The sequence below is a fragment of the Prunus dulcis genome, chromosome 7 (genome assembly GCF_902201215.1).
Source record: "Prunus dulcis chromosome 7, ALMONDv2, whole genome shotgun sequence".
Classification (NCBI taxonomy): domain Eukaryota; kingdom Viridiplantae; phylum Streptophyta; class Magnoliopsida; order Rosales; family Rosaceae; genus Prunus; species Prunus dulcis.
Genome location: NC_047656.1, coordinates 14,093,668 through 14,162,056, shown reverse-complemented (window position 1 = coordinate 14,162,056; position 68,389 = coordinate 14,093,668). Strand labels below are relative to the sequence as shown.

At 36.3% G+C, this 68,389-nt stretch overlaps 9 protein-coding genes across 13 annotated transcripts; 3 read left to right on the top strand and 6 right to left on the bottom strand.

The window, feature by feature from the left end:
• Positions 1 to 11,368: 11,368 nt before the first annotated feature.
• LOC117634482 lies at positions 11,369 to 14,605 on the bottom strand. The gene is made up of 6 exons (XM_034368615.1): positions 14,297 to 14,605; positions 13,464 to 13,693; positions 13,085 to 13,343; positions 12,259 to 12,438; positions 12,005 to 12,154; positions 11,369 to 11,831 (listed from the first exon to the last, which is right to left on the bottom strand). The coding sequence occupies exons 1-6, from the start codon at positions 14,324 to 14,326 to the stop codon at positions 11,664 to 11,666; spliced, it is 1,017 nt and encodes a 338-aa protein (XP_034224506.1). The 5' UTR covers positions 14,327 to 14,605; the 3' UTR covers positions 11,369 to 11,663.
• A 6,357-nt stretch (positions 14,606 to 20,962) lies between these two features.
• Positions 20,963 to 22,845, top strand: LOC117634527 (patatin-like protein 1). Its single transcript, XM_034368674.1, has 6 exons — positions 20,963 to 21,070; positions 21,194 to 21,375; positions 21,545 to 21,731; positions 21,848 to 22,009; positions 22,270 to 22,575; positions 22,666 to 22,845. The coding sequence occupies exons 1-6, from the start codon at positions 20,963 to 20,965 to the stop codon at positions 22,843 to 22,845; spliced, it is 1,125 nt and encodes a 374-aa protein (XP_034224565.1).
• A 672-nt stretch (positions 22,846 to 23,517) lies between these two features.
• Positions 23,518 to 28,076, bottom strand: LOC117634526. 2 transcript variants are annotated; one of them, XM_034368672.1, is made up of 12 exons: positions 27,618 to 28,076; positions 27,391 to 27,492; positions 27,077 to 27,157; positions 26,855 to 26,964; positions 26,566 to 26,701; positions 26,328 to 26,426; positions 25,957 to 26,062; positions 25,361 to 25,815; positions 25,099 to 25,272; positions 24,800 to 24,997; positions 24,211 to 24,537; positions 23,518 to 23,871 (listed from the first exon to the last, which is right to left on the bottom strand). In XM_034368672.1, exons 1-12 carry the CDS (start codon positions 27,912 to 27,914, stop codon positions 23,779 to 23,781), a joined length of 2,178 nt encoding a protein of 725 aa, XP_034224563.1. In that variant the 5' UTR covers positions 27,915 to 28,076; the 3' UTR covers positions 23,518 to 23,778. The 2 variants fall into 2 exon arrangements, with proteins under 2 accessions (XP_034224563.1, XP_034224564.1); XM_034368673.1 differs by having other exon boundaries at positions 25,361 to 25,812; positions 27,618 to 28,074.
• Positions 28,077 to 29,264: 1,188 nt separating this feature from the next.
• LOC117634932 (patatin-like protein 1) lies at positions 29,265 to 31,554 on the bottom strand. Its single transcript, XM_034369214.1, has 7 exons — positions 31,300 to 31,554; positions 31,018 to 31,199; positions 30,750 to 30,924; positions 30,463 to 30,624; positions 29,931 to 30,233; positions 29,568 to 29,743; positions 29,265 to 29,480 (listed from the first exon to the last, which is right to left on the bottom strand). Exons 1-7 carry the CDS (start codon positions 31,426 to 31,428, stop codon positions 29,426 to 29,428), a joined length of 1,182 nt encoding a protein of 393 aa, XP_034225105.1. The 5' UTR covers positions 31,429 to 31,554; the 3' UTR covers positions 29,265 to 29,425.
• Positions 31,555 to 32,714: 1,160 nt separating this feature from the next.
• On the bottom strand, positions 32,715 to 42,318 carry LOC117634598 (methionine aminopeptidase 1D, chloroplastic/mitochondrial). 2 transcript variants are annotated; one of them, XM_034368762.1, is made up of 11 exons: positions 42,078 to 42,318; positions 41,013 to 41,254; positions 37,577 to 37,646; positions 36,947 to 37,175; positions 35,122 to 35,283; positions 34,984 to 35,025; positions 34,622 to 34,693; positions 33,962 to 34,041; positions 33,665 to 33,762; positions 33,193 to 33,240; positions 32,715 to 33,104 (listed from the first exon to the last, which is right to left on the bottom strand). In XM_034368762.1, exons 2-11 carry the CDS (start codon positions 41,125 to 41,127, stop codon positions 32,959 to 32,961), a joined length of 1,062 nt encoding a protein of 353 aa, XP_034224653.1. In that variant the 5' UTR covers positions 41,128 to 41,254; positions 42,078 to 42,318; the 3' UTR covers positions 32,715 to 32,958. The 2 variants fall into 2 exon arrangements, with proteins under 2 accessions (XP_034224653.1, XP_034224654.1); XM_034368763.1 differs by lacking the exons at positions 41,013 to 41,254; positions 42,078 to 42,318 and adding an exon at positions 38,198 to 38,553.
• A 9,247-nt stretch (positions 42,319 to 51,565) lies between these two features.
• Positions 51,566 to 53,227, top strand: LOC117634852 (cyclin-dependent kinase inhibitor 7-like). Its single transcript, XM_034369116.1, has 4 exons — positions 51,566 to 51,995; positions 52,161 to 52,210; positions 52,424 to 52,609; positions 52,719 to 53,227. The coding sequence occupies exons 1-4, from the start codon at positions 51,720 to 51,722 to the stop codon at positions 52,786 to 52,788; spliced, it is 582 nt and encodes a 193-aa protein (XP_034225007.1). The 5' UTR covers positions 51,566 to 51,719; the 3' UTR covers positions 52,789 to 53,227.
• Positions 53,228 to 55,772: 2,545 nt separating this feature from the next.
• On the bottom strand, positions 55,773 to 59,826 carry LOC117634832 (uncharacterized membrane protein At3g27390). 2 transcript variants are annotated; one of them, XM_034369081.1, is made up of 10 exons: positions 59,353 to 59,826; positions 59,071 to 59,179; positions 58,779 to 58,974; positions 58,553 to 58,686; positions 58,135 to 58,423; positions 57,931 to 58,037; positions 57,638 to 57,812; positions 56,454 to 56,899; positions 56,184 to 56,339; positions 55,978 to 56,077 (listed from the first exon to the last, which is right to left on the bottom strand). In XM_034369081.1, the coding sequence occupies exons 1-9, from the start codon at positions 59,477 to 59,479 to the stop codon at positions 56,228 to 56,230; spliced, it is 1,695 nt and encodes a 564-aa protein (XP_034224972.1). In that variant the 5' UTR covers positions 59,480 to 59,826; the 3' UTR covers positions 55,978 to 56,077; positions 56,184 to 56,227. The 2 variants fall into 2 exon arrangements, with proteins under 2 accessions (XP_034224971.1, XP_034224972.1); XM_034369080.1 differs by lacking the exon at positions 56,184 to 56,339 and having other exon boundaries at positions 55,773 to 56,077.
• A 1,288-nt stretch (positions 59,827 to 61,114) lies between these two features.
• LOC117636019 (B3 domain-containing protein Os01g0234100-like) lies at positions 61,115 to 64,570 on the top strand. 2 transcript variants are annotated; one of them, XM_034370444.1, is made up of 7 exons: positions 61,115 to 61,626; positions 61,741 to 61,830; positions 62,281 to 62,315; positions 62,418 to 62,580; positions 62,699 to 62,905; positions 63,451 to 63,541; positions 63,649 to 64,570. In XM_034370444.1, exons 1-7 carry the CDS (start codon positions 61,456 to 61,458, stop codon positions 64,383 to 64,385), a joined length of 1,494 nt encoding a protein of 497 aa, XP_034226335.1. In that variant the 5' UTR covers positions 61,115 to 61,455; the 3' UTR covers positions 64,386 to 64,570. The 2 variants fall into 2 exon arrangements, with proteins under 2 accessions (XP_034226335.1, XP_034226336.1); XM_034370445.1 differs by lacking the exon at positions 62,281 to 62,315 and having other exon boundaries at positions 62,428 to 62,580.
• A 2,493-nt stretch (positions 64,571 to 67,063) lies between these two features.
• On the bottom strand, positions 67,064 to 68,046 carry LOC117635668. The gene is made up of 2 exons (XM_034370004.1): positions 67,445 to 68,046; positions 67,064 to 67,331 (listed from the first exon to the last, which is right to left on the bottom strand). The coding sequence occupies exons 1-2, from the start codon at positions 67,964 to 67,966 to the stop codon at positions 67,278 to 67,280; spliced, it is 576 nt and encodes a 191-aa protein (XP_034225895.1). The 5' UTR covers positions 67,967 to 68,046; the 3' UTR covers positions 67,064 to 67,277.
• Between the last annotated feature and the right edge of the window lie 343 nt (positions 68,047 to 68,389).

The following is a 68,389-nucleotide window of genomic DNA, read 5'->3' as shown; positions in this document are numbered from 1 at the left end:
TGTTTTTGTCTCCCAATATAATGTAAATATGGAAAAAGGGGTTGATTGGCTCTTGCTGTTGGATACTTTATTCTCCAGTGTGTAAAGTGTTATACTAGGAATTGCTTTATGTTGTTAAGCTTCCACAAAAAGAAAAGTGATTACATCTCTGTCCATAGGACCTAAGGCTAGTTGTCCCCTCCCTTATATGGAAATAGATAGTTTTACCCTCTTCATATGTTGTGGTCCTCCTAACTTTCTATTTTATTTTTTCCTTTTGCTCTCACTTGTGGTTCTAACTTTTTGCATATTAATTGTTCTCCTTGTATCTGGCTTCGATTCATATCATGCTTAACTAAAATTTGGTCTTATGGTCCGGCCTATCATGATTCTTTGGTTGATCAATAGCTCGACCTGCTTTTCATGATGCAAAATTCTAACCCATTTTTTATTTATTAAAAAACTGATACATTTGTTAACCTAGTTTTATGTTGATTTGTAAACAATTAGTGACAACCCTCATCTTATTCATAAAATCGAGCCTGCATCGCATCTCCTCCATAGCTCCTCTCCTCTCAAGGTTTCATCCTTGATCCCCCATGAAACTGAGATCCCAGCTGCATCTCAAATTTTCTTCTAAATTTAAGATTTCCTTCATGTGGAGTGGAGTATACGTATTTGTGAATTTTAGGTATAGATGGTTAAGATGCAGCACTCTATATTATTATTAATTTCTTTTACTTTGTTTATTATACGGGAAGATTGAAATTTATTTTTTACTTTCATATTTCAATTGCAAAAGTAACTTTTTTAAATGTCGGCCGTGCACTTTTTTATTTTTATTTTTCATAGTGTAACTATCTTTTTTTTTTAAATAGAAATTCTGGAATTGCATTCATAATTCAGCTAAAAAAGTCACTAACCACAAAGGGCCAATACAACTAAAATTGCTATCTCTTAAGTTATTATTTTTTAATTAAAAAAGTACACAACTTATATGTATGCGGGAAGATAATAGTTTATTAAATAATGATTATGTATGCTCAATATGTGGACTTATAATATGAAAATATTATATATTTTTTCCTTTTATGTGTTATACTAGATTGATAATCTATTAACATGTGTACAGAAATCTGGCATGTGAAATCCACTATATCTATCCATTTTATTGAAGTCGGATTAATTCAGTGTACATGTAGTAAAACAGAGAGAAATATACAATGACACTTTTATTTTGCATAAGAAGCTTTACGTGATACAATTTTTTTAGTACAAGTGATAGTCTAAATTACAGGGGAAGATAAGTTTTTCACGCACACATTACCACAATGTCATGGCAGTTCGAACCCAACACTACCACGTGACACATAAATTCAAAGAATTACATGCCAATTATTTTTTGGACAAGCATCTTACATAGCTTTACATTACTTCTATTGAAACATGAAACTAAGGAAGAGCATGATAATTATTTTTGACATGCCTAACTGAGAGCCTAAATTAATGGTCATTTACATAACATAAACCCCATAATTGACAAACCCCTACATGTGTCCATGGATTTTTTATTTTATTTTTATACAAATAATATTGGGGTAGAGGAGAATCGAACCTAGTACTTTGGGTGCAAGAGTAAATGCTCTTAACCAACTGAGCTACAAACCCCTTTGCCATGTGTCTATGGACTTGGTTTGGCATTTTGTAGTTGAACAACATGGCCAACACCAGGGCTGTGACCAGGTGCTGTGGGCCTTGTTCCTGCAGTAACAGATTTCCTAGCTTTTGCTGGTTGCTCTCTTGTGTGTGTGAATTTATGACCAACACCAGGGCTGTTTCCTGGTGTTGTAGGTCTAAAATCATGTGTATATGCTGCATGAGTACCTGAAATTGAATCATGATCAGGTGCCATGGGACTAGCAATGTGATGGGGTGTGGGTTGGCTGCCTTGCTCTCCCAATTCCCTTTTAGAGTTAGCTTCAATTGTGCTGATCAACTCTTTGTTCTTCGGCCAAAATGGCCTGCCCTCAATGCACACAATTTCAAAGCATGCAATTAGTGCAAGAAGAAAAGCACATTTAGCTTCCATAACTAATGGAAAAGAGATTAATGTACTAGATGGTTTTATAAGAAAAGTTGGTGTATATTTGAAGAAGTGCTCAAATTGCAAGAGAAATGAAAAGGGAATGAGAGATGTAGAAGCAAACACATGATAATAAATTCACATCTAGGTGGGTATTTATATAAAACCCAGTGAGGATCTTAACCGCTACTTATAATTGTATAAACAAAATAGTGGTTGCATGAACTTTCAATTTGGACGGTTTCTAATTCTATGCCATAAACCTTTATGGGGCCCTCTCCTAATTAGGAGAGTATAGCTTAGTACATCACTTGGCATTTTTCAAAGATCTTTCTCCAATCTCCATAATTAGATACTCCATTGCTACTTCTTTCTTTTCTTACATTATCTCTCTTTTCTTGATACACAAAATACTATTATCATAAAGAAAAGTCCAATTTGACTTGCATTGCATAAGGAGGAGAAAGATTTTGATCCACTTCCTTGTCATGGGTAGAAAAAATGGCATATAAATATAATTGTAAAATATGTTATATTATTTTAACTAAATAGTAGTGTATGTCATTCAGTTTGCCACGTGATAAGGAAGTCCCTATTCAAATGTTTCTCGATCTAAAAGTTATTTTCACAATAACCATTTTCCTTTTTTGTTTTTTCAAGCATGAACTAGAGTCGCCCTTGATTTGTATGGTGACTCTTCATCATGCTGAAGTGTTGCTTTAGCAAGATTACAGGGCCGGTTATCTAATGATCAATCAAAGTTTGTTTAGAAAAAATTAATGGGAGTACTTAAACAGCTAAACGATTAGTTTAGGTGGAATAAAACAAGAACCCCACCACCGAAATGCACCAAGAGATAGAGATTCTTGTGTACTATCCCACTTGTTCTGTATAGTATTATATATATGTGGATGGCTAGCTATAGTACAACCTTCATTAGAAACTCTGTCGGGCATTCAACTGAATTAAGCACATCTGTCGTTACACTAATCAGGTTTGAAATTTTTTTGTTTTGTTTATGGTTTGTGAAAACTTTCAAATGGATTCTTTGATAGATATATTATCATCATGTATATATAACCATAAATAAATTTACTTTATTTAAGCAATATCAGAATTCATTTGGTTTTTTTTTCTTTTTCTTCAAGATTACACAGCCTTAGCAGCAGAACAAGTCTCGACAGCAGCAGGCACAGGTCTTCAGATTATCATTTCGCAGTTGAAATTTTGTTTTCCTTCCATGCATGAATTTTGAGCAATCATTTCAAGCTGCGAATCTAAATATATAACACACAAAAATAATAGTACCCCATGCGCGTAATTGTGACTGAAAGCACTACAATCTGTTGCACTCGTGCATTTAAACAAATAATTTCTGAGCACTAACTCAGAAAAGCTGTTTTTGGTTAGCAATGGATGGTTTATAAAAGAGCCGAAATTTGACCAAACTGAACTGGTCTTAACTAATCATACATTGATACGAACTTTTCTCTTTGAGTTTTCATTTTTTTATATGCACCATTTGACTGCGGCCTATGATTCTGTGTGGAACTTTAACTGGTATTATTATATAAGTTTGACTTCCCGGAGTTTGCTTAAATCGATTATCAGATTCTTTTCAAGGGGTTCTTTCGTCCCAAATCACATTTCCTTCAAAACCTTGCAACGTATTTAACCTGTATTGGGTGTTATCTTCCTTAATCGAATATGATTTCTTAGGAATTTCATTATGGTACTTATGATAATTTCTTATTAGGTTTTGACTTGAGTCGTTGAAAATTATACCATGTACATTTTGCTCGACTTTTTATTATTTACAATGTTGAAGAATGAGATATTCGAACTTGTATAACTTTCTATTTGAGAAAGTCTTTATAGTGGAGCAGCAGTAGGGATGGGCAATGGGTAACCATTGGTGCAAATGAGTACCTATTAAGTAGTGGTGGAACCCATTGCCGATCACAATAGGTAGATGCGAGAGAGAGATTGCATATACGACCGTTCTACTTCAGAATATGTGTAGTTACAGTACTTTGTGTGATAATGTGAATGTGTTAAGTACATAAAATGTTTTACATAATTTAAACAAACAATCAACCAATTGCATTACACGAGCAAAATTCAACCTTTGTTATGTGCAAGCATAAACCAAATTGGTTATATATGGTTGAAATTTGAAAGTTCAAATGGGGCATCATATATACATCCCATCTTTTGAAATTGCATAACTAGTGGCAAAGTTGCCTTCCGATTCTATATATGAATGAATGTTGTTTTATGATCTTTCATGGGTTGGTTTTGAATTTTGTCCTTCGATTGCATCCGGCCAAAACAAAATGTATTAACGTCAACCAATGGTTGTCTGAGGACAGAAATTCCAAGATCGATTCGACACCTATATGATGGCAGTCGATTTTGTTTTTATTTAAATCCCATTTACAACTAATTAGTCGGCGTCAAAATAAAGTTAAGAAGACAGATGGTCAAAGAAAGAATCCAAAAAAGTCAAGCCGAAAGCACTAGGTAAATGCTAAACCCCAAAGCCGTGGAGGGTCCAGACCACTTTAGTTTGTCCAAAAACAAGTCATTTAATTGCCTTTTAGTGTAATAGGGTCAAAAATCAAGCAAATGATGAGAGGAGAGCTCCAAAAAGCCATGCCTCATTGCCTCCACCCCCGCCTCCATTTAGGAATTAGGAATGGAAATAATGAAAATGGAGAATCTTGTTGTAAAGGGGCTTTAGCTGGGATTCGTTCCTCGCTCTGTGGAAAGCCTCTCTCTCTCTCTCTCTCTCTCTCTCTCTCTCTCTCTCTGTGCCTTCCTCTACCACTGAGTAGCAAGACTATTAAATTGTACTAAATATAGCACAGATCAAACCGCACTTGATTGATATAGAGTATGTCTATTGTCCTAGCCTAGCTGTGTTGCACGAATATTTTTTTATTAATTGTATTGTTTAAGAGAAGGATATCTTTTGTTAGTAAGTAGTAGGTCAGTGAACCCTCACATCACATGCATATAATTAATCAAATAATTAAATGAAACTTTATTAATTGCTTGCTAAGACAAAATGTTTCGGCGCCCATTTGAAACCATCAAGCATGCAACCTCTCTGGATTACTTTACAAGGAATATGCGGTCACATTAGAAGGAATAATTCTAGAAACGAAAGAGATCAATTATATTGTTTGTTAACTTATATGAAAAGTGAAGAACAAGTATATATTTTTGTAGGTGTTCTTACTATCGTATATATGCTTGGAGGTTATCCGCCATGGAACTTGAAAGTTTGTGTATCGAATTGAAGAACAAATCAATGCACCATGACGATGAGAAAACCAGAGGGTGTGTGTTGAGTTGTTTTTCTTTGCCTTCCACCACATTCACGGCCATCACCACTTGATGAGAAAATAAATCTTAACTAAATGGGGAATGTTGAGTTTTTCATATCACAATATATAGTATCGACTTTCTTCACTTATATTGTCTATTGATTTTGAGTTGAATATTCTAATTTTAAACATGGTATTAGATAAGACAATTCATGTTTGAAGCCTATAATAATGGTCACATTTGACACCTCATGGCGTGTTGAGAAAATGTAAATTCCACATCCAACCTCTATCAATTATAAGCAAATCAATTAAATTGTTTTCCCTATTCACCGTATTGAGGTTGATTGTTTTTATTTTACTTATCAATTACCACATATGATTACTATGACCCATTTTAATTATTTAAACTGAACCTTAACAACTTTCTAATGTTCGTGTGAAACAATGGTTCTTTGATCGATCAGTTCCTTTAGAGAACCCTCTCTTGAACATAATTTATAGTGCCATTTTTTAATTCGTTCTTACAAAATCTTACTAAAAATCAATTAAAAAATGACAAGCAGTTAATTTTGAGTTTTTCCCTTCAAATAGATTATGTATAAATTTTTGTATAATATATCATACTAAAATGAGTTTAATTATAAACAGAAAAACAATTCCAATCGGCTAATAGATCCGTCTATCATTTAACAAAAGTTCCCGGCTCCACAATATATACCTTTCCTAATTAGAGCTCCTATCTCATTCTGTCACAATTGGAATGTTAGGCTTTGTATAAGTGATGCGACAATTTGCATTCTCAACACGTATATGAATATTAGGTGACATTAAAAGCATGTAGCCAAATTAAACCTAACATGTACTGATCTAATGCTAAACTAATTGCTAGAGTATTAGAGGACCGAGATTTTTTGAATTAATTATGACGTCACTCATGAGATTTAGAATACCTATGTGAAATTTCATAATCTCAACAATAACCTCTTCATAACGGAATTGGGGAACACCAACAAAGTGTACATGTGTATAATTACTTTCGTTTGCTTTCTTCTTTTTTATTTTTTGTTGTCAAAATTAAAAAGAAAGAGAGGGAAAAACTCATACACATGTACTATATGAGTTTGAATCCAAGACCACTTGGAATCACTCCCGTTCAGTATTTGAGATACATAAAAAACGTTCGGGACTGCAAAAGGGTCAAAACACAAAAAATACAAAGAAAAATAGCTAATTATTGAAACATGTAGTTCATCAAGAACCTCTTGAAACATGTACAATTTCATGGGTCAGCGTTGCCACCACAATTGATCGTGGACCAAATATCTGAGTGGCTGAGTCTTTATAAAGGGTGCTTCTGGAACACAAAGCTCTGAGCCACTGATTCATTAGCTATATATATATATATTTATACAAAGAATGAGAGGCATGTGCATGGTAGTACTAGAAACTATATATATCATGCGCAAGATGCTTTTTACTTAGAAGTAATATAAACTCTGACACTCAATTGTTCCTTACTATCTCCAAACCTTTGGGTATGGAATATGGTATCTTTGTAAAATAATCTACTACTTTCTTTGTATTAGTCTATTGATTAGATTACTATATATATATAAGAGAATAAGTTTGAAATTAAACCAGAAATTTCATTGAGAACTAAACAAGCAATTAAATACAAATTACATTAAATCATCACTTAATATTACATTTGAATACAAATCTTTTGTACAAACTTCAGGAGGGCCTTTGGTTTTGAAAGTACAAGCGATAATCTGAACTAGAGGAATGAGGGGTTTCTCACACACACAACCAAGATACTATGCGGACTCGAATATGAGACTCTAGTCTGCAAGTCAAGACCATTTTCCACTAGAGAGGCCTTTTCTTTTTGCTATATAGATGAATGGCCAAGTACCTGATCATAAATGGTAGACACGCAAGAACACATACATATAAATATATATATATATATAGGGCATCTTTAACACACATAGATATATAATGGGGGATAGATATCATAGATGCCCTAGTTCTCAATGGAATGTCCAACGCCGGGGCTGTGACCTGGAGCTGTGGGCCTGAAGTCTTCTACGCCGTGTGCGGGAGGTGGCTGTTGTGCTGCCCCACCAACCTGACCACCTTGTGGTGGAGTCGGAGATGCCACAACAATTGTTGAAGCTTCAGTTGGGTTCTTACCATGAAAGTCATTAATATGATCTACATTGTTCTCCAACTTGTTTTGGTGGGTTTTGGTGTGTGTTTGGAAATTTCGGAGTTCGTTTTTACTCCTTGAATTCAAAGGCCTTGCATCAATAGGCTGAATTTCCCATGTTAAGATGATCAGTAGGGAAAGGAGAGAGTAAGAAATGAAGGTTAACTTGTTTAAAGCCATCGTGGGGAGGGAGAGCTAAAGGTGAAAGAAAGATGATGGAATTGATGTAACTAGGACAGAAGTTTCCCGTAGAGTTTTGAATCAACTAATCTTACAAGCAAGTGCTAGACTAGCTAGTTCAATTAGAGCAAGCTTAAATTGAATCAAGTCAACTGTAAGCATACGAGTTTGCTTAGAAACTTCCCTCTGCGCGGGTATTTATAGAGGGGAGGGCACTGCTGAGGCTCAACTCCCGACCAATGAGATACTGAGAACCTTTTGAGTTCAAATTAGTAGAAAAATTAAGATGGTCATATATAAGTATCTCTCTCTCTCTCAAGTAGTGTGCTAATTATTATTTTGTGTAATACAAACGATAGTTTAAATTATATAAGGGAGAGAGAAGTTTCTCATATACACACTATCAAAGTATCATGAGGTTCGAATTTGAGACCACTACAAGTCAATGCCCTTTTTTCACTGGACTAGACTCTGTTGGCAGTGTGTTAATTAATTTTAAAAACTGCCATGATATATATAATTAGAATACAGGCTAACTTAACATATACATCAAGCATCAAGCAAACAACAATACGTAGATTTCCAGAATGTGAGGAACAAAAGTTTCATATTGTTTTCAATTTAGAAAAGGGGTCACGACACAGAATAATCTTTCTTTGCCTCTAGTGGTGCATAGCCTTGTACTCATGACAATAGTTAGACTTCCACCCTCCTTTTTCTCCAAAATAAAATGAAAAAGTAATAGGCACCTAAGCCGCCCGCCATCAACTAACGTTTAGTTTAGGTACTTCTCCTTATGATATCGTAGAAGGTCTCAAATTCAAATCCTCTCCCTTACAGAAAAATTCATACTCGCCAGAAACTCATGGAAACAACAAATTACTGACATAAATATACACTATTAGGGTCGTAGGATGGCCTGTCAACAGTCCCATGCAAACCGTTCATTAATATGCAACTTGTCTCCTTTCTACTTCTCTTTAACCATAGAGTATATGATTTTTTTATTTTTTTTTAATTAACGGGAGAGATGGGAAATCATAAAGTATGATACAATGCAATAGAACCATAGAAATCGGTGGTGAGATCTCTCATTTCACAGCCATACAATCTTTTCTAACTTGTGATGATTTAAAGTTAGAAAACTGAGCCCGAAAGCATCATGGGTACTACAAGCAAGCATGACTTCTGAAATCATATTATAACAAGTTGAAGCAATATAATATACGTCAAGCAACATGGATCTGTGGAGGACCAGTTGCTCTCATTCTCCACCATTCATGTTCAATTTGAAAAACTTTTTACCTATCTTTGCTCTTGTTTTATATATTTGTTCTTCAACCCTTCTTGTTCACATAAGACTTTCAGGCAGACAGACGTGTTCAGCTTTCCAACCCGAACACCCTGACATTGTTGAACACAAACCACTATTTTATTGATCTCACGAGCCATTTGGCATTTGTGCGTGAAAGTTTTATCCGCTAGCTTTAACCATGCACAACTGCCAAAAGTTTTTCTTACCTTGGTTGTTTGTAATATTGCTTTACAGTCGGCCCATGTGTTGATAAAATATAGAAGTTGCCCCTACATGGCTTCCAAGAGGCCACTATATAGCTTGCCTCGCATGCCTACCATGATGAACTATCTGCACAAACTGTACAGCTGTGCCTCATGTCTCATTTTCACACAAGAGACAAGACAAGTGGTACTATACGATCAGTTAAGTTATAGGCTTCTAGCTAGCTATAGCATATTCCACGGGTATGCTACTTTCACTGGTGTTTTTTTAATGTTAATTATGACTTAGTGACAGTACTTCAAGTCAATCACACGTTGATATGTAAAAAAATTAGACATATGATAATATGTGATTGTCCTGAAATACTGTCACAATGACATCCCAATGAAGATAAATCACTCTCCAACGTGAGTCCATTGTGGAATTACAACGTCTTGGGGAAATTAAACAAATATGAGACTAAGAAAGATTCTTAGGGTTAAGATTGCGTGAGTTTATGTAGGTTTTCCAATGCATCCAACTCATAATTAAGTCTATGTACATTGTTAACTACGTGCATCTCTTAAAAAGGTAAGGATTCCTTGTTTATTTTTATATGATGGATTCAGGAGTGCATCAAGCTCATATTGAGTCTATGTACATATAGCTAATAGTAGCCTAATATTATTTGTATATGGGTAATGCTAGGGTTATCACATTTTTATACCACATTGTTTACCACATCTTTAATAAAGGTGGAGCCCACCAATATAATAGGGTAAGAATGTAGTAAGAGCATCTCCAACAGCCTCTTCAACAGCTTTGGAATCTAAAATAGGTGAGCCACATCAGAAAAACTCTCTCCAACAACCTCTTCAACCTCAGTCATCAAAGCTGCAACATCTTTCTCTCTCTTCAGGACTGATAAATTGACTTTGTTTCTTCGAAAAGCAAAACCTACCTTGAAAATGTTAAAAACATGCTCTTTTTTTTTTTTCTTTTCATATAATAAATACATAGACATTTTTCACATGTTTTAATATTTTTCATTATTTTCCATGATATTGCTTTAATCGAATTGAAGAGTTTGTTGGAGCAAAAATTATTCAAGTAGCAAATAAGGCTTTTCAAATTGTCACGTAGGTCAACAAAATTCAATTTGAATAATTTTATTTACTACTACTGTTGGAGATGCTCTAAGCCTTGCATTTTCGCCTGTATATTAATCACATTTCTCACAAAGTTGTTACCGCATTTCTCAAAAAATGTACATTTTTAATCTGGTGAGAGACTCATCATGCTAGTGAGTCGTTCGCAAATCACACCATTATGAAAAATGTGATCAGCAATATGCGGTGCGTAAATGTCACCATATATATACAAATGCAAAGTTTGGGTACTGAGGGAAAGGAATCTGGGAAGAGTGTTATTCATGAGACTAATTTCGACAGACCATTTTATAAACCAACTTGGACACTTGAATCAAAAGGCAAACACAAATTATGAATACCCATTGAATTGAGGTCCATTACTCACTTGATTAGGAATCCAAGGGCCCAAGACCTAAAGAGAGATGCATGCTATTTGTTGTGGATTAGATTAAGGGTCTGACATATCAGAAAAAGGACATGTCAATAAGGGGGCGAAATTCTATAGTGAGGGTGTGTACATGGTTACGCATTCAAGAAAGAAAGAGAGGGAAAATTGTGTTCAAATAGACCATGCCTGTTTTTTGATGAGTGAATACCAAATGCACAAATAAGAAGCAAAAGATTACTGGTCTGTCGTAATTAAATAAGGCGTGGAATTGAACCAGAAATACTGCGGGACGAAGCTCAATGAGAAAAGATTGTCTTGTCTATAAATTTTCTGCAGACACTGCTAAAGCCTAAAGCATAAAAAGTATTTTCCCCAACAAGAAGTGCAACATAGAGAGAAAATGGAAGAACTCGTATACCCAAGTGGTTATTGTGGAAGATGGAGAACACAATTAAAGAAACTGCATGCAAATTGCAATGTATATCCTCAGATAATATTGAACGACAATAATAACATGACACAGAAACAGAACACCAAACAAATATAAATTAAAGGGTGATCAAGAAAACAAAATAGTGATTAAAGAATTGCATATTCACTCACATTGCTTAGCTGACATATACAATGTGTCTGTCTGGTTAACAAAAAGAAAAAAGGTGTATAGACACATCAACGTAGTGTTGATGAGATAAAAAATGAAGAAGGATCAAAACACCAGGCCTGTGTTGTTGCGGCCAAAAAATTTTAAAGCACGGGCAATATCCTGTCTGCTTCTGGGGTAAGATTAACTTGAGTTGGTATGTACACCAGTATCAAAGAGTTAGCAGAGGACTACGCCTAATAGTCCGAGCGGAGAAAATCTTCGTAAGGTGTTCCTATAAGCGTCTTCTTCACATCATCCCAGTTCTTGATAAGGTCTGACAACGGTCCATTGTGTATCTTTACCTGACGGCTGGTTAATTCCATCTGTGGAAGGCTAAGAAACTCTTGAACTTCTTTTAGTTTCTGAATAAGAAGAAATAATGACTACTTTAGATGCATAATTCCAGGAAAATGTACACAAAAATAGTAGCAGAATTATAAGTCTTATGGTAGTAGTCTCCATGTGAATAATGAAAATATTTACAAGAACATACGATAACTCAAAGATTTCATGAAGGTTTTACTTAGATCCTTACAGTGCGGTTAATGTCCTCGTAGAACAAAACGATGTGCCTAGTGCTATTGAAGTACTCTAAAGCCTTTGAAGTTGTCAACTCCATTTCCTTAAGATCAGTAATCAACTTCGTGCAATTGATAGTAGGCTTGTACTTTTTCAGGGTATCAGCCTGCATATACAAGAAGTCACCAGATAAAATTTAAGATAATGAAAATGTGGTTGTGGTGGGGAGTGGAGGGAGAGGTAATCAGAGAGAGAGAGAGAGAGAGAGACCTCTTCTTCTGAATGTACATGTGACTTGTGGGTTCCATTCAATAGCTTAGCGTATCGATCATAAGAATTAGCAAGAACAGAAACCATTCTACGCAACAAGTTTCTTCGAAAGAGAAATATTGCAGAGACGCCCCTGCGATTGAAGTATTGCACAACTTCTTTGTGGTGCTCCATTAACCCCTGCAAAAGCCATAAGTTAGCTCTTCCACCATCTCCCCTTGGAGAAAAACAAGAATGACCAGTCAATTTGGTGATTGCAACCTTTAATATCTTTGCGATTCCAATATGGCCACTCTTCAGTCAATTTGGTGCTTTATATGATACATATATAAGGCCAACATGAAACAAGGAACAGTTTACCTCCTCGTCATGACTCATGAGACATAACACATATTAAATTGAAAAATTGAGTAAAATGAGAAGTTAACTGGGCGGATTAAGCAGTAAAACAATTGCCTTTAAGAATCTTAGATGGCCAACCACCCCTCATGTCACATCATATACAAATTTATTCATTATTGGTAAGTTATCACGTCAAAAACTTCATATATAAAAAGTAATTAATTAAACAGAATCTGTTAGAAAGTTGACAATTTACTGGACCATGGCATGGGAATACCATATTGATTGTTCTGATGCTTTGGACCAATCATGATCTAAGTTTCCAAGACCTTATTAGTACAACCTCTTAAACAGTAATATGGTTCGCATTGTTTTACATTTCCTACTAGTTGTCACTAAAAGGATAAGCTTTCCGCTAATCACTGAGCAGAAGACTTTGTATTCGATAACCATTATTAGCCTGAAGGAGAAAGACATTGTATACCTGATTAAGCATCCACTTGAAGCCAGTTGCTGCAGAGCATTCATTCTTCGAAGCACTACTGAACCAGTCCAAATTGTAAACTTTATCCAGAGTCTGTACAATTGAAGATATATTTTCCCTCCTAGACCTAACGGAGAATATCTCTCCATTAGAACTAACGTTTTTATGACTATTCAACAGGCTTTCAAACCACCCACTCCCTGATCTCTGCATCGACAAGATTGCAAAGAATCTTACAGGATTACGTGCACATTCAGCCCTAGAAATAGACCAAAACAGAGATTTAACAAAGCTGAAGATGCTCTTATCCAAAGAAACAAAAACAAACAAAGCTGAAAATGCCCAAATTCAAATTTGAAAAGTGCAAATTCTCAATTACCTGCTAAAAGTTTCAGGCATTGGGTAATGCTTATAAGGAATTTCTAGTAGTTTGGTGTCGTGGCAAGGCCTTGCAATGACTTTGATGCTTTGAAATCTAGTCATGGTTTGGATACTTAACTGCTTTAGACATATTGAGCAGATATAAACGCCAAAGACCATTGCAAATACTAGGACTGTCATCCTCAATAACAAAGGAGATTTCTTAGGAGGCTTTATGATCAGAGTTTCCTGTGAACCAAAATGGGGAAACGGGGAGTTAAATGAAAATCTTGATAAGGAGAGTTGATGAAAAAGTTGTAATCGGTATGCACAAATGTAATGTATGCTCTCTAAGTAACACTCACAACAATAATCAAGTATAACAATCCATAGAACCACTAAATACTAGTTCTACTACTAACCCAGTTCGAAGAATACAAATGTAAGTGTCCTTTTCAGCGGTAACATTAACAGCATAATAAACTTGGTTACAGATAAATTCTATTAAAGTCTCAAAACCCAGATCGAACATCCAGAGGAGCGGCCAGCACCAAACATTCTCCTTCAAATCCATATACATTTGTCTTTCACCCACAAAGCTGAGGGAACAGCCTTGAAGATAACACCTTTTACACGTGATTAAGGAAAAAGAAACTGGAAAAACAAAAAGAAGACGCCCACATATGCTTCAAGACTACCAGAATACATCTCTTACCAATATTTTATTTGAATAAACAAAATTTATGTATAAAAACAGCATTTTGAGCATAACCCACTACTTCATTTCAAACAGAAAGTGAACTTGAGAATTAAAAGCAGAAAATAACGAAAAGGAGGGAGTAAAGGCAGCACCTTGTTGAAGAAACAGATGTCTTCAGCCATTGTTTTACCAGAACCAGAGAGAAATCAAACAAAGACCGACCACCAAGCAGAGCTCAGACAGTACTGTTCATAACACCCTTCGAGTATCCCTAGCTAGTTCCTCAAAGAGAGATGAGAGAGACAGCAACAGAGAAAAAGGAAGCCAAATAAAGAAGCGTCTGGGTTTTGGAGCTTTTTTTTGGTCTTTTGGGAAACAGGGCCATGAAAAAAATTGAAAGGCCAAGTGGGAAACGCTGCAACACACAGCACAACAAAGCCTAACTCTTCTTCTTCTTGTTGGTCTCCGAGGGATTGTTTATTGGTAATAAGATATTTTATTTTTATATAAGCATTTTCTAAATTCTAATCAAATTGCCATACGCCCCCCAAATGCCGTAACCTAGCGCAATCTAAAAAGTCCAAGTTGCATACCAACAAAAGCAAAAGACTTCTTTCTTTACCCAAAAAAAAAAAAAAAGCAAATGACTTGAGGCGTTGAAGAGGGAAGAGAGTTTCCGACCAAAAAAAGGAAAATCAGAAACAAAAAATTAATAAAAGATAATAAAAGAGAAGGAAATATGTAGACTTTGACTTTTGTTTGATTACGATAGAATCTACAAATTACAAGAATATATATATAGTCCCTTTCTATTGAGAGATTTCTTAAATAATTTTATGTCCTTTTCTATTAAGAGATTTCTCAAATAATATTATTTGAGGGATACCCTTTTGGGTACCCTATAAATTTTTTTTCAATGATCTAAACCATATATTTTTTAAGTCTACATTCATAGATCATCCTTGCAAAAAATTAGACAAATCGAAAACCGTTTCGACATCCAATTGTATCCTACAAAATCAATGAACACAGTGCTTCAAGAAAGTACTAAAATTTCAATAACACAATTGAGCTGTCAAACGATATCGGATTCAAGTGATTTTTTGTAGAAATGATCTTTGAATGATTCTCTAAAACATAGACGGTTTGGATTAGTGAAATACAATACGGAATGAGCCATACAAGGATATCCCTCAAATAAGTTATTTGAGGAATCCCTCAACTGAAACTTTCTGTATATTATATACACACGACTAATATAAGTTGTTATTTACCAACTTTTGTTTATATATAAATAAAGTAGATGTGTGGGAATTGTGGAACTTATTTAAGTAGATGTGTGGGAATTGTGGAACTTATTTAAGTAATATGCTTCCTAAAGAAGAATTAAGCTACCGATTCCCAATTCTAAATTTTGATTTTTCTTAAGTGGCTTAAGATCTTTAATATTAAAGTTGAACTGACTTCGAATCGTACACTACATTGGAATGAATTATTATTTCAGATTGATTGGGCCGAATTATTATTTTAGAGTAAATGAGAATTATATTAAGTTGAATGATTAGAGTTCTATGGTTGGTGCGCATTTGAGATTAGACTATTGTTTAATTTAATTGTGACTCTTCAACCACGTTTTATTGGTACCTTGTGCTAAAATTAAAGTCTAATAAGGATTCCTAACAAATGTATTTCTACAACACTATGCTTCTTGTAATTTAGGAAATAGTAAAGTGGGTTAAGGACTTCTAAACCTACTTACATAGCTCTTCTCTAAATTAAGACGGATTTTGGATTAAACAAAGGTGGTTGGAAAACCTACCCCTTCCACAAATAGCTTAATAGCTGGAAGTATAAACCCTTCCACAAGAAAACAGGGACTCAAACTCTATGCTAATAGAACAGGACAACTTTTGGAGCGTTTTAAGGAGAGACCCCATTAAAAAAAACAAACAAACAAACCCAAGCATAAACGAGATAGAGATGGAGTGATGTCCCTCAAACTAATGGCGGATTCAAAAAAATTTCTAGAGTTGGGCTAAATTATTTATTTTTTGGGAGATCTTTTATAACCAAGAATTTTTGAGCTAATTAATATTGTATGGTAAGATTATATATTTTTATATATAGAAAATATGGTAGGATTTCAGTGGGTAGAAGAAAAAAAATCTAATGCGGGTGACTAGAATAAACTGAATTCTAAAAGATAAGTGGGTTAATATTTAATTGCAATGGATTTTGTTGTACAATTAAGACTAAACTACAAAACCAGCACTGGACTAAAGCCCAGTCGAGCCCCTTTGTAGATCCGCCATTGCCTCAAACCCTTTTAATTTTTATACTGCCTACCTCCTTTCTTATAAGGAAATACCTCTCTCTTCTGCACGTATGTTACACTGTTATTGACAAGAATGTATGAGTTCCTACACACAGGAAAAGAATGGAAGTATTTTCCAATCGTGAATTGTGATAGAGTGATGTTGATTTTCACCAACAGACCAAAGTACAATCCTCAGATAAGATAGCTGGCTATCAAATTGATGCACCTCCATTTATAGCATTCTAATCTTAGGCATTCCCTTGATTACAAAACTATGCTATCATGAATTTCAAATCATCCTTTAAAATATTTGATTATTTTAAAAAAAGAAGGGACTTTTTCTGTTTACCTCAAAAAAGTTAAATGCAGTTAAAGCACTTTTTTGCATTGTCAAACTTGAAAATGATTAGGTCTAGAAACGTTCATTGCTTCCAATATTAAAAAGCTATAATTAAGATTCCAAACACGAGTTTTGATTTTGGTAATCAAGGAAGGAAGTTTTCTGTTTCAGGCATTTACCAGTTCAATCTTTTATTTCAAGAGTTAGAAGACGTCAAAGTCGTATACATAGACTAGCATTTATGTGAACTAATGACCGATTAATTTGGAAAATCCATTTCAGGATGTGCTGGGAAGAAGAAGAAAGCAGCAGCTACTCTATAATTAATCCTATTTCAGAAAATCCATCAATGCAAGCAATCACATGATTTTCCAGCCCCACTTGAACCCAACTGCCAAGTGTTTCGTTTCAAGTACCCAAATTCTGTGTGTGTGTGTGTGTGAGTCAAGTGTCAACTTTTCTTTAAAGTTGAAGTTTCTTTCAAATTTCGAAATGGGTTACATTCAGAGATTAAAATAATTTTATATAAGAAAAAAAAAAAATATATATATATATATATATAATATACAAAGAGTTTCCATTGAGGGATCTCTCAAATAAGCTTATTTAAGGGACATCCCTTGTAGGGTCCACTCCGGATTGTATTTCACTAATCCAAACCGTCTATTTTGTAGATACTCATTCAAAGATCATTTCTAGAAAAAATCACTTGAATCCGATATCATTTGACAATTCAATTGAGTTATTGAAATTTTAGTATTTTCTTGAAGCACCGTGTTTATTGATTTTGTAGGACACAATTGGATGTTGAAAAGGTTTCCCATTTGTCTAATTTTTTGTAAGGATGATCTATGAATGAAGGCCTATAAAATAGATGGTTTGGATCATTGAAAAAAAAATTATAGAGTACCCTAAAAGACGTCCCTCAAATAAAATTATTTAAAAGATCCCTTAATAAAAAAGGACTATATATATATATATATACGAAGGAAAACGTGAAGCCCACTCTAAATAGTTTTGTGACAACCTACTTTGCTCAGTATTACACTATATATTATATATATAACTTTGCTTGTAGTATATATATTATTATCATATTACGGTTGAAGAATCTATGAGTATACCTCATTGTCCCACAGGAGCTATTCATTGCTTGCACTTTAAACAACCCTCTATCATTGTAATGGGGACAACATAATAAGTTAAGGGCACTGGTATCATATGGAAACTAGGTCATTGCTACTTGCCAAACAAGGAAGAATATGATATTTGAAATCCAAAGATGGTCGACTGTCCCAGTCATTATCCGTACATGCATCAACGGTTAAAACTCGATATTTTTGATAAAATCCTTACATATATTAGTGACAACAAAATAATATATAATTTGTGATATGTCTTTTTACATCGTCATGTCACAACTATTAATCATAACTTACTTATCATCACCTCTATTCGGAGAAATTTTTAAATCCGATTGTCGGAACAGGTCACCCATAGAAAAGTTAGAAACACATAACACATCAAAATTTCATGTATTTTAATTCAACTCAATCCCACATTGATTTTATCGTGTTAAGTGTGTTGTCGTATACTACAGCCGGACACAGTAAAACTCTCCTCCACCTGGGCTTTAGTTTGCAGACAAAAGCACAAAGAATTAAAGCGAGGACTGCCAAAACATGTGAGTCCAAATCTTTGTGATATACAAGTTGTAACAATGGAAAACAGCTGCTTCAAAACTCAGTACCAGTGGTACCGCTGCTTGAGCTTCAAGACAAAACCTGGACACTGCGTCTCTGACCAAAAAAAGAAAGGACACTAGGCACAGCCCATAATTACCCGCTTGGCACTCACTGCTTTGGAATGTGGCACCAAAATTTTCAATGAATTTCATGTCAGATGCATTGCATTCCATGCCGGAAGGAGTATCAAAACAAGTCTAACATATTCATATTCGAGGTCCAATGGGCTTCTGACCAGTAAAGCTTTCATTCTTTTCTTCTTTATTTGCTTAATCAGAGAAGTTGTTTTATCAGTTTCATGAGGGTCACTTGATGATCACGAGACTTGCATTTAGATGTTGTGCATTTGTCCGTATTGTTTAATATTTAGATAATTTTAATGATCTAATCGTTTAAGACATGACACATCAACAACTTATGTATTAAAAATTAGTTTTTTCATCAGAAAATTGTTTAAAATTATTATTGTTTAAATAAAAAAAATAAAGTTAAAAAATCCTCGAAAGTTGAGGGTAAGTGGGCTAGGAGGAGTTGGGGCGGGGAAGGGGAATCTGGGCTCAGGTCGGGGAGGGAAAAGGAGCTTGGGTATTGATCCACTCAGATTATGATTTTGAAAGTACATGAAAAAGTGTTATATGGAATATCAAATTGGAATTGCATATATCCATTGAATAAACCTCTCCACTCACTGCCCCTTCTCAATATACTCAATTGACCAAAAACTAAATCCTCCAAATTCTACAATTTGGAGAACCACTTTGATTTGTATTCACACCCTGCTTATTTCATGGTTGTGGGGGTCAATCTGTGTGTGAGAGGGAAAGACAGATGGTGGTGGCCAGGGCGGCTTTGAGTTGGGTATGGATGGCGGGGATAAGGGTGGGGAGGGAGAGTTGCGTGTCTTCTTTTTTAATCTTGAATTTTGATTTTTTTTTTAATTTTAAAATTGAATTAAGTTATTAGATTTTTTATTTTTATTTTTTAAGTTTACGTGTCGTGTGTCATGTCTTAAATAATTAGATCCTTAAGATAATCTAAATATTACGAAATACAAGTAAATGTACAATATCTAAATATAAAGCCTCAGATCCTTTATCATTTCTTGTGGAATTAGCTCATTACCTTTACCTACCTCAGATTTCGTGTGGGTTTTCATTTTTATTGCTACCTAGTTGCTATAAATTATTAACCTTAATATTTATGAACAACAAAGATGAATATTTATTAAATAATCTTGCAAGAGCGTTGAGTCATGACTCATGACTTGGTTAACCAAACCCTGGATAATCTTAAATATTTACATTTAAAGCACGCGCTTAGACTTTTCGTATGGAATATATATATATATATATATATATATATATATATATATATATATATATACTCAATACCGCACCCCAAACCTGAAGAGAGAAAGATATGATATGACTTTCTTAAAATTATATTAATTATATATACATATATCTAACCACATTTCATGTAACCGAAAGATTAAGAGCTTATTTGAGAGTGATTTTAGATAAATCAAAAAACAATATGGAGAATCACTTCTCCATATACTCACTTTAAGTTATTTTAAATGATTTTATGGAGAAGTTTATGAGAGGTGTTTCTCTCCAAAACCTATTCAAAATCACTTCCAAACAAACTCTAAAAAAAATTGCATGTAATGTGGATTGCCACATTACTTCCCCATATAATCACTTTAATTAGTACCACATTACTTGAACTGACTGGACCAGCTCACCAGCATTGCCACCCAAATGTCAAAGTTTCTTGGATTTCATCTTTTCAAAATATAATAATTTGTTAATTTAATTGTGTTCCTTGTGGATTTCGTCTTCGTATTCTTTGAACAAGAAAAAAAAATTAAAATAAACCCACAAAGATTATTTTATTTTGATTGAATTGGTCACGTAAACAAACGTATATTTGTTGGAATTTTTTGTGACATTAGTAAGACTAGAATTTAACCTATTTCAAGATTTTTTTTTTTGTGAAGAAAAGGGGCTAACGCCCAACAAAAAAATTAAATAATAATTCGAGGCTTACAGATTCCAAGTAAATCTTCACTAAAAAGGACCTAATAATGTCAAGATTTGAATAGCAATAAGGTACTTCATATTGGGAGACCATCAGTTAAGTCCAATCATTTTTATCTATACTTTATCTTATAATCCTTTAGTTAAACCAACACATGTTCTTGAAAACACTACCTCTAGGTCTTATTCTTGACCAAAAAAACTGCCTAGGTTTTATTAAATTGGATTGATATTGAAGTATGAACAAATGGCTATAAAATAAGGAGTATTGAAGGCATGGTATAAGCACGCAAAACCCAATGCCTCTAAGTCCAAGCCACAGTGTGTCATTTTCGATTGTATCGATCACCACATCCACAAGCTTGTCACAACAGATGGAAAATATAAGCTCATCTCTAAATGCCCTTCAGCCTCCAAAATATGGCAACCTCATAACAGTTCTCAGTATAGATGGAGGAGGAATTAGAGGAATCATCCCCGGTGTTCTTCTCGCTTACCTTGAATCTCAACTTCAGGTAAGGGCTCGCTTGGTAACACTTTTCGTTTTCGATTCATAATAAGCTTTACATAATTACATTATTAATTAGGTGGCATTAACTAATTAGGAACTAGATGGTGAAGATGCAAGGCTTGCAGATTACTTTGACGTTATTTCTGGGACAAGCACAGGTGGTCTAATTGCGACCATGCTAGCAGCACCTAATGACAACAATAGACCATTATACGCTGCCAAAGATATTGTCCCATTTTACCTTGACAACTGTCCAAAAATTTTCCCACAATCAAGGTAATATTATTGAAACACTAATGCGAAAATTGTAATTAGATGCATCGATATATAATTTTGCTTATTTTTGTCGGAAAAGAAAGATTCGGACTCGAACCTCTTCAAACAACATGAAGAAAAGTACCACTAAACTGGTAACTAACGCTCTTTCGGTCTCATGATTATACAGGGGACTGTGTGCTGCAGTTGTAGATCTAGTTAAAGTTCTAACAGGACCCAAGTATGATGGAAAGTATTTGCACAAGCTAATAAGAAATATAGTAGGGGACAAAAGGTTGGACCAAACCTTGACAAACGTGGTTATTCCAACGTTTGACATCAAGAAACTTCTGCCTGTCATATTTTCCTCTTATCAGGTTCTTTATTCAATCAATATATTAATTACTAATTACCAATTATGAGAAATCAATAATTTCATGTGGAATTTGATTGATAATTAAGCGAAGTTCTAAGTATTTTTGTCATGATCAAGGTGACAAGCCGTCCAGTGTTGAATGCTAAACTTTCAGACATTTGCATTGGTACCTCAGCAGCACCAACTTTGCTCCCTGCCCACTATTTCGAAAACAATGATCAACAAGGGGAACCAAAAGAGTTCAACCTCATCGATGGTGGCGTGGCCGCTAATAATCCGGTGATGCTCTTAATTACGCATGATTTTTTTTTTTTAAAAAATAGGTTTTAGAGTTCAGTATACCATATACAGTAAGAGTGACGGGAAATGCTAAAGAGACTTGCTTATAAGAAAGTTTCATGTACTGTGTACAGCCGCACTTTCTTTTAAGCAAGTCCAGTTAGCATTTCTCAGACTGTGACGCAGTGTTTTGTATGCAATTTGGAGGGTGTGTCATGACTGACTTAATTTTACTGTTGCTAAATTTAATATGGTTTCAGGCTTCGGTTGCCATTAGTGAAGTGATAAAACAAACTAAGAAGCAAAATCCAGATTTCATGGAGATTAAGCCCATGGAGTTATACGATCGTCTTTTGTTGGTTTCGTTTGGGACAGGCTCAAACAGAAGTGAGCTGAGGTACAATGCTAAGAAGGTTTCCAAATGGGGTGTTATAGGGTGGTTATACGAGGATGGGTCAAGTCCTTTATTGGAATGCTTTGATGAAGCAAGTGCTTGTATGGTTGACTACCACAACTCTGTGGTTTTCCAAGCCCTCCATTCTGAACAGAACTACCTCAGAATTGAGGTAACTGAGTTTGAATATAATATATTTATATTATAATTTATATGTTCGTTAATTTACAAATATATATTATATTGAATATTGAGAAACCAGGAGGACACGCTAAAGGGAAATCTAGCTTCAGCTGATAAAGCTACCAAGGAGAACTTGGAAAATCTAGTGGAAGTTGGGAATACATTGCTCCAGAAACCAATTTCAACCATGGATTTGGATACGGGTCTCTACGAACCAGTTGAAAATGGTGGCACCAATCAGCAAGCACTTCAAAGGTAACCCTTATCAGATGGTTATGCTGCAGATGCAGAATCAACATTTTTTCTTGAATTAGAATTAGTCAACGACTCCTCATCATCATCATTGATTGTGTTAATGCTTGTTGACCAAGAAAATGCTTGTATTGTATTGTAGGTTTGCAAAATTACTTTCGGACGAAAAGAAGCTCCGGGAGTCAAAATCACCAAAATCTAACATTAAGTAATGAGTTGTGTTGTAAGTGCGCTGCTTGCTTGTATCTCCTTCAAGGCTCTAGCTAGCAATGGCAATGCAAGTGGTTGACTTTGGAAATATATTTTCTGAAAATTATTTGGAAAGTTGGCATAATAATCCACAGCAGCCTCTACTGCATAAGCAAAGGGTATGGGGCTCCTAATTGTGTCTTGGAGCTGGATGGACGCTGATTGTATATTTATATTATTATTCTTTTTGCCGGTTACAACGTTTGATTGTATTTAGGTTCTTTTTATTAATGAAATTTAAATAATTATCTTTTTCCAAAAGGCAAAAGAAAAAAACTCAATTCCATTTTCATACCCAATAGTGACCTATTTGATGCTTCACATATAGAGTTTATTTTCATGCATTGCCATTTAGAATCAAGGCAATGGAGAACTCCAAAAACCCACACACCTAAGGCAAATTGGGCCTACTCAATGCTAACAAACAATATAAAACCACAAAACCAATCCATGAATGCTTTCTTCATCTTTTTATCAACCAACAGTGTTTTATTAATGGCTGACAGAATCCCCATACATGATAATATACCAAGAACAGCCAGTGTTAAGCGTTAACAAGACATAATACTGTACCTCTCTTTGTAACTACGTGTATGTCTATCTACATGGGAAACTCTTATGCACAAATTGAATCAAATAATAGGGAAAAATTAATCGTACATAGGATAGCTGCAAAACCGCTACAATTCAACTATGCAAATATTTGCTGAATGACTGTCTCAGCGTTTCCATTGTACTGTGCAAGAAGATGGATGGCATCAGCCCTGGGCAAGGCTAGAAACTCCTGCAATCGTCCAAAATAGTATAATTAGTTGTACGGAACAAACATGTGTTACAATTTAGAAGATGGGATAACCATACAAAGATCTGGATTAACATTTCTTGTTGACATAGGGGAACCCTTTTGGTTGGGGAATGCATTGATAATCAAGTAATCTTATGTCGCAAGGAAAGACCAGGAATGGGAATGACAAATGATGCACAATGGATAGGAATAATCTATGAAGATGCCAATCTTTGGTAAGCCTATGGAGGTAAAACTAAAAAGTTCCTCAAAACCAAAAAACCACCACTCAAAGGCAAGGCAATGTACAGAAAGATGTAACTTAAGTTCATAACTTACCATTACTTTCAGTATTGCATTTTCATCACACACAACATCTCTAGATGAAACTTGAGTCAGACTGCTCCCATCTTCCACCATCCTGGTGCTTGAAGATACTGTAACTTGGGAAGACCCGTTAGAGCAACTATCTGCATTTGACTTTGAAATTGCAGCAGCAGCGAGCGAAGGAGTAGTAACATCTTTTAAGGAATCAATCTTCAATAGATTTTCAAAGTGATCTTTACACATTTGAAGTTTAAACCACTCATTATGTGTGTGAAGGGTAGCTCTCATTATTTTCATAAGCTGGGGTTCGTCAATGCCAAGCCTCCTACCAATTGCAACCTATCCGACACAGAAGCAATTGATTAATTCTTACTTATGGCATGGTGCAATGTAAATAATATATATTACATTTAAGAACTGTGTCCAGATGGAAAAATGATTTGATGGTAGTTATCCTAAAACCCTAGCAGAAAAGAGTTGTGCAGTGAATACCAACTGCAACCTTAAAGAACGCAGTACAAACTAAGAACTGAATCAATTAATGAAATAAATTGCATGAGCATTCCTATTAACTGAATTATGACAATTAGTCATGGGATACCTGTAGTGAAGTTGCAAGAGCATGTAAGGGCAAGCCTTTTCCAAGTGCATCTTCATTAGGTTGGAGCAGTGCTAACAAAGTCTCCTTCAAGGGCTTCAGTAAAGCTTGATCGCTAGCAGCTAATGGACCTAAATGAGAGCAAGCAACCCTCAGAGCACTAGAATGATCACCGGAGGTGACAAGCTTAAGGAATTCAACCTACAGGTTGGTGAAAAGATTAGACAGTAGTTTTGTATCATAAAATCTTAATAAAAACCATTTACTTCAATGAAGCTACTGACAATACATGCTCAAAGTACCTGCTTAAGTTGGAACAGCAAAGTGGGATTTTGTACAAAAAAGTTTGGGTCCATAGCATTAACTTCTTCCACAACCTCCGCAGCCATCCCTTTGCTAGTTAGTTCCTTCATCCCAAGCACAATCTCATATTTATCCTCCACATTGTTAATGTCTAAACTTAAACATTCTGAAGCCTGCAGAACAACACTCTTGTCAACTAACAACCAATAACATCACTGGTACTACCAATACAACATATAAGTAATTACAACAAAACAAAACCTGCTGTTCCCTTGATGAACACATATTGGAAACCACGGCCGTCGTGCTAAGCTCTTTACTTGTTTCATTATAGGAAACGCCAGTAGTAAAACAAATATCATCTTGTCTTCCCCTCCATCGCTTGCGTTTACTTCTTTCTGCAGTTACATTGGCTTTGCTTCTTTGTGGAACTCTGAGATTATCAGACTGATGTGATCCACTGGTGCTACAATCTTCATGGTTGTTTGTTGACTCAAAAGCATAACGTAATTCAACATCTACTCCTTGCATGCTAGTCACTTCAGAATTCTTTCCAGGGGAACCACCTAGGTTATCATTAGTACTGATGGAAATTTCACCATCAGAATGTTTGCCGGCACCAGAATCTACCTCATGGGAACTGCCTCTTGACAAACAAAACCCAATCCCTGGTTGATCAACTTTCAAAGATTTAGAAGGGCTTTGTATTCCAGCTGCTGTCATTGGGAGGTAGATCAGTAGGAGAACCAGAAATTAAGAAGAAGGAAAAAAAAAAAAAAAACACACACACACACACACACACACACACGTCTATGAAACATTAAAAAAATAATGAAATGAAAAAGTTGAATTATCACCTGAAGAAGATGGAATACCAGAATCCACAATGCCCCTGTAAACACAGTACTCGCGAACAAGCTCATCAAGCATGATAACATCAAACCTCATTCTACATAATTCATTCTGCAGTAGATAAGTATTAAGAACAAAAATTAATATCAGTAAAGTCAAAATATTGAGCCAACCATATATAATTCAAAGAACCTCATAAATGATTTACAGTAGCATCATTAGGTTTATTTTTCCAGGGAACCACTAAACATGCAAGAAATAAGAGTTATGGATAAGCATCCAATGACCGAACTCCTATGAATTGTGAAATGTAATAACATATATTCAAACTTAAAGCAACTGTGATGAAAATAACGTTGAAAAGGTAATTAATAACCTGGAACGCCTGAAATAAATCACCCTTAGCAAATCTCAAGCTATCTACTGCTCCTTGTCTTGTAAGCTCCACAGCATGTGCAAGAGCTTGTATGTCCACCTGGTTTTCCAAACCACACATAAAATTATATAAGACATGGTTAGCAGTTTAATTATATAAGACATGCTGACTATACGATAATTCTTTGTTTACCTTCTGTAACATCTACAGAAAAAAGTTCAAATTTTAGAAATCTCACCTCATCAAAAGGAGGTGCTTCATACAGGGTCTCCTGGGGTGTTGCTGGGGGGTCCCGCTCCTCAAGAAGCAGCCTCTGAGTAAGATCAGAAATGGGTGACGAAATTCCTTGACGAAAACAAAATCCCTTGTGTATGCTGCATAAGACAGGGATAACTTTAAAAGACTACTACAATGAATCTAGTACCTGTGCTGTATCCCCACCACACAGGCACTCTCACTCACTCACACCCCAAAGAATAGAATAATGTTGATTGCAAGTAACTAAATTAAAGTCAATGAGGTAACACCTTATTAAATATATCAATGTCATCGAGAAGACTGGATCATAAGCATGTAAATGGGCTCTTAAGACAGTGGAAATCAATCCAGCAATGTCAAACCTCCTCCTTTCAGACCACTGGAAAACATAAAACAAGCATGCCCTTTACGTCAGTCTACATGTATGGTATGGGGAAAAAAGAAAAGAACCATAGGTCATAGTTGCGTTGACATTACATAAAATATCCCACCTCGCTTGCTACTGGAGAAGTTTGATCTTCTTTGTCATAAATAAAAGCAAGAAGTACATGCTTGAATTCCTCATATGCTTCCTTGAATGCAATAAAAACATCCATCAGAACTCATAATTGAACAGAGTAAGCAACTTGCATCAAACATTTAGTAAACTAGCACAAACCCAATACTCATATTTGCTCAATTTTGACACACGGACAATAGAGCTATAGCCAACCTCTCCAGTCTCTTAGTGGTGAATTCCGTTAGAAGATTATTGAAAGAAAGATACTTTACGATGCTTGATACAAAGATCAAGTTTTTTAAGTACCGGATAAGCGTCAAGGGCACAAGGAGCAAGAGCATTTCTCAGGCAATTAATTGCACAATCACGATCCTCTGTGGTTCCTCTCCTCAATAGCTCAATAAACCTCTTTAAGAAAATAGCACAAAGTTAATAATTTTGATATGAAAAAACAAAAAACAAATAAAACCCTTAAAAACTGTAATTTACAATATTTTCGGGCGTTTTCTCGGCAGCCAAACAGCTAAGAGTACCTGTTTCTGCAAGCGGAAGAGGAGCCTGTGATCTTCGAGAATGAAAGGGGCGTGGGAGCGAAGGAGATCGATGGCGGCGTCAATGTCACCGGCCTCTAACAACCGTCTGATCTGGCGAATGATCAATCTCGAGTGGTAAGACGAGGAGGAGATAGAGGAGGGAGAAGAAGAAGAAGGTGGGGAAGAGGGTGGAGAAGACGACGTCGTAAAGGAGGAGTCTTCGACTAGCTTCTCGGATTTGGCGAAATCGATGATGAGAGCGTCCAGGGCTTCCCAGTTAATCGGCGTTGTGTCCATTTTAGAATTTCTCGGGAAAATTTCGGGTTGTTTGGTTGGAAGGAAAATGAAAATAATTGTATTTGAACGAGATGGAGAGAAAATTGGTGGAGGGCCGGAAGGGAAAATGTTTCTCTAAAACGGAGAGTGGACACGAGGTGGAAAACTGTGGATCGATTGGAGGTTATTTTTATAGGTTTCACCACGTGGCTGTAAATTAGAAGACAGAAAGGGCGGGTGTTGTTACTCTTACCGGGTGGAGGTCTAGGGACCTCGAAAGATCTGTGATCTCACCTGCTGACATTGTTGGATAAGAGTCAATACTTTCGTGGCATATTGAACTTTTTCTCTCTGTCTAATGAGACATTCTAATAATATATGTTAAAATTTTCTTTTTTGTTGTCATTTTTAGAGAGGGAATGAGATAAACTCTCAAGCAAAGGGAATACTAGTTTTTGCTAACTCGGCCAATAATACAATGATAAGTAATTTGTTATTAATTGAGGATAACAAAATAGTATTATCTCAATTACAAGTAAATTTTTTTCAAAAAGAATAGGGACAGTTTGGCCCACCTTTTTGATGTGGTGCCACCCATATGCATGTTAAAAATTATTAAAGAAAGCATTATGTTTCTTGATTATATTGGAGGGTATCGAGTATGGACTACCAAACCCTCCACATATCATAAGCCTAACCTATTATTATTATTATTCCATATTTTCTCGTTACTTGAACTCATTAGAACAACTTATCTTATATTTGAAAAAAGAAGAAGACGAGATTATGAAATTTCAAATATTTGAAAAAAAAAAATTAATACCACGAGATTATGTACAAAGTGGCAACATTATGGTTCAAATTAAATTACATGTTTGTTATTGGAACGTATGATTAAAGTCACAACTAATAGTTTTCTTTATGTACCACCATACATATAAACATACATAAATTAAATTAGCTCATTAACTTTTTACAAAATTAGGATTGTTGTTGTTGTTGCCAACATTTACAAAATTAGATTTAACTATGACATCCTTGTGTCTTGTCATCATGCATAAATTAGGTACAAGTGGAATATATATATATATATATATAATATTGTATGTCTCGTTTGTTGGTTTTATGGTGTAGCTAAAGTTCATCAAGTCTTGAGTTCGACTCACATCCGTTGATTCAACGTTTTATAATTATAAAAAACGTATATATAGTAACGGTCCACAATGGATGTCTCACAGAAAAGTTGTAATCCTCATTTGCTCCTCTCTTTTTTTCTTTAATGGAGAACACCAATATATTATTTTCATGAAAATTGGAAAATTACAACCATTTGAAAATAAAATTAATAAAAATTGGCGAGCAAATGAGAGATATATATATATATATAAATTATTATTAATGAATAAAACTTGCACCAGATGTGTCAAGCAATATGCCAATATCATGATTCTAATACCAAGTATAAATTCACTTAAACACAATTATAATTAAGATAATGAATCTATTATATATTGTAATCAAATGGAGGACCACTAATGTAATCGTTCCTTTCGCAGTCTTCTCTCCTCCGATAGTTTTTGAGCAAATCTGCCAAGCCACAAACACAAGTATTAATGCTTAATTATTAGCTTGATATAAGTTTAATGGTTATGAAATACATTATGACGTCACTACCTAGTGAGGACTTCTTGATTGGTGGCTCCATTGTGAGCTGGTTCAAATATCCCTGTATCAAGATTCATCCTTGAAGCAGGCTTCTGCAACAGACTCTCACCAGTCTTTATTAGCTCCCTCATGTTCTCCTTCGTTGCCTTGTCTGTCGATGATGTGTTCCCACTTAATGTGTCATCCTAGATTGGAGTTCACACATAGTAATAAATCATGAAAAATACTTTGAAACCCTTATTCGTATGACATTATTGATCACATATTTGACCGATACAGAAATGACCTCAAGTTGAATATGCTTCGATTAGAGATGTATATGGAATGCAAAAATTATAGCATTAATTTCTTAGGTTGATGAAATATATGTACCTGAATGCGAAGGTAGTTGTGCTCGCATTTGACAGACCTGAAAATCAAGGACATGTGAAGGTCGACCATGTCTCCGCTAGCAAATGTGAAGGCATCAAGTAAAGGGCAATGGCCATCCTTGTAAAGCCAGCCCAAAATCCCCCACTTTGCTGCCATTTTTGCGTTGTATTTTTTCTCTATCTTTGAAGTCCCTGTGCCCAGTGAGAGCATAAGGTATTTCTCATATTGTAGACTTTGTGGTGAGGCCAGATCATCTGGACTGCCTGGGAACACTTTCCCTGTTGGCTTCATTGCCAGCAATGCCTTTCCAATTCAAATCACACACACAAAAATGATCATAAGAAGGGAAGCACAAAGAAAAGATGTTCCATAAACAAGTACTTGGATGAATTAAGGACCATGGTACCATATTAATTAGTATCAAGCATCAATATAACTTCAATAAAACTATTTGTACCACATTTAACCCTATCTTTCAAACAAATCTCACCGTACCTGAATGAGAGGTGGTCGGTAAATATATGATACTTACAGGATTGTTTGCTGCCACCCCACCATCAACAAGGTGGAATTCCCTTTCATTTCCTTCTGAATCTTTAGTTTTGAAATGATGAGCTGGGAGATAAGTTGGAGCAGACGAAGTACCGATGCAAACATCTGATAGCAATGCATCCTCAGAAAATTCCATCTCTGCCTGCGAACATTTTTCAACCATGCTGCTATACATTACTCATATCATATCATATTTTTCCTAATCTCTCAGTGATATATAATAAATTGTATGTGCAACTTATGAAATTATAAGTTATAAGTTGATACCTCGAAGGTTGAGAAGACATGGGGTTGTAGCAATTTGATGTCAAATGTAGGCACCACAATTCGAGTTACAGTTTCATGCAGTCTTCGAGTTCCAAGTATTTTGCGAACCAACTTTCTGAGATACTTGCCATCATATTTGGGTCCCCTTAAGGCTCTCATTCTCATAAGTGGTCCACTACATTATCCATTAATTAATATCATGGGATGCAATTAGAACTAAACTTGCAAAAGAAATTATATAATTAGTGATCATTAATTATTAATGAACCTGGATTGAGGGAATATTTTGGGGCAATGGTTGAGATAGAATGGAACAATATCTTTGGCCTCATAGAGAGGTCGTTTGTTTTGGTCAGGTGCTGTCAACATGGCTGTTATTAGGCCTCCTGTGCTTGTTCCTGCGATCACGTCGAAGTAATCTGCAATTCGGGCTTCTTCTCCATCCAGTTCCTAAGCACACACATACACAACAAAAACAAAACAAAAATCAGTCTAAATTTTCCATGTAATTTGGATGATGATGATAATTAGTATATAGATAATTGCATACTTGTAATTTGGATTCAAGGAAAGTCAATATGGTTGCAGGGATTATGCCTCTAATTCCTCCACCATCAATGCTTAGAACAGTGATTTTATCACCATAGCTTGATGGGTTGATTTCTTCACGCAGAGACATTATTTGATTTTCAGCTTGCTAAGCAAGTAATCTAATACATGACGACGATGCATGGACCTCCTCATGTATAAATAGGTAAAGTCTCAAACTTTCAACCCTAAACCCATGTGCTTGTACAGGGTTGGCCAGCTGGGATTGGCTGCATAATGATTTGAAAATGAAAGCTAATATATTAAAAAAAGGTTTTGCAATTTACACTTGAACCCATGTAAACTTAAATTGGCTACATGATCAAGATATGAAGAAACAAGGTCATGTTAGAGCCATGCTCATGCTTTATCAGATATTAATTAGTAACATGGATAGTTAGGTGAGTTTGACTATGGGGCTTGGACATGCCAAACAATCGTAAATGTATTTCCTGATGCGTATAGTGCTGCATATGTTTTTCTAAAGTATGTGTATGTGGTCTAACAATGGGCTTACATACCAAACAATCGTATTGCATTCAACTTTCTTTAAGACTATTTAGTCCAGTGGCTCGACTACTCTATACTTTATTGTAGAATATCATGAGTTCAAATTTCATGAACGAACGAACAATGTCGATAAAATAATAATAATAATAATAATAAATCCAACAGCATGAGAATAAACATGGAGAGCCGGGTCCAAAAAACCATGATCAGAAATATGGGAATCCGAGTTTGAGGTCCCAAAACTACAAATAAATATCAAAACTTCAATTGCCCAAATCAGCAAATCAAATACAAACCATTTCCCACTTTCAGTGGAGTAGTTGCTTACACGTTCAAAACAGTACGTATGTCTAACAGTATTGCGTAGCCAAAACAACCTTTATCAGAAATAGAAAAGTTTTAATGAAGTGATAGTGTTGGGCAAACAACTTCACAAAATTGAACACCATGAAGAACAGTTGTGAACTCTTCCCTACCTTCCTTACCTTTATCCTTTACAATCTGTGCCATGCAGAATTTTCAAAACTCTGAAGACAAAACTAGAGCTGAAACAATGAAATTAACATTTGTATTTGTTCTGCCTATTGAACTAGTTGCAGTCCAACGAGACAAAGCAAACAAGCTCCATCCGACGATGAGACGTCCATTGGCCATACTCCAAAAATTACAGCACCAACTTAATGGTTGGAAAGAAATTCCTTCCCACCACAACCATAGCATGTAATGATTAGCATAAATCCGTTAAATATCACATTCAAGACATCGAAGAATTGCCACCTTAATAATATGATAGATGAGTGCAATTATTTTAACCAATTTGTGTCCGAACCGAAAGGAGGGGGAAGAAGAAGGAAAAAAAACAGCAGATTAATGAAAGAAATAATCCAATGCTTGAAGACTGAAAATCCATATCCTTGTATAAGATACAACTATGAGAAATAACAATAACATGATGTATGCAGTTAAAGGAATCATCTAAAATAATGGTAAAAGCAAAGCATATGTGCACCTCCAACATAAATTTTTTAACTTGGAAGATGCAACTCCAACAAAGTATAATTCCCAAACTTGGGAATCTATAGGTTCTATCGTATAAGGTCTAGCACCATCACTAACACCGAGTTAGTATCTCAGCCCCATCTTCGGTTATTAAAATGGTATGTTCAAACTGTGCTGACAAGCTTCCATCTTCTGTGACTACTGTCCAATTATCGTCCCACATTACGGGATTACAGCTGCCTAGTGTCAGCATCGGTTCTGAACACAGTTACAAAACAAGTAAATCACAAATAAGCAACAACTTTTTCCAAAGAGAAGGTAAGTTTGAATAATCAAAATGCATTACCTATTGTGAAGGTTTGGTTTACCACCATGCGTCCGCTTTCATTGTTCCCTACAAGGAATAAAAATCACTTCAACCGGAATATGTTCTGTTGGCAGATATTCTGGATGCACATTGTGTGCCTCCATGCATATTAGTGGCAATATATTGCATACTTCAAGAACGAAGCATAAGGCAGATAAATGCTTTAAATTACAAAATTACAAACTTCTCACTCCCAAGCAAGATGAGGGGGTTCTTTCATGAGCTAGTAGATAAGTATAGGTTGTAGATCATTTTACGACAGCACAGCTAATTACTTTTACGTTTTATGACACATGTTTTCTATACTGATCAGTAATAAACTTTCAGCCATCAATATAATTAGTCTAAGGAATATTTCTAGACCGCAAGTTTTAATAAATAATTTGCATGACTTGCTCAAACAATGAGTGAATATTGGAGACATGAGCAGCATAAAGTTCAGAATTATTACTGAAGTGCAGAACAACTGGATCGGCATGAAAGACACGTCCAACCCCATGCCCAACGAACTGTCGAACAACACCATAACGATATTTATCTGCATGCTCTCTTATTGAGGAAAACAGAAAACCATTGATTATTAGAATAAGATTGAATTTTCACATCCATATGTGACTTATGCATGCATGTATATGACAAGTCAGCCTTAAGACACATTGACAAAAAGAAAAAATTTATTGCACCAATGCCACTGCAGAATCCTGCATATAAGGAAGAATTAGGGGGGTGGGGGAAGAAGATGCCTTACTGGATCGTTTTTCCAATTTTCTTAAGCTCCACTCCAGGTGCACATATTGAGATTGCCTTGTCGAGGCATTCTTTAGTTACCTAAGGCAATACTTCAAAAATAAATCTTGTAAGAATAGCTATCATAGAAGAACATCTTGAGAAGTTAAAGGCATACAATTAACTAATTTCAGCCAGGAAAGGTTCGCCTCACTACAAGTCTATAACTAAAGAAGTGGAAGTGGAAGATATAATTTACCAAGATTCATGAAATTTCACCTTCGGCCATCTATACCAATGCAATAAGTTGAAATTATAGGTACACAAACAAATAAAGAAAATCCAAAAGCACAAGAACAGGGGTAGCTGAAACAATTTTTCAAGTTTCTGAAAACCCGCCAGTGAACAAGACTTTTGGACGTACACCTGTATCAAAGAGATGATGGCATTCAAGAAGTGTTTTAAGAGTTCCATTACATAAGGCTAATAAACTTTTAGGTGGAATTAATCAAGTGAAATGAATTCTTGTGAAACTAATGGGGACTTTGTGCCACGCCTACAAAGAAAAACCCTAGAATTCTAACAATAATCTTTATCAGTGAAGAACTTTTATCATATTACAGTACCAAATATGTGGAAACCCCATGGAACTCCAAAAAATTTAAAAGAAAGATATTGCCACCTGCACTAACTTTCTGCCCTCATCATCAACATCTCCACAGAAGAAAGTAGCTGATGTATCACCATGATATCCCTGTAAATTACAAATCAGTCAGAAGGATATAGATACCAAAAGTTGAACTTGGCAAGTAACTGAAGATGCATTAAATCAAACAATTGTGAATGATAAAACAGGTAAAAATGTGTGTAGTTAACCTAATATAAGCATTATTTACAATTACAAGAAAAAATCGATTAAAAAGAATTAAAAGTTGAGTTGTGTCAACCATTTAATATAGATACACAGTCAAAACCTCAAGTCTTGAATTGTGTATCTCATTTCATTTTGTTTAAACTACGCATGCTCTAAGTAACCATACTCACATTTAAATAGACTGTAACATCAATGTTAATTATATCACCATCCTGCCAAGAAAAAAAATATAGGTGTGATTTTCATTTGAAACAATTCATTACTTAGAAGGACACGATGTTGTAGCTAAGAACTTTAATCAAAGAAACCTCAAGTGCTCGGGAATCTGGTATTCCATGGCAAATACATTCGTTCACCGATGTGCAGACACTCTTTGGAAAACCACCATAGCCAAGAGGTGACGGGTAGGCACCATTATCAATTATCATTTGGTGAACAGCTTGGTCAATTTCATCTGTCTTTATGCCTGGCTGCCAATAGAAGCAACCAATTAAAACTTTCATACAGAGCAAGACACCCACCTCTTACATCTCAAGAATCTATCTCCAATCACTTATTAGCTAACAACAAAAACTAACAATAGATTGCAAAATCTTGAATGCATCATGCACTAGCCTAGTAGCTTGACAACGACAATGACCAAAAGAAAAAGGGAAAGATCAGTTCAGTAAATATCATACAGATTCACACTCCAACATCTAGTTTTACTAAATCCAACTCTAGAATCTCTAAGAAAGTAGCAAATTGAAGAAAGACCTTTCCTTTCTTCTTCCTTTTTTGGTTTGTTTGGGGGACCTGGGACTTTTGGAAAATAAGCAGGCTGAATCTTCACTACTGTAAAGAACCTTTTTTTTTTTTTTCTGGGCAAGAACTTGGGTTTTCAAGCATTTTCAAATCGTTTTATACTGTAATTTTGATTACACTAAGGGAATGTTATTTAACAAAGTAAAGTTGTCGCCTTCAATCAACACATACGCTCTCTGCATTAATCGCCTACACGAGTCTTATCATCAATTCCTATGGTCTCACCAGCCTTCCCCTTATGTTAAAACCACTTAACCAGAGTAGTCTTCGTTCTTCGCTGCTATCAGCCTAGCCGTAGTTGGCCACATGCTTTACCCTGTCCACATGCTCTCTCTCTCTCTCTCTCTCTCTCTCTCTCTCTCTCTCTCTCTCACACACACACACACACACAGAGTTCAGATCTAACAGCTTTTCTCTCAGTAGAATCATACACTTTGCAATACTTTCTCCCATCAAGTACTTCTACTCTACATGCATTAACAGAGAAACCCTCAATATTTCATTAGGATATGAGGGCTCTCTCTCTCTCTCTCTCTCTCTCTCTCTCTCTCTCTCTCTCTCACACACACACACACACACAGAGTTCAGATCTAACAGCTTTTCTCTCAGTAGAATCATACACTTTGCAATACTTTCTCCCATCAAGTACTTCTACTCTACATGCATTAACAGAGAAACCCTCAATATTTCATTAGGATATGAGGGCTCTCTCTCTCTCTCTCTCTCTCTCTCTCTCTCTCTCTCTCTCTCTCTCACTCACACACACACACACACAGAGTTCAGATCTAACAGCTTTTCTCTCAGTAGAATCATACACTTTGCAATACTTTCTCCCATCAAGTACTTCTACTCTACATGCATTAACAGAGAAACCCTCAATATTTCATTAGGATATGAGGGCTACACGAGAGAGAGAGAGAGAGAGAGAGAGAGAGAGAGAGAGAGAGAGAGAGAGAGAGAGATTTTTTTATTCTGGAATTGTATGAAGTAGGCAGCCACTTTTTCAGGGTTTAGGCAGGTAAAGGATCCGCTTTTTCAGGGCAGTTGTTTATACCCTTTAGTGGAAATAGACTACATTTTTTGGACAGCATAGGTCTCAGCCATTCAAATTCTTTTCTACAAAGCTCTATTTGAATGTAATTGTGTATTAATACTGTATGGTTCCTAAACCGATTGTTATTTTCAATGTATACTTTGCTGCAAAAACAAATAAAAATTACTTCAATGCCAAACACAAGCTTCTGACATAAGGGAAAAAAATAGACCTAAAAAATCATTCTACAGAGAAAGTGCAAACATAGATAAACAAGCCAGAAGCAGAACAGTCACCTTGACCAAAGTCCCAGCAAATTCTAGAACCTGTGCTGCAAGCCTTCCGGAGGCTCTCATGCATTCTATCCCCTTCTCATCATGCACTTCGGGTCCACTAGCAATTCCAGGCGGTTTTTTAGATTTGACATAAGGAGGCATTGGTATATGATCTGGAACAAGGCGATGTGGTGAAATTTTTCCAGGCCTTAGACGTTTGCGCTTGGTGTTTAGAAATTTATCTGCATTTCTGCTCATTTTAACAAAATATCCATCACTTACGAGTTTACAAAGACGTATCTGCATATGTATCTTACATGATGTGCATTACATAATTGAAAATCATGCAGTGTTTCAAAATCCCAGTCCAGAAACCTCATCGTCATATAAAAACCCAAAAATAGAGCCATGATGAGGTCAAGAAATAGATCAAACAAGCTAGAAGCTAGTAAGTAATACTATAATATCATATGTAGTCATTTGAACTTCTACAGACAACATTTATACAAAATGGGAGCCAATTGGTATGATTTATTCATACACCTTTTAACAGTGTCCCAAAGTGCATAAAATAATACTATTATGCCCGTGTTGTGTGTGCCTCTGTGTCTATATAACACATGTGAGTACGCAGAACGTTGCATGCCATACCTTCCATTGAACAAAAGGTTGGTCAAGCCAGAAAATCTTTTGGATAACTGCATTGAAACATGCTTGCTTCCTGTGTATGAGAATTTGAAACCAAGAAAATAACAATGACCATCACTATATTCCCATGTTTAAAAAATAGGAAAAACAAGTGCATTAAATGTTGATTTCATAAAATTGTCAAGGACTCTAGGCTTTGGTTTATAGATTCTTAGAAACTATTGGTATTATACAGGACAACTTTTACATTTCCAAGAAAAGGGCTCAGTTAGGCATTAAGGTTTCATTCATTTGGTATCAAAGAACTTTTATGTTTCATTCAAGTCACACAATCAGAAATAACAAAGCATGGTTGTAATTGTATGTGGTATGTTACAGTACAGCAATCTCAATTACCAATAAGCTAGGTTCACCAAAAATTATAACACCTTTTCATGCAAATATAAATAACTCACAATGACACGCATTCATCATTTGACTTCTAAACTGATTCAACCTTAGGGAAAAGATCCAAAATCAGATGAAAAGAAAAAACTCTGCATAACATGTGAAACAGAAGCTGCATCAGAAATATCATTATCAATAACCAAAAATTAAAGAAGTACAAAAGTGAAGGACCAGGACCAGGGTTGTAACGGAAGAGTTGGTGAGCAGGCTGCTTTGACTGATGGAGGCAGTTTCCCATAAGAGAGGAGAGGATTTTGGGTTGCACAACACACATTGCGCTTGCACTTACAATTCTCTCGCTCTTACATGGTTTGGCTTCTGACCCCTCTCTCTCTCTCTCTCTCTCTGACTCACATTCCTTTTATCTGTGCATTTTGGGTTCCTGGGATGGGCCATGCTTGGCTTATCATTATGCCCTCAAGTGCCCTGAATGAATTCGCAAAATCCTGGCTAACTAATTAGTTGTACAAATTGAAGGCCGGTCACATGGGATTAGGCATTAGGACCAAGCTCATCCAAAGCTTTTGAACACAAAGTATCCATACTTCTATTCATTAGATATTTCATTTGTCCCATTTCCACATTCAAACCAACTATTTCCAGATGGCTTCACCGATCCTTGGGCATCCATTTTCTTTCTCACTCGTACAGCTTCATCCCATCTTCCAGCTCTTGCATATATATTTGACAGGGTGACATAGTGCCCAGCATTTCCCGGTTGCAACTGGACTAATTGTTCAGCAGCAAGCTTTGCAACATTAACATTTTGATGGGCTTGGCAGGCAGCTAACAGAGCTCCCCAAATACACTTATCAGGCTCCAAAGGCATCCTATTAATAAAACTAACTGCATCTTCAAGTTGACCATCACGTGCCAGCATGTCAACAATGCAAGCATAATGTTCCATGCTGGGGATGACACCGTACTCCTTCATCATACTGTGAAAGACTTGAAGGCCCTCATCCACAAGACCTGCGTGACTACAAGCTGACAAAACAGAAGTAAAAGTTACAGAATTGGGGCAAATCCCTGAATGATTCATCTCTTTGAGAAGGTGAAGAGCAGCTCTTCCATGCCCATGCATTCCAAAGCCTCCAATCATTGAGTTCCATGACACTAAATCCCTATTGATCATGTTGGAAAATACAGAGTATGCAGACCCAATGCATCCACATTTAGAGTACATGTGGATCAGTGCATTCCACACCGGAACAACCAAATCAAAACTAATTTTCCTAATGAAGGCATGAATTTGTTTTCCAAATTTCAAATTGCATGCTGGCAAGATAGTGGATATTGTCGTTTGGTCAACGTTGATGCGTGCTCTTTGCATTCTTCTGAAACTGTCAAGTGCCATATCCTCCAGTCCTAAATCAATAAAGCCAAGAATCATGGCATTCCAAGAAACAACATGGGCTGGGTTCATTAATTTAAATACATTTGTAGCATCATGAATTCTACGGCAGTTGGCGTACATTGTCAACAATGCAGGGCCGGCTGAGTGGTAAAATGCAACGCCAGATTCCCTTTTTATGCCATAACCGTGGATTTCTTTTCCATTTAGCAAAGACCCCAGATGCCGACAGGAGACAAGGACAGTAGAAAGAGAATCCAAATCAGGGTCAACCATGCTGCTTCCTATCATATCCCTGAAAATCCTCAAGGATGCTTCATGACTCCCAATCCTTGAATATCCTGATATCAAGGTGGTCCATGAAATGATATTAGGCTCCTTAATCCGTTCAAAGATTCTCGTAGCCCCGTTACAGTGCCCCATTCGGCAATAAGCATCCATTACTGTATTCAAAGTGACAATATCAGGCTCACAACCACCCAAATTCATACAATCAAATAGTTCTACTGCCAATCCAAGCAACCCATTACACACGTATCCTGAGATCATTGAATTCCATGACCACAAATCTCTTCTCACCATCTCATCAAAAACCCTTTTAGCACTCCCAATATCCTCACATTTTGAATACATATCTATCAATGAATTGCAAACTTGAAGATTAAGGTCAAACCCACATATTATCACATCTTTGTGAACCACAATTCCCACTTTCAAGCGCGACAACTGTGCACATGCCCGTAAGACCTTAGGAAACACATACCCATCAGGCAAAACATCATTCAAAATCATTTCAACATATGCTCCTACACATTCTTCATGCATTCCGTGCCTCGAATAGAATCCCAGGATTGCAGTCCAAGCAAAGACATTTGGTTTTAACAAGTTGTCAAACAACTTCCGGGAAGACACCAAATCATCACAATCAGCATACATTTGGACTAATTTCGTGACTATGAATGGGTTTTGATCCAACCCACATTGGATTATCTTTTGATGAGCATGCTTTCCTTGATTTAGAGACTTCGAATTGCTGCATAGTTGTAGGTAAACGCTGAGTTCAGAAGGAGAGGGGGCTTTGCTATTGGTTGTGGACAAGATTGAGATTGCTCGATGAGCGCGCCATACTCTTAACTCCTTTGGGATTTTAGCGTAGTCAAGGTCAGTGGCAACTGGGACTGAGAAAAGAGAATTTGTCGGGAATTTAGATTTGGCCACTGAAGAATGGGACTTTAGTTGGGGAGACAGAGAAAGGGTAGTGACATCCAAAGGGAAAAAGTTTGTATCTTCAAGAAAAGAGCTCAATTAGGCATTAAAGTTTCGTTCTCTTGGTACCAAAGACCAATTTTTCAGTTCAAGTCATACAATCAGAAACACAAAGCATTAGGGAAATTGTATCTAGTTGATATAGCTATAAAAGCAGTCTCACAAAACCAATAAGCTATGCTAGCCACAAGCTATGACACCCCATTTCATACAAGTATAAACACTAGCAAGCATACTATTGCACCCTTCCTTCGACTATAAGCCCATTCAAATAGAACATAGAATTGAAACCAAAGCTGAATCAGAAATGTTTTAACTTCAGAAACCAAGACTGAAAAATAAAATAAAGAATAAAAGTGAAGGAGCAAGGACCTGGGTTGTAGCTGAAGACTTGGTGAAGAGGCTGCGCTGACTGAAGCAAGCGGTTACCCACAAAAGTAGAGAGGATTGTGGGTTGCACAGCACGCATTGCGCTTGCGCTTACCATTCTCTCACTCTTTTATACAACAGTTCGGCTTCTTCGGCTTCTGTTCTGGCTTTCTGCTCTCTCTCTTCCCTTTTTATCCGCTAATTCCCCTCTTCAACTTTAATCTGCGAGGGGCCTAGCTTGGCTCCTGATTATGGCCACAACCACAAGTATCCGTATAAGGTTAAAAGTATAAACATCATAAGTTGTATAAAATACCGGCCAGGTCGTTACATGGGCTTTATATTCGGATCAAGCCCATCCAAACCTTTTCGCGTGCGGTATCAAAAGTCGTCCACTGCAGGTGAGTGATTCATAACAGTATATAAGGTCTATATATTATAGATCAACGGCTATAAATCAATCAGGTCTAAATTTTTTTTTTAAATAATATAGCCGTGCGGCTATACTTATTTTGACACGTGGCATCTTATCGCTAGCCGGGAGTATAGCCGATCGGCTATAATCGGGTTTTTAATTTTTTTTTAAAATAGTATAGCCGGCCGGCTATACCAAATTTTTGCTTTTTTAAATTAAAAAAGTAGGTTTTATTAATATGTCTAAAAATAGTATAGCCGCGCGGCTATACGTTTTAATATATATATATATATATATATATATATACTGGGATTTTTTTCCTTTTAAATTTTTTGCTCCGATATTCGTTTATGCCCCACGTGTCAGAATAAGTATAGCCGCGCGGCTATAATATTTTTAGAATCATCGAGTATAGCCGTGCGGCTATACTTAAAACCAATTAAAAAACATAAAAAACTGATCGGAAGCTATTAAACGAGCAAACGAGCAAAATTGAATATGACAACCCAGTAGCTATTAAACGAGTAAACAACTGAATATGACAACCCCAAAAAAAAAAAAAAATACCCATTTCAGTTTTTACGTAAAAATTTGAAATTGTACACAAATTGATCAGAAGGGCATCGAATTGAATCGACCCAAAATTTGCTTACATCGGGAAGGCAATCGTTCAGCAAAGAAGGAGATCCATATAGGTTTTCGAGGAGCTTGAGATTATGCTCCAGCGAGTTTCTCAGTCGCCAATTCGCTTCTCGCAAAGCCTACAATTCTTCGTCAGTGGTGGACGCGGAGGCGGTGGTGTCGAGGCTTTGGTTTTTGGGAATGAATCTGGGCAGTGGGGTGGGGCTAGGGATTGGGGTCGGGAAGGGGTGGCTGCTTGGGGCGGATGGGTTTTTGTTTTGTTTTAAAAAATAAAGAGTTTTATAAATTTTATGAATATTTTACTACACCTAAACATAAAAACAGGCAAAAATATGGAATTGATTCTTAATATTATAATCAAAGGGTATTTTATGAATAACGGTGGGTAGATAGATAGGATTGTATTTTTTTAAAATTTATATGGTGGGCGGCAAGAAGATAAGTGAGTTGAGAAATAAGACAGGTGAATGGAAATAGCAGCACTCAAAAAAAAGGCACCGCCTAACGATAAAGTACCACGTGTCAAAATAAGTATAGCCGTACGACTATATTATTTTTTTAAAAAAAATTAGACCTGATTGATTCATAGCCGTTGATCTACAATATATAGACCTTATATGCATATACAGTTAAGAATCACTCACCTGCAGGTGGACGACTTTTGATACAGCATGATGAAAAGGTTTGGATGGGCTTGATCCGAATACAAAAGCCCGTGTAACAACCTGGCCTGCATTTTATACAACTATTTTTTAAAATAAGGTCTATATATTATAGATCAATGGCTATGAATCAATCATATGTTCACACACGACTAACCATAAGCATTTTACATGTTTAAATCATCAAAGACCATGAATCAATCATACGTTCACACACGACTAACCCTAAGGTTGCCAGCTGCTCCTGATATTCGGCTAAAACCTAAGGTTGTACTTTCTGTGCATGAAAAGCTAAGGACTTGGGCTTGGATTGGATGTGTTTCAACCATGCAAGAAACTCTAGCTCTTTTATTTTATTTTCTTGTTTTTTTCTGAGAAACTTTTTGTACAAGTCTATAAGACAAACCCCAAGAAAATGATAGGGTATATTCCAAGCATCAACTTCAAAACAAGGTTCACCACATCATATATGCTCACATCTGCCTGCTGAACTTTTCTTCTAGTCTGAAAGCAAGAGCGTCCTTTGCTTTAATCCAAGTCTCCTAGTTTTGTCTGGGCGTCTTCTCAGTTAATTTGAGTTACCAATTGGAAATTTGGCCATCTTCTCATGACATTTTAGTTGTGCGTGTGTGAGAAAAAGAGAGAAACTCACCTCCCCTATATTTTAGACAAAATTTGTATTAAAACAAATTAAGTTTAAGTACGCAAAATTCAAAGAAAGACAATAGAAGAATGACATTAAGTCACAGCGGGCCATATTGGGTACTGCAGGGCTTCTGAGGTACGTAATCAAAGCCCTCCATAGTCCGCCTGCATTATGAAAGACCCATGGCCACGACGACATGTTGTCATTTTCCAACTCCCCAAAACGACAAGGTTTGGAATTTGATGGTGCATTTGCGTCGTTAGCCGAATATGATAATGGGCTTGGGCCATATCGGGAGGCCCACATATGATGAGACTCGATGTGACGGCCCACAGACGACTCACCACCACGTGTTGGAATCTTAAAGCATTCTTCACAATTGGAGCCCCCACGCTTTGGTTTCTAATTTGACAGTGATTGACCGTGACGGGCACGTTAGAACATGTCCTGCGTATTACCTCGTTGGCCTATGGCTATGGGTCTTTCTCATTTTTATAAAGCCAAATTTAGGGAAGAAAATAAAATAAATACAAGGCAAGTAGGGTTGGGGGCTGAGAAAATATGGTGGATAATAAAATAAAAGAGAGAGTACATGCATATTTTGTGCTTTCTTTAATATTTATTATAGGAAAATTTGAACTTCGAGCATATTTTAATGTTGGGAAGAGAAGTTATCGGACTAATAGCTATACCTTTTTCTTTCTCACACACACATTCAAAATGCAATGAGTATCCGAACTTAAGACCACATGTATACAAATCAATACTCTTTTTCATTAGGCTAACCCCATTTGCCAACTTGTCAAAATACACCTTGAAAATTAATTGTGGATCAAATAGAGACCACAAAATTGTATTGAATTAAATAGAGCCAGGTAACCTCAAGGCTATGCCGTTATTACACAGACAAAACAAACCCGCAAACTCAAAACCCATGCTGCGTTTAATGTGGAATTTCTGGGTCTGGAGCTGCGTGTTTCCTCGTTTTATAGATTATATTTATAAATAATAAAAACATTTATTAATATTCAATTATATAAATATGGTGATCGCGGCCTCTTTGTTTATCTTCTTTTAAAAGTAATCTCTTTTTCCCTTCTCTATTAGCAGCACTGACTGCTCGGTGGCCTTCTCTGTCTCTGTCTGTCTCTCTGTCTCTGTAGCAGACACCACCAAAGCTATCAAAGTAATAGAAGGTTCTCCTGCTCCATATATCATCCCAAATGGTTGAGTTTTATTACACCACAATTCACAAGCATCAACTTATCCAAATTGAAAAAAAAAAGTTTCAAATACATGTAGGGTTTTTTTTTTCTTTTGTTTTTTTTTGGTACTGCCACATGCATAAACATGAGAATCACATTTCCACCAAGAAAAGACTAAAATAAAACATGAGGAAGCACATTGCCATCTCTCCATATCGATCGCACAATTTTTGCACTCATGAGAAATGACTGAGCAATATTTTTTGGGTGTCCCAAAAACGAGCTAAGGACAAGTGCATAAATCCCCCAACAAAGTATAGTTCCAAATGGTCCACAACGTAACAAGAAGACTGTTCTAAAAAAAAATTGCACCATTTATATTATGTATGCATTTGAGCTTGGGATATTTTCATGGACCACTTTGACAAAAATAAAAGACTGTTAGGTTTTGGCATGTGATGATCATAATGTCAATCTATATCCTCTATATATATAAACGGATGATGAAAGTGTTTGTTTCTTTTTATTAAAACAGGGCGATCTTGAATCATTGCTCTCAATTTTTTATTCATTTCCCACACATCTTGCATATAAAATTCAACCATGTATTCATTGCCCGGAATTTGATAAGGTCATTTGAATTTGAGAGGGAAAAGTGTTTTGTAGCATTATCTTCAAAAACCCTTGTTTATGGGCTACAAACTACATTAAAGCTCTTCTTTTCAAGACATATATACATGATAAATATACATATATATGTTGAAGTTTGTAGGGTTTTTTTTAAAATAAAAATAAAAATGTTCGCTTACTAGTTTAATGGTATTTCTCTTCCCGATATTAAAAGAACTGTTCCAAGTTTTTGTATCTCTCATTTTTCGTTAATTAAAAGAAATGAACAACTCTTTGTTTACTGGTGAGTTGTATATTAGTAGTTTATCTAAAATCCCCCCTACGATCAAATTCATTTTATGATCAGAAAATCCAAGCATACTTAGCCCTCCATTCAACAACCCTTTGGCAATTTGATCAATTGTTAAGGTTTTTTTTAGTTCTTTCCCAATGAAAGTAAAGATCAAACCTATATATCTAGGATTCCAATTCCCACACTTGTGTTAGGATTAGGAATGTAGGCATGCACCATTCCTTGTTGGCCATGAAGTCAAAATTTCGCATCATTTTGAAAAGAAGGTAATCAATGAAAAGACACACAAGCCGCAAAAGCTCCTGTACGAGTCCTCATCACTTTTAAAAGGGTGAGACTGATCAGAAGGTGGGGGGTCCGAAAGCTCCTGTACGAGTCCTCATCACTTTTGGAAAATGAAAGGACCATTTGAGCACTATCAGTGAAGACATGTTGTGGACAGAAATGGATTTCTCTTCGAAAGCTCCATTGCCTTCATTTCAATTCTGCATTTACTTCCATTTCACTCTTATCTCTACACACACACTCACCTTGAGATTCCTCATGATGATATGCTTTTTCACTTTCTTTCTTTTCTCCTTTTCCTCTCTCTCTCTCTCTCTCTCTCTCTCTCTCTCTCTCTCTCTCTCTTCCATTTCTTTTAGCAAAACTGGTCATTAGCATCATAAAGATAACAAACTTAAAGTTCTTTAGTCATACTTTTGAATTTTGGCTTGTAACCATGGTCTATTCTGCCATGGACAGTGTCTCAATTAAAGTCTTGTGTATCTCACTTTTTCTTTTGAAAAAATTTCTGCCCTAGCTAGCAGAACAAATAAAGAAAAAAAAATTCTGCCTCGGATCCACCATCCATTATTATTTTTAACCTAAACTTCCCTATCATCAATCATATGCTGGTATTCATGATGGCGCTATAAGTATTTATTACATATATAATTAAACAAAGCGAAGCAACAGTAGTAGGGAGAACAGAAGTCAAAGACCAACAGCAGTACATACTCTCAAAGCTCTTCTTAATTTTCTTTTTAGGTTGTAATTATAAAGCTCTCCTTTCAAAGAATCAAATTTACAATCCACCCACATGTGGGTGATTTCAACGGTAAATGATGAGTGTGATGTGAGCTGTAAATTTGAATACGAATATATAATACATGTTTTACCTAAAATATATCTAAAGTATCTAACATATTATGTTGTCAAAGAACATGCACAGCACATTAGGCTTATATTATCAAGACGAGTATTCAGCTACATTATCTTCATAAAATACAAAGCCATCGGGATCAAATCAAAATGTTATGGATAGTGTAACACATGTGACTTCGGTGTATGCTTCAAGTGTTTTATTTCATATTCTGTTTAACTTAATAAACCATTAAGTAGCAAATAAGCAAACGCCATTCACGAGGAAAGATAACAATCCTTTAATCCCACGTCTCCTTTTTGGATGAGTTTTAGGCAAGAGATGGCCACAGTAATCATCATTGACAAAAATAGAACCACAATAAAGAAAAGATTAGAGGCCCTCATTGACCTAACTATATTATAATAAGAAAAGATTATCGAAAGCCTTAATGATGTGGATTTGGATGTGAGTAAAACTAATTCTGTCATTGTTTGATATACCTTTACCATCTCAAGTAACCGAAACAAAAGCCCTTTTGTCGAAGCAGCAAAACAAAATTAATCAACAGAGACCTTTGATTTAACCAAAAGCTTCTCTCTTTTTTTTTTCTTTCAATTAGCGGGTAATGGTGAGGTCACCTTACCAATTCATTCAATCACCTTTTTATAATTGCATGCACTGGCTCAACTAAAGCAAGGCAATTAACAAAAGCACTTTTTTTTAACAAAATTTGGGGAAACAACAAAAGCACTTTTAAGTTCAAAATTAACGTTGAAATCTTAGGAGAGAGGGGCTGAGCCACTCTACATGATTGGGCTGCGGCACCAAATTTGTGTAGACGGGGGAAAATCTCCCCCTAGTTTTCTGTGCCCAGCAACGCAATTCACCTATAAAGATCCATGTGACCTTGTCCAATGTCTATTTCCCCTTTTTTATTCTCTCTTGCTTCAGAGGAATCTTACTTTTTATATATATAGTTTTTCCCTTCTTTGATTTAATGGTCACGATTGTTTGTTGGTACGTCTTCTTTAATTTGAACCAAACATCAAACTTTCCGTAAAGCAGCATTTTTTGGGGTAGATTATTGCCTCTCTCTCTCTCTCTCTCTCTCTCTCTCTCTCTCTCATATATTATTGGATAACATTCAAAAGTCCTTGTTTCATTCCATACTGGTACATATATATATATATATGTACTATTACGCTCTGAAATTCCATGATTTCCACAGTGGTGTGCTTTGATTTTTCCGGAGTGTCTTCATTGTAATGAAAGGGCAAATTTTGTCGTGAAGGTTTAATATAATAATCCATGCCCTAACGCCCATGAAGTGTCAAATATACTTTGCCTTCCAAAGTTCTTAATATTATAAAATTGGTTGTCTTCTGAAAGTTGGTATGCATATATGCCTTATCAATGTGCCAACAAAAACCAATTACCATCACTTGTTTTTGTATGGCAAGTAATATGACTTCCAAACAAGGGTGGTGCCAATTTTCATTTTGAATTCGTTTTATATGTGACAATAACATCACGTCGATATGTCACATATATAATTTATTTTTATTTTTTTTTAGTAAGAATGTATATATCATATTTACGCACGAAAGAAGATTAATTTTAAGTTTTTATATAATGCATATCATGATCCTAATTAATAAAAGAATACACAACTTGTCATACAAGAGAATATTATCTCATTTATATATAATAAAGAAATATGCATGTTTTAAGGACACTTATTTTGGACCCTCACCAAACTCAAAAATAGTTCCTCATTATTTTTAAATAAAATGAATGATTATTTACCCAATGCCAGAAATAAAGGGGGGAAAAATACACTCAACTACCAAATAGTTGTATTATTGAATGGTCGTATTGTAATTTGGGAAGGTAGACGTTGGGACAAAGGGGTAGCTGCGATGAATTTTACTAGAGAAAAAGCTTTTATGGTTGTGGGACATCCACATTGCATACCCGTTTGCATGTATGTATGATAAACATGTGGTACGTACGTCATCGCATTCGCATAGGCCAGGTTATACATTTCCACTATTCTGTTTTAATTTATACACTTACCTAACCGTTATTCCGTTATGGCCCAAAATTAAATGATCATGTCTGCCATGAATCAAACCCAATGGCTCAAAGTTTTTTTAAATAAAAAAATAAAAAAAATAAGTGATTGTATATTATTGATGAGCAAACAAAAGTATAAAACAAATATGTGCTAAATATGGGTATCACGCACAACTCAAACAATGAATTGATTTGGAGAGAATCATACACAACTCAAACAATGACTAAATTCCCGATCCAGCAACTAAAAACACATGTACAATACAAATCTGTCGTACAACGATAGAAACGACAAATCTGTATCGAAAGCCGAAAGTCAAAAGCCAAAAGCAAAAAAGAAATAAAATTCCTAAATAAAAAAACAAATCACAGCAAACTCTTAAAGAGTTTTTGAAAATTATTAGTCTATAACAAAACTAAGAAACATGACCACCGTTCCACATCTTCTTGGCAACTCGAAGAAAATAATTTGCGTCATACTAGATAACATTGGCTAAACCCGAACTCAATGCAAGCAGACATATTTCCCTCTTTTGAGATCCAAACTATGTTGAAGGGAGCCAACCCCTTGTGCATGGCGACGACATTATTTCACAGCCACTGCTTCCACATCACAAAATAAACTAACAATCTTGAGGGAAAAGGGAGGGAATGAGAAAATAAGGGATGAAAGGAGAGGGGATGAGGTAGGGAAGGAGGCGGCTAAGACTTTCATAATCAACTCTTCCTTTTATTATTATTATTTTATAATTCAAACAATAGTCTAAATTACAAAAGGGAGGGGAGTTTCTGTCACACAAACACTTTAAATGTGCCATGGAAGTTCTAATCTGAGACCACTAGTCCACAAGTCAAGATCATTATTCATTGTGCTACCCTATTGACTCATCTTCCTCTTCTATTTTATCACATTCACTTCTCATTACGCAATTTTTTTAATACTCATAATCGCCATTCTTTATAGATTATCTATTTAAAAGTAAATAAAATCTATAATCATTTAATCATCCAACTAATATTAGATGAATGGAAGAAATATTGAGTTATCAAACTGTGATTAACGAAATCTAGTTTAGTTTATTTTTTCTGCAAAGAATAGTTGTGAAAGAATAATCTTGAACGATTTCAATCATCATATAATTAAGATTACACAATGCGAAGAACAATGAAGAAAGTATAAAAGATAAAGTATCTAGCATTAAGAAGTTGAATTTCTTCTTTTTCATTTTGATGACTAGCTAAGTGATGGTTACTAAAATCGCAATTTAACCACCGGCAAAAAAGAAGAAGCAACTTAACCGAAGCCCTATTTTGCTAGCCCTCTTAGGTTACGTTTAACTGCATGGTAGAAACTACCAGTTACTTTGTCACATTTGTAGGGGAGGGGGGACCTTGCTTCTATTAATATTCTCCACGTAATTGGGTGTAGTTGTAATTAAGCAAGGCAGAGCTCGTGTAGTTTGTTTTCTAGCCTTGATGACATTGACATGGTGATATCAATCCAATATTCAAAGCTGTTGGAGCAAATTATAATAAAGGCGAAAGCTATATGTGCAAAGTGAATTTGGTTGGTAATTAAGCCGCAATTAACTCAGTTAAAAGGAAGGGTTTGTAGTTTCGTGATTAAAAATATTTACTCTTGCACCTAATTAAAGTCAAAAGTTCGATCTCCTTCTTCAAATATCGCTTGTATTAAATAAATAAAAACTCAGTTAAAAGATAAAACTATGTGCAATATGGAATCAAATTGTTAGAGTGATAGTGAGTGACCGCAATACGTGCATATGAGTTAGATTAGCTAGCAGACATTACTCTTGTACTTCGATTGCAGTTATTGTACTATATACTCTTACACCTACTATTGTAGGCCTATAAATCCTACCCGATTCAAAAAAGTATTGTTTTTGCCTAATTTGTAGAATTCTTGTGGTCCTATGAAAAACTCAAATTAATTAGGATATTCAATAGTGATGTGCACCTGATTCAGAGAAGAAGCGAAGATTTAATAATTGTTGGTGGAACTCGTCATATGATATTATCGTTCGATATTCGTTACCTACTAATTTTGCTTTTTTGATAGTTTTTTTATGCATTCCCTTTTCTTCCTCTCAACTTTTTTTACACCGTAGAATTCTTTGATCTTATGAGAAAAATATTCTTACCCTTTCCTTTACTTGAACAGGTAAAAAAAAATTCATTTTTATTTAGAGTTAAAACGTCAAGAGTGGAACTCTTGCGACAGATATAAAGGATAAGGGCGTTAATCTTACTATTGGTAAATCTTGTTTTGAAGCTGAGTCCACGCCATTACCATTGGCCATCACTTTTGCAAACTAATTATGCTTTCTTAACATGCACAAATCATCATCAACTCATTGGCAATTATGGAAATAAAGTTAAAAAAAACCAATGGATCATGGTGGCATTTCCGATGTTGTGAAGTAAAGACAAGGGTAAATAAGTACGTCCAGTTCCTCACCGTTAATAATCATATGCTTAACAAGAGTTAAAAGACCCGTTCAGAGCCAAACGGAATTCATCGAACCAAACGGTACGATTTTTATAACTGCCCGTAATTCAGTGAATCCCGTTCTAACTTCCACGACCGTACAGCCTCTGAACCTGAACCGTCGTAGGCAATCATTTCCCCCTCCTGTTATCTTCAACGTGCAACGCATCCACGTGGCGTGGATTTATTCGACGAATGTTCGGTGCACCCCAGATCTACGTAACGGCGCCGTCAAATCACCCGTTTTCAGATTCCCCGTCATTGTTAACGGAGTCTGGACCACCACGCAACCTTTGCCCCCCCGCACTTATAAACCAAATCAATCGCAGCCGTCCAACGGCCTCATCATCATCATCATCATCATCATCATTATCATCGTCATCGCTCACACTCTCTCTCTCTAACTCTCGCTCTTAGAAACTCAAAGTGGAGAGCGCTCTGGAGAGAGAGAAATGGTGATGAGGAAGTGAAGTAACGACTAGCGGTAGAGAAATCGAGGCGACAGCGATGGAGGTGGCTCGAGTCGCCACGTCAGCGACGGCGAAGAAGAAGAGGAAGGTCAACACGAACGGAGAATCCGTCGAATTGCCGTCTTCGTATGCGCAGCTGAAGAAGCCGAGACTACTCGTCGTAAGTGGCGCGTCGAAAATTGCGGCGGCGGAGGGTGTGCGGGAAGCGGACGAGGACGTTTCGACGTCGGATCACGTCGAGACCTCTTGTTGCTCGAGTAACGGCTCGAGTGAGCTGGTGCATGATGGAGACATAAAATTCGTAGATCTGAAGGTGAACGATTTAATTGAAGTAATTAAATTCGGCATTAAATTCAATTATCCCCTACAACTGTTGGAATTTTCGGTTCTTTTTTGTGGCGCTTTTATTGCTTGAAGCTTTCATTCAATTTTCACGTCTCTTTATTGATTGAATTTTTAAATTAATTATTTGTTGCAGAAGGAGAGTGAACAGGTCGGGTCGTGGAAGTATAATTCAAGCAGAGAAAGGTTTTCAAACATACATTATATACATTCATCCAACATTTATTACTGTAATTCAAGCCCTCTTATCTTGAATTCAAAATTCAAAAATTAAATTTTCTCTACTCAAATTTTAAAATTGCTCTACCTTTCTCTCGCGCACTCAAATGTATTTAAGTTCGCATACTGTGTCTCAATTATTTGCTCTATCCTTGTGTTCGCTGTATCTTGCTGCTGCAGGAGAGAGATGACGGCGCCTACGAGCGGGCTTCAAGCCGAAGCAGAATTCGAGGAAGTAGAATCCACAGTGACGGTGAGGCCGAAGGACACCGACTCTCGACGAAGATCAGCACCACCTATCGAGTCAGAGCTTGAAGAATTCTTCGCAGCCGCCGAGAAAAACATCCAAAAACAATTTATGGAAAGGTAAGTTCAATATATATTTTTTTAAATTTTTTGTTAATTGTACGAAACTTGAAGCTTCTACGTTGGCTTTGTCCAATTGTCATGAAAATTTCTGAATTGATAATTGCAGGTATAATTATGATATTGCCAAGGACGAGCCGATGGAAGGACGGTACGAGTGGGTTCGATTAAAGCCGTAAAAGAAAAGAAAAAGAAAAAAAAGAGGATCAATAATCCTCATGCAAATTATTTTGTTAATTAGCTACTCCTACTACTAGTTAAGTTCATCAGTGTCTAGTTTTTTTTTTTTGGTTTGTTGGGTTTAATATTCATGTACAGCAATCTGTAGCTCGTAAGTTAGTCAATTTAGAAGCAGAAGAAGAATCTGATGGAGGAGATGGGGAGTTTTGTCTCTGCGAGTTCGATCGAGAGAGTATAGAAGTGAACAAGATCACAAAAAGCTTCTAGAATTCTACTCTCTCTTCTTCTTCACATTTGGTGTCTCATTCTCTCTTCAATTTGGCCTATCTATCTATCTATCTGCTACTGTCAACTGTTTCTTTCCTTCTCTGTACCAACAACACTACGTGCAGATGCAGTCATTAATTTTCAGTATTTTTCGGCGTCAATTGCCTTCAATATTTTAATATATACAAAATTTATGCAAAGCCTTATGGCGTGTAAGTTACTGACACGTGTCTTATCCCATCGAATCCATCGTCAACAACCATCAAGTCGATTTATTTCCAAATCCCGAGTAAAAACAAGAAAGAATATTTACTATTACAAGAAAGAGTTTTTTTTATAATTTTTTTTAAAAAAAACCCTAATTGGGGGAATAATTTAATTAGTAACAGTTTGTGGAAACATTGGGTTCTGAAATGCTGGCATCTGGGTCAGTCAGTGAGTCAGTCAATCAGTCAGGTCAATGTTTTTGTGTATGTGCTAGAAAACAGTTTAATAAGACCAGAGAAGGCAAAATGAGGAAGTTTCTGTGCAAAGAAGGATGCAGAATTGTGATACGGTGGGTGTAGTATTTGGTGAGGGAGATACGATCTGCTGCTTGCTTTAAAGGTTTTTTGTTGTTTTCATTTATGGTTCTTGGAAATTTGTTGCATTTGGATTATATTGGAGGGTTAAAAACAAGAAGGAGAGAGACAAGAGAGACAAAATAATGGTTTGTTGAGATTCTTTCGGATTCTCTGGACTCTAGTAATATTTAGGCCTAGCTGCATATATACCTCGCTAGGTTTTGAACTGTTAAAGTTTGTTGATATGTCAAGCATCTTCAACTTGTAATTCCTAGAAAGGGAATTTGTGATTTTTCTAGCTAGTTCTACCTGTAGTGTTTGTATTTTTGCTATTTTTAAATCAAAGAGAGAAATGAAAGATAAATATAAAAAAGAAAATTAACGAGGTAAAATAAAAAGAAAAGACGACAAAGTTGAAGAAGAAGAGTATTCACAAATTACACAGATCTCACTAGAAATTAAAAGTGTAAAATGACCGAATTAGCATAAATGTAGTATGAATCCGACACTATTAAAACGACATAAAACACGTTGAACCGACAAGAGTATGACACTTGTAATGAAAAATATGAGAATTTATTCCATTGGGGCTAAACCCAAATCTTTAAAAAGAAAAATGTTTCTTGATTATGAGTCGTATAGGAACAAGAGTAGAATGGTAACAAAAAAGGGAAAGGTAAAAGGTAGATAGAAATCTTAGAAAATGCAACATGTAAAAGTTTGTGTAATTTGCTTCTTCTATATGTAAAACAAAAGCAAAATGCAACTCAAGTGTAAGGTTATATATCCAACGAACTTTTTACATTGCCATTAAAAGAAACAGAACTTGTCTTGCTTTGCATTGTAGGATATTCTTTTTCTAGATGTGCCTTTTAGTTGGGAACTTGGGATGCTTCTCGTAATAAGCAATGAACGATGGAGAGCCCTCGGATGAATGGCTAGCAGTTGATGTGACTGACCATGGCTTACCAACAAGAAATAGAACGAAGTGAATTGGACCATGAGCATAGATTTTATTTCATAATGGACTAAGGTTTTAGGGCCTATCTTTTTTATATTTATCCAAGACTCGAGCAAGTTCTGTGCAAGAAACTGCATTTTCTTGTTAAATATATGCATCATGTATAGGTGGTCAATTCTCATATTAAATGATTTAGGTACATATTCTTAACAACTTAACGCATGAGACTGTCAATTTCAAATATTGATCGATCATACAACATAACATGTCCGACTTTAAAATTTACATTTAGATCAGATAATTCATAAGTTATAATTAAAAATATACGATTTTTAGGTCAAGTTGCAACTAGCAAAACCATTCTCAGTTTGAGCATGATACACATCCAAAGAGGGTTGAGAAGGTGCTATTGCCCTCACTCAACAAATTGACCCTCCATTGATCTGTCCAATTTCTGGACTAAGACAAGGGACAAGTAGGTAAGATGAAGGGCAAAGTGTTTGTTATGCCTCAAAGAGTTTGGCCAAACAAGCAGCTAGTAGTTGAGCGGTGTATGCGTTTTTTTTTCATTTACAAAAATATATTTTGGAGTTTCTTAATCTTGCCTCCATGAAGAAAAATTCATGAATCCACTACTAGATGCACATTTTTACTTATGTACAAGCCGATTTAAATGGCTACATCTCATTGGAGGGCAACCTCTAAGTAGAGTCGAGCAAATAATAACATAAGATTACCGTTAAATTGTTGTTACATTTGCCTGATATCCAATGTAAAATTAATTTGTGTGTCAACACATGGATTAAGAAGGGGGCGAAAAAGACAAAGTATTGACAACCCCACCTCATCAATCTGGTATAACCAAGCCCTCTGCCATGGTTACCCAAGTAAAACGTGCGTATCTGCCATTTCCTATTTTATTTTTTCAGTGAAAATGATGCCTCAAGAGGATGAAGATGGCTCTGGTTCAGCTACTTCTGCACTCAATTGACTACTCAAAACTTAGACATTTGTGTTATGTCTTTTTCTCACTGTCCTGCACCACATTTACAACCTGTAGTACCATCATGTCTTTTTGCCTGCAAATTTTGCAAGCAAGACCTCATGCTATTTTTACCATGATCCATGCAAGAATTTTTTACCCCCATTGAGAATTTACCCTTCTCTTTCAGTAATAAATAAACTGCAGGAAAAAGCTCAAGATGGTAGTGTTTAGCAAAGCTCATAAACTAATGATCTGACCAACAAGCTTAAATTCATGTCCTTTGAGAAATTAATTAGTCTAATGTGAAGGGGGGAAAAAAATACAAAAGGGAAGCGAGGAAATAAACTTAAGGTTCATCCAGCACATCTTCACTGGAGGTATTAGATTTAACTGAAACGCATATATGAGAAGCTTCATTCTGTACGGTGTGTGTCATCAACGCCTTCACAACAAGCCGAAATCTCCTTCTGTAAGTAGGAAACTTTGAGACACTTCTCATCATTCCAATCATCCTACAAAGATAATCACGACGTGTAAACATGAATATTGAGAATTATAATTGCAGGGCTTTTAACTCTTGATCAAAATTAGTAACAATAATGCTAAGAAGAGTCAAACCTCAGTTTATATTTCAGAATTCAATTTAAGTCCGGCCACTTTACTTAATAGGGGATGAAACACAAAGGGTGTTTCAAAAAAAGGAAAACCGAACGACAATTTTTTTCTTCGACAATGTTCAGATGCTGCATAGGCAATGATACTGTTTTTCTACCTCTGTTTGATAAGAAACCATTAGAGCATTCAAAATTTTCTTTTGTAAAGCTATGGATTCTGAACAATTTGGTTTATTTAGTAGGTTGAAATTGGAATAAAGGGACAAAATCGTACCTTCTACTAATGCCCTCGATTTGAGCAGCTCTCAGAGCATCTTGAGGTGCTAAACTTCCATTATCCCAAGCCTCCATGCGTTGTGTATTGCCTCGAAAAAGAACCACTTTCTCCAAAAATCTAACCTCACCCTCTGCCAATTGTACCTTTATCTGTTCCTTCAGGACCATTACAGGATTAAAGAACCAGTCCAACAATTTATCATGCGGTCTATTGAAATGGTTAATTTCAACATCATCCAGTAACAGTAAACCAGATGAATTTGATCTGATGGAGCAGAGAAGAGTCTGCAAGCATGAATAACAAGGCAAACCGACACCGATAATAGATCCATCATTACTATTCTTTGCTTTCATCCATTCCTCGAGGTCGGTTGGGGTTATTACATTAGCATCCAACAGTTGCTTACCCCTCAGTTGGCAGGACCTCATCATATTTTCCCATATCTGTTGCATACAGAGTAAAACACAAGAAAATTTCTCATCATGAATCAAAACAAGTGAGAGAGTTAATTAACAGAGAATTCGGAAGAAAGTAAACATAGCAAAAGATTATGTATCTGAGTACATTTCTTTTCATATTTCTAGGCAGTTCACTAATTTGTGTAATCAATAATCTTTAAAAAGAAAAAAAAGAAACAAAAAAGGGATACGTGCATGTATTTTAACTCTCTTAACCCCCCAACATATTAGTATTTGTGTGGTTCCTTTCGATTTTAGTTTATTGCCTTGTGTGGCTCTATTGGCACCCAAGTTTGTTCTCTAGGCAGGGCAAATTTTGCTTTTGTTCAATATAAGACTGAAAGAAAGAGCCTTCCTGCCCTTTCTAGCCCTGCTCTCCAACCTCCTCTATAGGGTAAAATAGAAATTTTACTACACTTTTTGGAAGAATAAGTTTTTGTGTGCTAGCAGAATCACTGATTGCATTGTCATTCATATCTCCCAAAAAGTTTTAGTGCATGACACATAGATTTCATATATTGACCATGGTCTCTAAAAGATCGCATGGGTAGTTGGGGGATATATTTTCTTTCAAAACAAATTCATTTGCAGAGAACTTTTGGTCAGAGATTGGTTTCAATACTCTAGAAAAGATACTGAATCAAAGTGTTCAGGCTCACAGTTAGTACTTGGTGAAAAGAGGAGAAGAAAAAACCACTTCTGCCTCAAAACCTAAAAGCATACCTGTACCATTTTCACTTCTTGTATTACGGCTCTAACCGATCTTGAATTGGCTATAGTTGGCATAAGCATTGCAGGTGCTTCCATAGATGCAGGACTGAATTTGCCTCCAGCCACCTGATTTCCTCGCACAGAAAGCTCGGATGATTGAGAGACACTTCTTTTTCGATATTTGGGCCTGGCTGCGCATAATGAGAACATAACTGCTAAACATTTACAAGCAAAAGAACAAAATGTAGCTGCAGATTGCTTAATAAGCTCAAGAACAAAATTTTAAAAGCAGGAAAGTGATTAACTTTGGGAAGATAGTTCCTTCTCGAAGATACAGCCAGTCATTTGTGTATTCATCAAATTCAGCCACCATTGCAATCACATAGGCCACACCTTTCCTGAAAGATCTTTCCTACATCCACAAATGGTTAAAGGACATATAATTTCAGTGATCATCAAAGGCCAAGGAGATAATAGACTAAGATTATTATAATCCGGTATGAGCAAACCTGATATACGATAACTGGTGCATACAATCCAATAAAAATGCTTGAGAAAACTGCCAATACGATGCTAGCAACAACCACAATTGGCCACAGAAGGATAGTTAAACCAGCAATAGGGATGCAAGCTAGTTCAAGAAATGGTCCTTCTCGGCTAATTAGATCATGAATCAGCCGGTACCAGCCCTTAAACAGCATATATGGACTCTTTACAACAGCAATTGCAGTGTAAACGGGAATCTCCACCATTAGGCCCAATACACCAGCTATAATGCAGGCCGGAATGTGAATCAACCTATAAGATGTCTCCAAAAGAGAAATGAGTTTAGAATAAAATGGTTATTTGAGGCATTGCAATATCTTCTGCCACAAATTTTGATGACTAAAAGGAAACTTTTTGGTGTAGGATTATAAGCACGATTACCTTAGAGGTTGAACTTCCTGTGAAGCGGGGGATTCGCGCAATTCCTTCAAATAGATTGAGTATGAGTGATAACATAGGTCTGCAAAGTCTCTAACAACAGTACAGCTTCCTTTAACAGTACCCCAAGTTCCATCCTAAACGTTCACAAGTGAAACAGAATGAGCAGTGCAAATCAGATACTAAATCAGACAGATAATTCAAAGAAGGAACAGCTTTAAGAATGTACCACAATACAATGTTTGAATTTCTTGAACTCATTGTCATGCCTAAAGGCCTCAAATGTAGCGACCCAGGGAGTGAAGAATCCATAGCCCACTCCCCCAAGAACACTCCCAGCTATGCTCAAACCCAACCATATAGCCAATAGGCCAGGCAAAGCAAACAAAATGGCAACTTTAAGTGGTGCGTCAAATCTATCAATCCTGCAATTGCCAAACATTGGAAAGAAACATAGTAAATATCTGCAAAATGAGATATTTGTTGAAAATTTTGAAAAGGGTAGTTCCAAAGCTACCAACTTTATAAGAGTGTAGATTGTCCAGGCAACATGCGCAGGAAACAAGCCCAAAATTATTGCCACATTCCCTAAAATCAGTATTAGAGCAGAAATAGGACCCACAAGAAGTCCTGCAACATTGAACAAAATCCAATGAAAATCCCAATTAAATTTTCAGCAGACACCATGCAAAAGTTGAAAACAAACCATCCCACAATCCATGAATCACAGCCAAAAAAAAATGAAAAAAAAGATACATTTTTTTCTATAAAAAAAAAAAAATACAAACAAAGAAAGGACATACCTTTAAGAGCACCCAGACAGAGAGCAGAGCCGAATGCAAATACCACATAGAAAACCTTCAAACAACCGCTGAAAGACTGTGTAAAATCGGTACTATAAAACGACCACAGAGACAGGAACAGCGCCATTGGAGAGATTTTAACCGAAATTTGAATACCAGCATTCGAATTCGATTATGAATTTAGTCCCCGGTTGACAGCTATTGCAGGCACCATGAAGAAAAGGATGAATGAACATATATATTTATTATAATTGATATTAATCAAAAGATTAGAGAGAGAGAGAGATGAGGTGTGCTGCGGGAAGATGACAAAGAATAAGAACAAAGTGTACAAAGAAAACCCAAGATCCAACCAAAATCAATAACCCCAGAAAGTTAGGAACCAAAGGGAACTATTCAAATTAAAGATGCAAAGAGACAAGAGTTATGGAACCAACTAGTTTTTGGTTTTGTTGGCTTACTCGCCACTCTCTGATGAATTCGTCAAAACGCATAAGCCCAAAAACCAAAAAGAACCAATTCTTTGTATATGCAATCATGCAAAATTAAATATGCCCTTGGATGTACGTAGATTTTCTGTTGTGCAGCATCGACGTGTCACCGACCACGCTTATGCTGCACCAAGTTGTCACTGGATTACCAAAATGCATCATCCTTTATGTCACACAATACATTAATAATTAGTAAGTAAGATTACCCTTGACATAATTATTATGTTGGTTTATGTTTGTTTATAATCTTATATTATTGCTGGGTAGTTTGGTTTATGAGGATCTATGACATCTTCTGCTTAATACAAAAATAATTAACAAATAATAATCAAATATATTCGTATGTTTTCTTTTTAGTTTGTACACTACGTTTTTTACATGAACAAAGCACAAAGCGAAAAGCCATTTGATGTTGTTTTCTTCCCCTCCCTAGGTAAGTAGTTTAACCTCAATTCGATGATTGCGTTTGTACTATAATAATAAATGGCAACCTTTTCAAAAGGGAGTCAATTTCTTGGGGAAGAAATAACCAAATTGTTATGACATATGTTGACCAACGAACTAAATCTTTTTTATTTGATGTGAGATAATTAACACACATGGTGTTATTAATGATCACAATTCTTAGTGTTTAAGGAAAAGAAATGACCCATTAGTGTAGTGGTTTGAAGCAATTGTTCTCCCAGGAAAGATCATGACAAAAATAGATAACTAATTTTGGAACATAAGATTGGAAGCGAAAATACAATAAAGTACATACCTTGATGATTATCTTTAAAATAGACAATGTAGAGGAAATAAATTTCTCCGGAAAGGGAAATCGAACCTAGAACATCGAATACAGGGATAAATATTTTTAACTACTTGAACTACAAGCTCCTTACAAGTATGTACCCTTTATATATAGAGAACAAACTTTGATTACCACATATCACATAATAGAAATGGAAATTACTTTGATTGCTTTCATTAATAGGATTCTTCATATAATATTTATACCTATTTTGGTCATATCATATAGGCACACAAAATACTATTAAAATATTCTTACCCAAACAAATGGCTGCCTCTTAAGGACATTTTGTGTAAGCTCCACAAGATGGTCCATTGACAAAACGTCGTCGTTAAAGTCAGGCATTATAGTACGCGGGCTTCGGCGCTCAACGGGACTCATGGGGGGGCACGTGTCGGTCAGGAAGAGGTTCAGTTTTCTGTTGATTTGATATAAACAGAAGAAGAAGAGACACAGCTCAATCCATGAAGCCAAAGCTTTAGCTCCCTAACAAAAAGGAATGGTGAAGAAGAAAGGGTCACTTTAATATGGTCTTTGTTTCAACAGTTGTAAACGGTCGTTTTGGTGTTTAGGCAAAAAGACTACAGCAACAACAACAAAATGTAAAAAACCCAAAAAAAATCAGAAGAAAAAAAAGAGGAGAGAGAGAGAGAGAGAGAGAGAGAAACCCCAAGGAAAGGAGGCATGAAGCCAGGCCAGTCCTATGATATCTGGCTTTGTCTCTCCCTCTTTTGTTGGGCATAGACAGAAAGACAGACAGACAGAAAGACACCTGTGCCTGTGGTTTGTTAACACAAACATAAAGCGTGCAATTCAATCATGGGTCGGAATGTTGGGAAGAAAGAGACCCAATTGCACCAGGGAAAGGAGGAGAAGCCGCCTCAAACGCCGTCGTCTAAGGAGGAGGGACACCCGACTCCGTCTCAATTGTCCAAGCCCAGGCCCAGGCCCAAACCCAACACCAACCCAAAACCTTCTCTTCTCAATCCGGTCTGCTCCTGACCTCTCTCTGTCTCTGTCTCTGTGGTTATCTTAGAATACATGGTTTTTTATTATTTATTTTTCAATGTAATTGATGTGGGTTTTTTGTGCATTATGGAATAGGCAAAGCTGAAGAAGCCAAACAAGCCAAACGAGAAAGAAGTAGAGCATTCCATGCCCATGAAGGAGCTTTCCAATATCCAAATTAAGAATGTATGGCTCCCCTTTCATTTTTTGAAACCTAAATTAAACATTTCGATCAATTTCCATTGTGTTCATATAATTGTGGATCAATGGGTGATGTAGCACAATGAAAAATCGTTTCTCTTTTGTGCTTCACCTCCTCTTCTTTTTTTGTCATACAATGTACTTCCATGCTAACATATAGAGGCTTTGATTGATCAAAATTCTTATTTGAGTAAGATAAGTTCATAGGAGTACTGGTTAGAGGCCATCGTTGTTATGGATTAGCAAAAAGGGTGCAATGTATTTAGGTTATATGTTTCTTCTTATTGTGTTTTTAATCAAACTTCTTATTGTGTGTTTCACTGGCTTGACTTGCAATCTCTAGTTCTGTAAAAATAAAATGTTTGTATGGATGGAATGGCACTGTTCCTGATTGCGGGAATTGATGAAATTTTTTAACAAATGTTTGAACGGCAGATGTTGGGTCAAGCAGGGAAGTCCCCGGCCCTTAGGTCAGTAAAGCATCTTGTATGGCCTTTCTGTACTTTGGCCCTCTTTGTTTGTCTTTTGTATATGCGCTTCATGATAATGTTGTCTCTGTGCTTTCTTTAAAGCAATACGCAGTATGAGTATCCAGTTGATGGTTCACCCTCACGAGGTCAAGCAAAGTCATCTGCTGTCATTCAAGCACAGGAAGTTCGATCAAAACTAGAGCCTCGATTTCCTAGCTTCGTGAAATCTCTGGTCAGATCACACGTCGCTAGTTGTTTTTGGATGGTAAGTACTGTTAAAATAGATGACTGTGGGAACATTATTCATAATAGCAGTGGTATATAAATGAATACCCCTTCTCTTTGCGCCCCCTATATTTTTTTTTATGTATTCTGTGTAATAGGGGCTTCCTTCGCTGTTCTGCAAATCACACTTACCAGATAAAGATATTACAATGACTTTGGAAGACGAAAGTGGTAGACAGTGTCAGTTGAAATACATTGCATACAAGACAGGACTGAGTGCTGGTTGGAGACAGTTTGCTGCTTCCCACAACTTGATTGAAGGAGATGTTCTTGTCTTCCAATTAGTTGAACCTACCAAATTTAAGGTAATGCTTTGAAACTTTATACCCAAAATCACAAGAAAAGTGTAGGCTGCATTATACTAGTTAGGAACAGTTGTACGATGGCACAAATAAAACCCTACAACAATCGTGCATTGTCAATAGGTGTAACCTGGTCCAAAACTTCTCACTTCTGTTTAAGCTAGTCATTATGCATTCACAATTAACCTGTGCAGCTTGATATGACCCTGTTGTCTGGAAGATGAAAATTCTTTTCCTTAAGGAGTGTTAGTCCTATAAATACTCCTTTATCTGCTCCCGAACAAACAAGAGAACTGAGTGCATGACTAACATGGTCTGTCTTCTGATTCCTGCCTTGCCATGTCAGTGAAATTCTGATGGAGTTGCTGCAACATTCCCTTGTCAATTTTTTCCATGTTGTTTACTTACTATTTCTGTTGAATTGTGATGGAAGAATACGCATGAAGCATCACAAAAGGGGTTCAGATAGATCAAGATTTTGTATGCTTTTGTTCTTGTGCACTTCTGAAAGTTTACTATCTATAATTGTATCTTCCTCCATCTTGTAGGTTTACATAATAAGGTCAAATGATTTGACTGAAGTTGATGGGGGTCTTGGGCTTCTAAATTTGGATAGTCATACAAAACGAAAGGATGCAGGCAAGTTCATTGATGTCTCTGTCTGTTGCTTCCTAGTATCATGCATTTGTAGTTTAATTTGTACTTTTATTGACGTGTCTATCATTTTTCTTGGATGTTGCACTCAGATAAAGATAATGCAGAAACGGGCACTGAGGCTTGTAATGACGCTACCAGGAAACGTGCACACTCTCCTCCTTCAGAAGCGCAAAAGAAGAAAAAGATTGGCTTGCAGCCGGTTGAACAATCTGAAGATGATAGTGAGGAGGTTGATTCGGAAGTTTTGGAAGAATCCAAATCACCAGACACAGCTCTTCAATTTGAAGACATCCAAAGTTTTGAGAACTTCAGCATTCTAGTAAATGGGTTGCTTGTTGATTCTGAGCTCCCCGAAGATGTAAGAAGAAAGTACTACAAGCTCTGCTGCAGCCAGAATGCATTTCTTCACGAAAACGTTGTCGAGGGCATGAATCATAAATTGGTTGTAGGTGCTATATCTGAAACCGTAAATATTGCTGATGCCATCAGAGCTTGCAAACTTACTACGACTCGGGATGATTTTGTGTCTTGGGACAAATATTTAAAGGCCTTTGAGCTGTTGGGGATGAATGTTGGATTTTTACGTGATCGGCTATGCCGGCTTGCAAACCTTTCCAACGACTCAGGAGCTGCTGTGGAGGCAAGGATGTATAAAGAAGCTAAAATTGAACGATCACAAGCAGGCATAGGAATAAGAAATATTGAGGTAAAGCTTGAGGAATTGAGGGATATGTGTGATGAATTTGGTGCTGCCATTGAGAGTTTGAGATCAAAAGCTGAAGTCTATACGCGCAAGTTCCATGAAGAGGTTACTGCTCCATGGTAACAATGTTATCGAAAAGTATAACATCCTCTTCTTTTTTGGGTTTTTGGTTTGAAATTCCCTAGAATGGTGAATCGATCTGTTTCTTAGTACTCAAACACCACAGCAGGATTGAAATACTGTAACAATCATGTAAGTAGAATTCTAGAATACACAGCAGCAATAAATTCAAACAAAAACACAAACAATCACACAAGGGACACAAGATATGTTGACGCAGTAAAAAAAACCTCAAGATGAGGAAAACAACTGCAGGCACTATGCTGGAGAACAAATTACTATGAGAAAGAATACAAAAAGGTCTTACAAGTCTCAACTCACAAGACTAACGCTCACAAGGCAGACTTGCCTACTCGCCTTTGCTACTCAACCCAATCAGCGATCTTGTCTTCCTTCGTCAACAAGAGATGGCACAACGCTGGTCTCGGCTGCTCACACCTCAAGGCACGATTGTTGATCACCAACATGCATAATACTCATGAACTCACACATATATGAAAAGATGATGATTTAATCACTCATGGAGGCTCACAAGGAACAACCACATGAGTTTTCAATATAAACTCTCAAAAACTCTCTACCAGAATATTTTATCGTTCGTTTCTTTTCAATGTTGCAGCAAACAAAATGACTAAGTTCCTTTCTTATTTTACATGCATAAAACTAGGTCAGAAACCAAAAAAGGTTTTTAGCGAAGATGGGCTTTTTAACAAATAAAGCCACTTAACTAATAAAAACCCAGTTGAAAAGACAAAAGAACCCTTTTGTTTAAATAAACACCAAACTAAAGAGTATAAAAGCATCGTTAAAAACTCACTGATGCCAGACACTAGATTATATTGAAACCATATATCAGTCCTATACAAATAACAGCCAATTTTGATGAACTTGCAAATATGCAAGTATGAATGCATGGATGCAAAACATACCTTGGTATTGTCTCTGAGCCACACTGGTCTAGGATAGCAGAACGTCACTTAAAAACTGTAAATTACACTCAAAGACCTACTCTATGTTTTTGTAACAGGAAATTACCAATATATCAAAAATTGGTCCTAACATGGTTTCTTTCTTTTTTTTCCCCTGGTTTAAACTTGTCTCAAGTACTAACTTGTAGTCTATAATCTGTAACTCAAAAGATGGCTAATTGGGCTTTGTGTGGGTGTGGAAAATATTAGCAAGTAGTAAGTTGAGAGGCATTGTGAACAGGAGCTATATGAATTCAGATTATGTAAAATTAATATAAAGAAGCCAAGACTTACACGGTTCTTTTTTGGAGATTACGTTCGTTCTTTATTAAAAGACAAATTGTCGATATGATATAACTTAGGACATACATGTGATCAATACAAAATCCGTCATTCATTTAACAAAAAATGGACATCCTGCAAAGAGAATTTTTTATGACTTGTGCTCATCTCATAATTCTAGTTACAAAATAGGAGGTTGCCCTACCTCAAATGAATTTCCATGACCAAATGTTATTATAGAGAGGCCATGACTTTGGGCCTGGTGTGATGAGAGTAACCAGCTGACTAAAACTTCAGACAAGCTACGTGCTGGCACTGAGGTAACAAATCTGCATCTTTGACTTTAGGTTTGGGATAACTAACTGCAATTAAGCAATAATCATCATTAAGAAAAAAGTAAAAAATCAATAAAAAAATGTTGCGGCTGTTGCTGTTGTGTGGAGGGAGATTCTGTTTCCATCAGAGTCCAGCAGAACAGAATTGTGGCAGTGAAAATCAGTAAATCACGGCTATTGAGGGAAAGAGCCAAGGAGGGTTGGGTGCATACGCTTTAATGCCTCCACTCACAGTCCTCTGTAGTGGGATGGGATCTTTTAGATTTTGACCATCAATCTTGTAACCCTGTTCTTGTTTTGACCAACTCCATGTTGGCCACTCTTTTGGCCCTGCCTTCGCATGTGGCACAGATCTAGCCTGAGTCTGCGAGACAATTCATAAAAGCTTGAACAACAGCCTTGTCTTGGCTGTCACATTTATAGTAGCCTGCCTGTTGCACCATATGCACTGCACTTAACCCTCATTCATCTGTAGACTGTAAGGAGTTAAGTTCGATTTCTCCTTACTTTAATATCGCTTGTACCAGACAAACAAAAACTAAAAACAAAACCCTCACTCACTCATCCAAGACTTAAACTTCTCTTCTTGCTGTCCAACCTAGTTCTGTATCAGACAGATTACCCCTATTTCATGCACTAATTATTTAGTATGCTTAATAACAACATTTTTATTAGCTAATCTGCTGATGTAAAATGTATCAAATTGACACAGGAAGTTTTGTTGGCTAAAGAGCCTAAGACATTTATCAACTATGACCAAGTTCTGATATATCTTCAATACTTGGTGTTTAAGTCTCTCTCTCTCTCTCTCTCTGGGCAAAAGAATGCTAAACATGAAGAGTAGATGCAACTGTATTAAAATTAAGAAGCTGCATAGATCCAAGCGAAACCCATAATTAATAACTTTGGTGGGAATAAAAATTATGATCTAATGATACACATCAATGCTCAAGAAGGTGTTTAGTGTACCCCAAAAATAAGAGCTTGACATTGCAACAGTTTCTTCAACTGCAAACATTTTGTACAGTGAACAGCCAAAAGACCAAATTCCGATCCACAAACTAAAAATAATTCAGAACCACAGAGAGAGAGACTCTGAAACAAAATACACCAGAAAATATATAGAGGCTAATTTGATTAACCGGCCACTAACAGAAGTCAGAACCTCTATGTTTAACCAAAACCAGCATTAAAAATACAAGAATAATAATAATCATCCTCCTTTTTCTGAAGCCTCCAAAAGGAAAAAAGAAAAAGTACTTCCCACACCTCTACAATTTCATCACCACACCCCCCCTAAAACAATGCCTCTATATTCCAATCTCCACATCTCTCCAACTTGACCCTCCTTCATTCAAGACCTCCTGCAACAACAAAAACCAGAACACCATGTCATCATACAAACTCCAAATCCATGCCTACATACACAGAAACTTCAAATGGGGTGAATTAATTTAATTTAATTTAATTTTCTCACCTGTGAAGTCTGATTATTAACATGATGTTGGGGTTCCTCATGCACCACCACAAGACCAGAACTCCTACCATCCACAGACCCATCATTCTTGTGAGCTTTCTTGGAGCCAATGTGGGCCCTCTTCCTGCCCAGAAGCCCCTTCCATCTTGTTGATGATGATGACCCCTTTGGTGGCCTGGATGACACTTCATCATCATGATCCTCCCCATGAAGAAGCTCATCTCTGAGAGTGGTAGTGCTCCTCTGCATCTGTTTGCTGCTGCTGCTGCTGGTGCAGCTGTCTTTGAAAGGCAGCAACCTTCCCTTACAGAAGAGCTCATCAGCGCTCATCATCGAATAGTTGGTCACTGAGAACTCAAAATCTGAGGAAACTGGAGCTTCTCTGGAGCTCCTTTCATGCTTGATGGCATGTTGGGCATCTGCAAAATCATTAGAGAAGGAGATTCTTGGGCTCATTGGAGCAAATGGATGATGACCACCATGACCCTTATGCTCTGAGTTGTACATGTCTAAGCAGGCCATGAGATTTCAAAACAACATGGGAAAAGATTGAAAGGAAAAAAAGAATGTGACCCTATTGATATTATATGAGCAGAGCAGAGGAGTTCAGATACCCACCATGTATGTGTGTGTATTTATATCTCAGACTGGTGATCTTTTATGCACTCATAAATTTGTAATTTGTAAATTTATTTTTATGCATGCATGCCTGATGTGATGTTTTTGTCATGACATGATAAATTGGGCATTGAATGGTGACCAATTAAATCTTTGAGAGATACAGTCTCCAATGTTTCACTGCTTTCCTTGGATGTTGGGTGAAGTTGCCAAGAAGCACTCTTTCCTTCCTTTTTATTCCAGTTGGGTAAAAGAAGAAGCTCTCTAACCAATCCACCCCTAGTTGCATTCTTAATTATGATCAAATACAGTGGATATATATTTATA

What these genes read in the sequence shown, in the direction of transcription:
- LOC117636019 (XM_034370444.1), top strand. Translation starts at nt 61,456, where the DNA reads ATGGGTCGGAATGTTGGGAAGAAAGAGACCCAATTGCACCAGGGAAAG. An exon ending in GGGAAGTCCCCGGCCCTTAG is followed by an intron (nt 62,316 to 62,417) that starts GTCAGTAAAGCA and finishes CTTTCTTTAAAG; the next exon opens with CAATACGCAGTATGAGTATC. An exon ending in TTGAACCTACCAAATTTAAG is followed by an intron (nt 62,906 to 63,450) that starts GTAATGCTTTGA and finishes TCCATCTTGTAG; the next exon opens with GTTTACATAATAAGGTCAAA.
- LOC117634482 (XM_034368615.1), bottom strand. Translation starts at nt 14,326, where the DNA reads ATGGCTGAAGACATCTGTTTCTTCAACAAG. An exon ending in ACATCTGTTTCTTCAACAAG is followed by an intron (nt 13,694 to 14,296) that starts GTGCTGCCTTTA and finishes TTTGGTTCACAG; the next exon opens with GAAACTCTGATCATAAAGCC. An exon ending in TCAAGTGGATGCTTAATCAG is followed by an intron (nt 12,439 to 13,084) that starts GTATACAATGTC and finishes TGGCTTTTGCAG; the next exon opens with GGGTTAATGGAGCACCACAA.
- LOC117634598 (XM_034368762.1), bottom strand. Translation starts at nt 41,127, where the DNA reads ATGGTAAGCGCAAGCGCAATGCGTGCTGTGCAACCCACAATCCTCTCT. An exon ending in TTGCTGGGACTTTGGTCAAG is followed by an intron (nt 35,284 to 36,946) that starts GTGACTGTTCTG and finishes TTCTATTGGCAG; the next exon opens with CCAGGCATAAAGACAGATGA. An exon ending in TCCAGTTGTTCTGCACTTCA is followed by an intron (nt 33,241 to 33,664) that starts GTAATAATTCTG and finishes TATTCCTTGTAG; the next exon opens with GGAACAATGAAAGCGGACGC.
- LOC117634526 (XM_034368672.1), bottom strand. Translation starts at nt 27,914, where the DNA reads ATGGACACAACGCCGATTAACTGGGAAGCCCTGGACGCTCTCATCATC. An exon ending in TCTTCCGCTTGCAGAAACAG is followed by an intron (nt 27,493 to 27,617) that starts GTACTCTTAGCT and finishes ATTTTCTTAAAG; the next exon opens with AGGTTTATTGAGCTATTGAG. An exon ending in GTGCCCTTGACGCTTATCCG is followed by an intron (nt 27,158 to 27,390) that starts GTACTTAAAAAA and finishes ATTGCATTCAAG; the next exon opens with GAAGCATATGAGGAATTCAA.
- LOC117634852 (XM_034369116.1), top strand. Translation starts at nt 51,720, where the DNA reads ATGGAGGTGGCTCGAGTCGCCACGTCAGCGACGGCGAAGAAGAAGAGG. An exon ending in TATAATTCAAGCAGAGAAAG is followed by an intron (nt 52,211 to 52,423) that starts GTTTTCAAACAT and finishes TTGCTGCTGCAG; the next exon opens with GAGAGAGATGACGGCGCCTA. An exon ending in CAAAAACAATTTATGGAAAG is followed by an intron (nt 52,610 to 52,718) that starts GTAAGTTCAATA and finishes TGATAATTGCAG; the next exon opens with GTATAATTATGATATTGCCA.
- LOC117634527 (XM_034368674.1), top strand. Translation starts at nt 20,963, where the DNA reads ATGGAAAATATAAGCTCATCTCTAAATGCCCTTCAGCCTCCAAAATAT. An exon ending in TTAGAGGAATCATCCCCGGT is followed by an intron (nt 21,071 to 21,193) that starts GTTCTTCTCGCT and finishes TTAACTAATTAG; the next exon opens with GAACTAGATGGTGAAGATGC. An exon ending in GCGTGGCCGCTAATAATCCG is followed by an intron (nt 22,010 to 22,269) that starts GTGATGCTCTTA and finishes ATATGGTTTCAG; the next exon opens with GCTTCGGTTGCCATTAGTGA.
- LOC117634832 (XM_034369080.1), bottom strand. Translation starts at nt 59,479, where the DNA reads ATGGCGCTGTTCCTGTCTCTGTGGTCGTTTTATAGTACCGATTTTACA. An exon ending in CAGGAAGTTCAACCTCTAAG is followed by an intron (nt 58,424 to 58,552) that starts GTAATCGTGCTT and finishes GACATCTTATAG; the next exon opens with GTTGATTCACATTCCGGCCT. An exon ending in GAAGGAACTATCTTCCCAAA is followed by an intron (nt 57,813 to 57,930) that starts GTTAATCACTTT and finishes ATGCGCAGCCAG; the next exon opens with GCCCAAATATCGAAAAAGAA.
- LOC117635668 (XM_034370004.1), bottom strand. Translation starts at nt 67,966, where the DNA reads ATGGCCTGCTTAGACATGTACAACTCAGAGCATAAGGGTCATGGTGGT. An exon ending in TTAATAATCAGACTTCACAG is followed by an intron (nt 67,332 to 67,444) that starts GTGAGAAAATTA and finishes TTGTTGTTGCAG; the next exon opens with GAGGTCTTGAATGAAGGAGG.
- LOC117634932 (XM_034369214.1), bottom strand. Translation starts at nt 31,428, where the DNA reads ATGTCTCTGCGTGAAGAAATCAACCCATCAAGCTATGGTGATAAAATC. An exon ending in TCCTTGAATCCAAATTACAA is followed by an intron (nt 31,200 to 31,299) that starts GTATGCAATTAT and finishes GTGTGTGCTTAG; the next exon opens with GAACTGGATGGAGAAGAAGC. An exon ending in ACAACTACCTTCGCATTCAG is followed by an intron (nt 29,744 to 29,930) that starts GTACATATATTT and finishes ACTCCAATCTAG; the next exon opens with GATGACACATTAAGTGGGAA.